Source organism: Thermobia domestica, chromosome 8 (assembly GCF_964235325.1).
Source record: "Thermobia domestica chromosome 8, izTheDome1.hap1.1, whole genome shotgun sequence".
Taxonomy (NCBI): Eukaryota; Metazoa; Arthropoda; class Insecta; order Zygentoma; family Lepismatidae; genus Thermobia; species Thermobia domestica.
Window position 1 is genome coordinate 279,042,927 of NC_137461.1, and position 72,089 is coordinate 279,115,015.

Below are 72,089 nucleotides of genomic sequence, written 5' to 3' on the forward strand. Positions count from 1 at the left end.
TATTTACCTAAAAACGAAATTTAAATGTTTGTTAAACTACATTTTAAAGACCATATTGTAACAAAACTTATTGATAATTTCAGGGAACAATCACTCTGATAATACATCCACTACACCCTAACCTTTATAATCTAAAGTCACAAGTTTGTTAGTTGGAGGAATATATCTAGTTGTGATTTTGTAGACTATTAGGAGTACACAAATGAAAAATTTGTTATATATATTGTTCCCGAGCTTGCATTTTAAGAAATTTGTGTCGCTCTATTTGTGTTGTCGAGTACTATAAGAATGAATCAATGCATCATGGACTCTCGTAGGGATTACTTTCCCCCTCTCCACAGTCAACACCAATTTCTGCTTTGTTACCGAGGTTGGGTTACGAAATAATTTAGTTATCGATGTATTTCTTGCGTCGAGTACTAGAAGATCGAATCAACACACGACAGGTCCATCGATGCACTATCAAGACTTTTATACTTCTTTGACTAAGTATCTCCACCGGAAATAACTCCTACGGCGGGTCGCACCGCAGGCGAATGCTAACCAATACTCAACATTTAGACCCTCTTTTAGTTATTTTAGTTTTATTTTAGTTTACCCTCTGTCACATAAAGAGGGATGCACGATTGTTATACTTCACGATTGCTCTAGCCAAAGTTTTAAAGTGCATATTATATATTGCAGATCAATGAAATGTTTCGAATATCCTCTTGCCCTATAACATTTAACATTTGTAAATCATCTCTATAATGATACAAGTGTTTACTTTCATCTTATTATTAACTGCTCCTCTAGTATGAGAAATCACTCTTCGATTGTTGACAATTGCTTTATGAAACCTCTTTTACTTACAACGGATTTGAATATATATTTCTTAGCTGTATTACTGACAAGTCCATTACGTTATTCCTACACTATCTTGTCTCTTAAAATGCTAAGCCAAACGTTGCTAAGGTCAGCCCTCATGTTAGGAACGAACTGGAATGTTTCTCTTATAATGATACTTACAGCAAAGTACATGCTAAAATTAATTTATTCGACAACCAGCAGACAATTTCCTGCCCACTAATATACTAAATAACATGCAATGCAAGAAATGGCATGACAAGGTACTGTCGCGATGACGTGCTAGAATTGTGAGTAATACAGCTTATCAACATATTTCCAAATATATTCACATTCATATTTCACATATATTCATATATCCTTTTCCTGTCGAAGATTTTTCACAGGGTAATTTTCAAGAATAAAAAAGTGACATCTCATACGAAACGAGCAATTCTTAAGAAGATATAAGCAAAAACCTGTATCATGATGGAGATGATTAACGAATATTGATTGGTAAAGAGCAAAGGAATTACCAGGAAATTAGAAACACTTCATTTATTTCGCAGTATGCACTTTTCGTGTTATCGTTCTCAGAAAGAAACACTACACCGTTTGTTAAAACAACATTGTTTACAGAAAACAGCGGTATTGTGCGATATTGGTATTGTGCGATACTTCCAAGTGGAAATTCTCGGTTCGATTCTTCGTCGGGAAGCATAATTCTTTGTTATGAAACAATGGTTGCAAACAGAGATCGATTTACTGTTCGAGAACTCAAAAGGCAATACTGCCGACAATACGAGAAAAGAGTGTGTGCGTTCTTCATCATGGCTTGTAAAAGTAACTAGACTTTTTATTTACATTCGTCTTTATCTCTGACTTTCCTGACGTATCTCTATCATACCATAGCTTTTCACTTCTATTTTCTCTCTCTCTTTCTTTCTTTCTTTCTTTGTTTCTCTCTCTCTCTTCCTCACACACACACTTTCCGTGCATATGCGTGTTCCAGAGTTAGAAACGAGCAAGAGCCCGACCAACCCGTTGTGAAAATTATTACTGAACTTGGAATTTCGGTGTTTTGTTCTTCTTGCTTTGGGGATCACATCTCCAGTTCCCATCAACTCTGGAAGAAATACTGTTACAACACAAGAAAGTAAGTAATTTTTTCATCCGGGTTACCAAGTCTCAATGAAGTCGGCGTTTTGCTACGGGTTCGAATCCTCGACATAGTGGTGGTCGATATGATTAGCCATATCACGCAGCTCAGGCGATAAAACGTTTCAGCTCTAATGTCGTGAGAGTTCTGCGTGAGAGTTCTGCGTTTATTCCAGACGGAGCTCATGTGTCACGAATTCCACATAAAACAGTAGGTCCCCGTCTCATATAACATCGCTACTTAGTGGAACGTAAGACTGAAAATCAAATTAACTCTAACATGTTCATTCTATCTCTGCGAATAAGACGGTGATAAGAATCACAATGTTTTGTTATTCGGGATATGAGTGGTATGTGGTTCGGATCTTTGAACCTGATTTGAACAGATAGTTCAGTATAATGCTTGCAATAATGACTTTGCTATTTTATAACAGTTTGTATTAGTCATTCTTATTATGTAAGCATTTGTTTCATATCTCATCCATCTGAAGGGACGCATTGTACTCTCAGGGCCGGGAGCATGTCTCTCTTTTTCTATATATATATATATATATATATATATATATATATATATATATATATATATATATATATATATATATATATTGATACCGATGGAACGACCATACATTGGCGATTAGCATTCCATCAGGCGACACTATATGGTCATCCAATGGGAAACCATGTTAGATGGTCTCCTCTCACCACCACTAATGCGTAGAAATCAACTTCGAAAATTGACGTTGCTGATCCCAACGGTGCTGAGATTACTTTTTTTTGTATAACTGCAGTTCAGGGTTTCATCGGCAGGTGCGTGACAGAGTGTATAGCTTGTAAAGCGTATAGCTGTATATACTTCCAGGCGCGTTGGACCACCGGAAGTTGTCATTTCGCACTTGCCAGCTGTGCTCACCATTGACTCGTGCATGCACTTTGTTCTGTTTCCAGATAGAAAAATTTCTCACGGCTTCGGAAGCTAGAAGAAAGAACATGAATGAAGAAATCAAACAATGATTAAAAAATAACTGAAAATATTGCCAGAATATTTTATATAGTAATATACAAGACGATAAGAAAAAGTAACAATGTTTTTTGGCTTGTACATAGAATACATGTGACTACAAATAATTAATATAAAACGTTCCTTCAACTATTATCATACATGTTAATCATGTGGGATGTCAAATACTTTTACTGGCAGTGTTGGGCGTCTTTGGACCACTTTCACATAATAAAACCCGAAAGTTATTGGAAGAAATTTAAAAAGGTTTTATATTCATTTATAAGAAAATTGTCAGTCGTTTTATACTAGTTTCCTTAAATCTCGGATCTGTTTCCCGGAGAGCCGTAGCTAGAAGAAGACGCGCGGGGTGGTCGTCCCGGGCGCTGATGGCTAGAAAGTGCCGAACGAGCAAAAAGAAAGAAAAAGTGCTAGAAATCATTAAAAGGTATTGACGCCCTATTGAATCAATGTTGTTGACGGTTCCCAAAGCAATAGAGTTGTTAAAAATGTTCTTGCTCGCTCGGCTCTCAACACATGCATTTCACTCACAGTTGCAACAAGTTTTTAATTTTAAGTAACAGTTTCTAACTGTAACACTCCGTTTTTTCATAAAATTTGGCAGTTAGATACTACACATAAAATACACGATTACGTGTTTTTTTTTTTTAAATTTTCTGTGGAGAAACAATTATTGAGGACAAAAGCCCCTACCCAATATTTCAAAAGTTGACGCCCGAACGCAGTATGAAGTGGACCGAAGTGAATGAAATTGTGCACAGATATTGTATCTAGTAGATGTAAAATTACGGAATACTTGTTTCGTATTTTTCTGAAACAAATAAATAAATGGGTGGGACAAAGACCCTTCCAAATGTTTGATTACCATATGTGAAAAGTGCTACTGAGTATACGCCGAAGTGCTCTAAATTACATAGAGAATCGCAACGAAAGTATGTTAAGAAACAATACACAAAAATAAGCTAACCCGTGTTTTGTAGTCTGTGCAGAAAAACTGAGTGGATGTCAATGTTCTCTCCTAAAAATGTGCATAATAAAGCAGAAGCGCAGGAAGGAGTGGACCAAAGCGAATGAAATTATACATAGATCTTGTATATGTAAAATAAGGCAATACGTGTTTCGCAAGTACCTAGGGAGCGCTAACTTCAATATTTGAACTTGAACATTTGAGGGCAGAAACGGGAAACACTCGAAATTCACTGTATTGATTCCTACTTTTAGGTAATCTGCTATTGGTAAAATTTCACTATTTTCACACTAGGTTTTTCTACATGTAGCGTATATTATAGTATTTCGTTGTGCGCCTTTAACCCTTACAGTGTTTTTCCCATAAATAAAAACACGTGTCGATTTATTTGCTGTTTTGTTGATGTGCAAATTTGAAGCAAATCAGTACGAGACACTTGGGAAACACGAATTGCTTTATTTCACATTTACAATATCTACACACAATTTCATTCGCTTCGGTCCACTCCTTGTGCTTCTGCTGTAATATTTACTTTCTTTGGAGGGGCCTTTTCCCCAACACTATTTTCTGCAGAAACTAAAAGCACGAGCTCGCTTACTTTTTGCCTATTGTTCCTACACAAAGTGTTGTAGTAATTCTCCTTATTCGCAATTTTGATATTTCGTAATCAAAGGTTTGGAATGGTGCGTGCCCCACTCTCCTGTTTTATGTTTTTTCTGTTTTTTAAAGAAAATACGAAATACGTATTCCTTCGCTTTAATTTTACGGTATCTATGCATACTTTCATTTACTTCGATCCATTTCTTCTTGCCTTTCGAGCGCCAACTTTCAAAACCCTAAAACTGTTTTTTCCGTAAAAAGAAAATACGTATTCATTTATTTCATGTGGAATATCTACCTGTCACATTTTATCAAAATCGGAGTGTTACACTTGTTAAGTGTTACATGTTAGTATTAAAGAAACTTATTGTTGTACATGATTTTTAATGACGATGTGATATATATAAGGTGCTAAATAATGGTTTAAAATGTACTCAAGAGCGTTTTCAAAATCAAAAACAGTCATAGCCTTAGTCTATACGTTGATGGTGATGAGTTTGCTTACTTAATCATGCTTTTCTACCCAATGGGATTAATATTTCTGTGAGAATGAAGATACAAAAATGAAAGGAGTGAAGAAACACGAGAGGACATGCAAGTTGCTGTTTGCGCGGGAATATTAAAAGTGTAGGTGAACAAGAGGAATATTAACACTTTCGAACTTCAAGCAGTTGTAAAAAAGGTGTCAGCGAATTTCCTCTTTTTCAAAGACTGATCACTACCAATGTATTCTTTTAATTCCTTTGACAGGCTATATGAAATGCTTCCAATTTGAAGTAATTTGTTTTAATCATTTCTCCATCAACCATTTGTATCGCCATTATATTTTCTTTTGTGCATGCGTATCTAATTTTGTGTTTTTTCATTCAGCATACATACCAAACGTATACACATATATAATACATATGTGTGTATGTGTGTTAGTGCATTTTTAATAGGTTCATTAATAATAAGCTCCTTAAATTCAGAACTTCTGTTTATTAGGAGATTAAGTAATTACTATTATTTCAAAATGTTGCAGCAAACTATATTTTGGATTTGAAATATAGCATTAAACATATTCTTTAGCTCCATAGATCAATATTAAGAAATTCGCAAAGAAGGCTCCTTTTAAATGTCCATTACATTTCACAAAATATTTTTTACCGTAAAAGAATTGAAATTAAAATCCTATTTACCTACAGAATAAAATTACAAAAGTTTACAATTATTACTTGAAATTAATTCTATATATTCATTTCAAACATTTTAAAAGCACATAGATTCTAATATACTGAAGCTTAATTTCTTATCGATAGTATGATATATTGCAAATAGTTGTACTGTAAGTTTCTAATAACTGTTCTGCAAGTGGATTTGTATAGAACCAAAGAGAGTGTTCTCAAGTTTAACAAAAATTCCAAAATAAACCTCTTGAAAGCAGCTCTTATTTGTAAAAGAATGCATAATGATCGCTTTTGGCTGTTGTAACGCTCTTTTAAACAGCTTAATAAAAATTCAGTGTAACATAATAACAAAAGCTGCTTTTTATATGTAAAAAAAAGAAAGCTTGGTAAGCTTTCTACACTGGGTGCCGAATTCTACTTCACTCCGGGCGCCGAAATCTCTAGTTACGGCTCTGGTTGACGGTATTAAAAAAAAACTCAGTTGACATATAAAACGTTCGAATGAAGTGCCTACAAAACGGAATACCAAGCTCATTCATGGTGTATGGCATGATTTAACAATGAGAAAGGCAAATAACTTTAAAACGTCGGCACAATCAAGCCCTTAAATGAGATATGAACTTCCTTTTCTGAACATTTGTAATATCTAGATTGAAATTGGTAAGGGTGATTTTAATTTTTCATTCTTAGGTAAAGACAGGCAGATTGTGCTGATATATTTACTGGCACAGTCAACTGCTTTCGAGCTTCTTTAAAAGTACGAGTAATTTCATGTGATTAGGTACAACTCTCCCTCGTTTTTCAATCACTTATTTTCCTCCTTAATTATTGTTTGTTTTTTGGCTGGGGTTAAAATAATTGAAGTAAATAATGTAAGTTGGTTCTCGAAATAATTTAGTGCAAACATTACTACATAATTATTGGTTAAGTAATTAAGTTCTATTACTGAAGGTTTTATTGAAAGTAATTAATAATCTTTCATACTGTGTGTAAACTGAAGAACCTTTTTCCAATAAGAAAGTAATTTATCAATACTTGCATTTTCACTTCCAGTGTGTCTTTGTGATAATGTTTGTGACATTTTACATGTTACAAGCTTTGGTTTCTTAATACATATTAGTGGACAAACACCGTGTGCGTGGGCTTCCTCGGGGTTCTCCCGTTTCCTCTCTTTCTCTTCCTTCCACCATTTCATTCATTCCTCATAATCACCATCTCCCTTAGCCTAACCGGCATAATCATGGGACGTAAAGCTTAAAAATTTCGTTTCATTTTTAATATACATTAATATCATCACTGAGCAAATGAGAATGTTTTAGTTTAGAAAGTTGAACATTCACATTCAACTTTATAAACTTGTCCTATTTTACCCCCAAGAAGAGAGTTGTTCCGTTCACAGCTCTTATGACTTATTTATACTTTTCTGGAGTAATCTTGATGAGTACGAAATTTTAATTATGTTGTCCTCACAACGCAAATTCAACGAAAATTCTTGTGATTACTGTATCTTGTTTTCTGGTTTGTTGAAGTGATATCTGAATCTCAATCAGCTTTCACACTTTTGAAGACTTGGACTACGATGATTTTTTCTTTCACAGAAAGTCCCCAAAGGATATAATGTCTGCACCAGAGATGGAGTAGATCAGTGGATTGTAGTCAGCAGGACGTGACCCACTGCTACCTATCACCCACCGTGACCCACTCTGACTCACTGACACACTCAGACCGACTGACTCACTATGTTCAGTCCATAGTAGACAGCATCTTCTGAACACTGGTGAATGTGCCTGTGTTTCACTTTCAAAGCCTCCTTTTTTTCATTTTTCATTTTTTTTTTCTGTTTACTTATCTGTATGTGAAAAAAGAATTTCAGGTATTTTGGATATTGATATTTGTAACTGGTGCAACAACAATAGGACTTACTACCTGGCTTTCGAGATACAGACTGTGAGTTTTTAGAGGAGCTAACTACTGAAAAAAGTAAATTTTTGAATCACCTGTAATACATGAATTATTACATAAAATCGAATGTAGCTATGTGTGAGTGATAATCACGGAAAACTGGCAAAGCCAAATGAAATGCATTTTGGTAGATAATTAGACCCTAATCCCAACTGGAATGTTATCATATCACATTTATTATAATACGTTTACTAAAGGGGGAGAGGAGGTCCAAGTTTTTACAAAAAATTGAGTATCTCACAAGCAGTTCAACTTAGGGAGTGAATTTCAGTATATTAACTATTTATTAAAAATAGACAGAACGTGTTCTAGAAGTTTTCAAATTTCTCTCCTATGGGGAATAATTTCTATATATGGGAAATTGGTAGTGAGTTGATTTGTAAAACTAATCAAAAACAATCGATATTAGTTGAGAAAAAATCAATAAACAATTATTAATTGAGAAACAAAAAAACACAGTTTCAATTAATTAGAAAGCATTAATAATTAGAAAGAAGTGATATCATATATCTACTACTTTCTAATATAATAATTTTGAATCTTATGTTCATTATATGGAGCCTTCTCAGCACAAGGCACTGAAGCTATAAGGTTGCGAGAAATATATATACAAATTTTATACGCTAAGTTTAATTACATGGAAGTCTTAAGGTTTCACTGTATACTTAATTATATGGAAAACTTTACATCTTTTTTCAGATGTTCTTTGGTCCACTATACGTTGATTTGAGACTTTCAAATTTCCTCCTATTTTCCACTGAAAAGTATCTGTAATCCAGCAAGGAAATAATTATATATTATTCTTCAAATTCATCGTAATTTTACCCATGACAATCACTTTACCATTTTATATTGTAAAGGTTAGATCCACTTTATTGTAACAGAGAGGTGCTTGAGTGATTGGCCGTAGAAATTCAAACACCGATTAGTGATAATTCTACAGCATTGTTTAATTGCAAATGTAAATTCTTTAGTCAGTGGACAGGAGGACGTGGATCTTGGGTTAAAGTTGATTACGAAGGGTTTTGATGGGTAGTGGGTCACAGTGCATCACGTTAGGTAGTGGGACATATTGGGTCACGATTTGCGAAGTGGGTCATGGTGGATGGTGAATCACAGTGGGTCATGGTCACGACGGGTGGTGGGTCAATGGGTTGTGGGTCAATATTTCATTGATCTACATCATCTGAACAGTGATTAGAAATAAGAAATTGAAGCAAGCATCATTCCTTCTGATCACTGTTCAGACATTTTCTCCTTTGTATATTTTCCTTAGAACAACGGAAACATGGTAGTCTAAACTAATACTTGGAGGCTTTGAAGGTTGCTTGAAATTCCGCCATCACTTTTTCAAGCTTGAACAGTAGCGTAGCCAGGATGTGTGTTTGGGGGGGTGGCAAGTGCTGCTATAGGTACATATAGAAAAATTAAAAACAAAAAAAAATATATAAAGATAAAAATATATAAAAAATTACAGACATCAAAGTACCAAAGTACAGTTTCGGACCTCTTTATTGGGGCCCGGACCCTCCGGATCCCCCTTCCCTTCGCCACTGAGCTTCAAGTATTATAAGAAAAGTTGCAATGCATTGTAGTGCCTTTCTTTGCTAAACATACACATGTTTAATTAGATGCGTAACCGCGGTCTCAATTAATGCGGATAATCAACACTATTGCATTTGCTGTCACTACTGGAAGTAAGATTTCTTTATAGATTAATTGGTATTTTAGGCTTCAAGACTTTTACTTGTCTCCTGATGTGACAATCGTCAATGAGCACGTAAGGTTGTAATGAGAAATGAGACTGAATTAAATTGTTCATTACGAAGCAAGAGCCTGAAAGAGGTTTGATTTAAAGAGGGTGTGTGTCAAGAAAAAAAGTAGATTTTCTTGTAGTGTATGATAGGTAAATTTAAAAGTTCGTAGTAAAGCTGTACGTATAAGGGTAAAATTTTTAAGGGGATGGCAATAGTTTCAAGAAGCAAAGAAATATGAAGTTTGTTTACAGGGTGTCCAAAAAGTCCCGCATCATAAATGAGAGTACGTTTGTTGAATGTGCCGTATATTGAATTCTACCCATGTTTTGAAGCGGAATGGTATAGGATGAAAATACGGAGGTGGGGTGGGGTAGAATTTGACCAAATTGCTTCCCTTATATATCCTTTGTTTTCGTGCAAAGATGAGCCCCGTCACGAATCTATACGCTGCATTACAACAGAGATTAACCGTACTCCCAGAATGCGTAGCTCATCGAAATCAAAGTAAGCCTCGGACTCCTTGACGATCAAAGGGAGTTTGCCTGAAATCTAGTGTTCAAGGAGTTTAGTATGAGCAAGATGTAATGTGCTGGGGCACCAACTTGCATGAACCATGCTTTCTTTATATGTTCCAATAACAAAGGGCAATATCATTATCCATGTTCAAAAAATGACCACACAATACTAGTTTGTATTCACAATCGCACATATAATAGTACAGATAGTGAGTGTTTTTGTATTCACTCAGCCATCCATAAGACAAGTCGCAGCTTAAATGGATGTAGTTTTCCTTTGGGATGGCTGAGCGTCTTGTCTTATCCTCCGGTCCACCCTTCGTTTTCAAATACAGTATTTACGCAATCCTAAAACGCACATTTTTAATTATTTTAAAGCCCCAAAATCGAGGTGTGTCTTACATTCGAGTTTGCAAGCTTAGGCCTACATTTTACACTGTCAGTAGGACCCAATTTACAGCTAATAGCTAATCTCGTTAGTCATGATTCTGTCAAAAATATGTACTAGGAATACCCACATTTTCCGAAAAATGGGAAATTGTTTTATCCGGAAATTAGAAACTGAAAAGTTAAGACGATCATTCTCATTGTTTTTTCACAAGTTTATTTTCTTTTTCATTCTTAAAAGTCAATGACGAATAGTTTTTTTTTCTGTCTCAAATTTGAGGGCGTTTCAGACTCGCGTAAATATGGTATCAAAATGTCCTGCAACCCGCTTTAATTGAAACCTACGCTTGAAACTGCTAAACTTTTATTCTTATAAACTTTTAGTTCTGATGCATATTCAACAATTTTTCCTATCGCCATTGACTTTCACCCCCCCAAAAAAAACTACGTTGGGAACCTCGGAAACACTTAATATATACAGAAGCGAACATAATGTTTAAAATTGTAAAAAATTTGTTATCACACATTTTCACCTCAAATTCAGTTTTACCAATTTCTTGTATATTAGAGCACTTTTGAAGTATTCTGTAGATATATAAATGAAAGTCAACGCCTTACTTTTACATAACAGAAAATTACATTTGAAAAAAAAAACATACAGTTTACCTCAGTTCCATATTCACCTATTTAAAGGAAAGTAAATGTTTTATTTTAAACGAACTGAACAATGTTTGACACTGAAAGAAATTTTTTAAACCTCAGATGTTATTTCACTTAACCCATTTCAGAAATTTTAAAGGAACATGTATAGAGTTTGTATTAGATCACCCGTTCCAGCCTTTTCTCTGCTCGTAGTGCACGTATACACATCAAACAACAAAAGGTGATGCTTTCATATTTGGTTCTTCAATTAAGTCAAACTAGCTTCAGTTATTCTTATTAAAGTAATGCCTTAAGCGATCAGCTAACTGCTTCACATGGCATTTGATACATAGATTTCGTGTCCCAAATACTTCTCTGCAACACAGAATGTCACAGCGAAAGCAAGGGATGAAAAAACTGTTGCACGTAAGTAAGTATTTACAAAAAATACTTTCCCCCGATATGTATGGAAAAGAGCTGAAATGTCATGTAAACAATTAGCTGATCGTTTAATGTCATTATCACGGTAAGAATACCTGAAGCTAGTTTGACTTAGCTGAAGAACTAAATATCAATGACAAGTTCAACAAAGATAAGCAGAGTGCTGTGAAAGGTTTTTATACGAGTTTAAGAAGGGACCTCCCAATTTTTTGTTAGAACACATGTATCTACAAGTATATTTAAATCTTTGAGTTTTATTTCCCACGCTTATGCCAAATAGGCTAATGGAGACGGCATGATTAGAAATGAATGAAATGGTGGAATCAAGAAAGGGGGAGAAAACGGAAGAAACCTGGAGGAAACCCTCACACACGGTGTTTGTCCACCACAGAGATCACTTGGCGGAGCTGTGATTGAACCAAGAACTCTATGCTACAGAGGTGAACGCCCTACCACTGAGTCACCGCGGCCTGTAAGTAGGCCTATATCGTGAACAACAACTTTGAATAAGGAACAAATTGCAAAGTTCTATACAAGTTAGTGCACACTGATGAAGAAATGTTCTTCTCCACCATCACGAATACCGAACGCTCATGAGATTGGTGTATTGTGTGGTCATGTTAATCCCAAAGTGATATGTGGAAAAAGGAAACATGTTCTGGGCAAGTTGGCGTCGAGCTAGGGTTGCCAAACGTCCGGGTTTTCAATGAAAGAATTAACTGTCCCGGGAAACGCTTTCAGGACGCCTGTTTTCGCTCCTGGACCTTCAGATTTAAAAAAAAATCAGCCCGCAAGAACTAGTATGTCTCACCTGAAAACGGAAGGTAGTATATCTGATTCAGATGATGGCACAACAAAGAAAAGAGTATCTGTCAATCATAAATGGGAGAGTGTGTCGTAATTAGCGCAATATTTAGGGCATGTTAAACACAAAACCTCGGCATTCGGAATAAGGGACAACAGGCAGCTCTCTCGTTACCTCTTCACATTCTTTATACATACTTTGTGGGACTTCATTTTTGCTAACTGTATATAAAAAGAATGAACTGTACAATTGTAAGTAGCTACTAATCTGGAAAAGATAGGTATAATCGATTCTTACCAAATGAGTAGGAAGTGTGATAATAATGGCTATATAGCGTGAGATTGGTGTCCCGGTTTTTCGCTTACAAAATCTGGCAATCCTAAATCGGGCAAAAGAGGTCGGAATATAACATTAATATTCTGCTTGAGTGCTACTGGTCAGTTTGTACTATCCCTCTTCATAGTCATATTTCCGCGCCACAGAATGAGTGAGGGACTCTTGGACCACAAAGTACTGATAACGAGTGACTGATAAGTACTGTGGATAACGAGTGACATTTTTTTTAAACTTCTTTGCAACACTTTGTAAAATTCTGTCCTCCTTCCCCTCTCATCCCAGTTCTGCTAATTGTTGATGACCATGGCAGCCATGAAGAACTGAAAGTGATTAAATATGCGAGGGATCACAGGATTCACTGCTCAGTATTCTCCACATATCACTCACAAGACTAAACTTACTGATAGGTGTTTTGTGAAACCATTTCAAGACGCATGCAATGATGCTTGTTCACTGTGGATGCGCATGAATGCTGGAGAAAAGACACCCAAATACGATGTAGTACATCTCGTTTCAGAGGCATACCAAAAGGTGTGTCACATGCACTTAGCTCTCAGCCGATTTGCCTTCTCCATATTATATTCAATGAACCCTCAGATATTCACAGACACTGACTATCTGTCCGCAAACGTCCACGAGTATCTGTTCGGCACTTTGTGTGCAAAGGATTGGGCAAGTTAGCACAACAAACGTCTGCAGATCAGGCGCCATGTCCAAGATAAACGGTCTCCCGACATCCTTGATGCAGTCAATATGGTTCCCCAATTCTCAACAAGACAATTAATTAGGGATACTGCTATGAGCCAAATAATGATTTGGAGGATACTACACAATAACGCGTTAAATCCTTATCATGTTTATCTGCACCAAAAACTCCGAGAACAAGATTTCCATAACCATCTGGATTTTGTCAATGGGTGAGCGCCAGGAACCCATGTTTCACCAGAACATTCTGTGTACGGATGAGGCGACCTTCAAGATTAATGTAGGTCAACGTACACAACGCTCACTACTAGTCCAGCGAGAATGCTCACTGGGTACGTGAAGTTGACAATCAACATATCTGGAGTCTAAATGTCTGGTGTGGTATAGTGGGAGGCCAAATTGGTCCTTATTTCTTCGAAGGTACTGTAACAGAAGTATTATACGCTAATTTTTTGTCAGCTATTCTTTGTGAGCTCTTGTAAGAGGTCTCATTAACAACTCGTGAAATAACGTGATTACAAGACGGTTACTCTGCTCATTTTGCAAGAGTTGCCGGACAAAATGTTGCTCATTTATTTCCAAACAGGTGGATCGGAAGAGGAGGTCGTTTCCTGGTCAGCTCGTTCTCCTGACTGGAGTCTTCTCGAATTTTCTTTTGGGGGCGTGTGAAAGAGCTGGTTTATCAAGAGCGTCCTACTACAAGGGGAGACATAATGAACAAGATCTATAATGTCTGCCATGGACTAAGAGGAAATGAAGTGTTAAGAGCAATCTAGAATGTCCCCGTGCGCATTCAAATGTTAATCACACGTGCTGGACGATCCTTTGATCATATATTGTGAGTTTTATTCTTTTAGGGGGGAGTATGATATTTTGGTGGGAATGTTCAGAACTTGCAGTTCATGTTATTTATTTTATTTATTATCTTCAGTTTGTTTATTTGTACTATTCTTGCACAATTGTTTACGCAAAGAGTTCCAAAAAGTGATTTGTTTAAATATCTACAAGTTAAGTTAAGAAGACTAAGAGTGTGGTACTGATATCGTAAGTTTGGTGTTTTTTTTCGAGGGGGGGGGGGGTTGTGGGACTTTACATCCACATTTGATTCATACGTAGTTTAAAACCAAATATTGTTTTTCTCTGTTTTCTGTTTTAAATTTGTTCAGATTCCGAAATTGTTAAACTAGTACTGTCCTGTAATATTGTTTTTGTTTGTTGATAAGTAGACCAGATATGCCCTAACGTTTGAGACTGAATGCCGTAAAGAGTTTTCAACAACTATTTAATAGAACATGTGCTATCTGATATTCTTTTGGAGTCATTACCAACTAAAACTGTTGTTCTTAGTTGCAATTCAACGGCAAATAATACATAGATGCCAAGCCATAGAGCTTAACGAAAAATGTTCCTGTAAAAATTGTTTCCTTTTCAATAATACTTAAAAATCAATCGAAATTGGTACCACTCTCGATTTAAAATTTTGGAGTTGATTCCCTGCGGAAGTATTCTCGCTACGCCACTGAATATGAAAAAATCAGTTTGATTCTTCACATACAATTTGGTCATTTGTTTGAATTGTATACGTGCACTAAGAACTGAGAAAAATGCGTGGGACGGGTGGTCTGATAGCAATTCAACAACAGATAACACACATAGATGCCAAACCGTAGAATTTAACGAAAAGTGTTTCCTGCAAAATTGCTTGTTTTTCAATAATACTTCCAAAGAAATCGAAAAAAATGAAACCTTTGAGTTTTACGTGCCACGGTTATGCCGATTAGGCTAAAGGAGACGGTGATGATGAGTAATGAATGAAATGGTGGAATGAAGAAAGTGGGAGGAAACGGGAGAACCCCGAGAAAACCCACGCACACGGTTTTTGTCCACCACAAAGTTCACTTGGTGGAGGTTGGGATCGAACCCGGGACCTCAAGCACCAGAGGTGAACGCTCTACCACTGAGCCACCGCGACCCCCAAAAGAAATCGAAACTTATACCACTTTCCATATATTTTTTTGAAGTTCTACGGAAGTGTTTCATTTTAAATTTTTGAAGTTGAACCGCTTGGAAGTATTCCATTTAAAATTTTTGAAGTTGATCCCCCGTGGAAGTATTATCGCTACGACACTGGATAGTGAAGCACCACTATTTGATTCTTCACATACGATTTGGAAGTTCACTTTTTGTTTGAAGTGTCTATGTGCACTACGAGAAAAGTGCCTGGGACGGGTGGTCTGATACTCCTTGTATATAGTAAAAAGCTGAACGAACAGAATAAAGACCTCGTCTCTCCATCAGATCAATACATACATAACTAGAGGTGCGTAAAATATTTATACACAGCTTCGCTGGAAGTCCGCTTCATTGTAAGGCTAATTGGACGCCCAAGCAAACGTTTGTACTTCTGTTTTAATGGGCGCAGAAATTGCCTGAAACTGTACGCAAAAAAAATTTATACTGGACTCCGAAGAGGTACTTGAGTTAATAGTCTCCAAAAGAACGCCAGTTTGGGAAAAAGCAGAAATACATCAATTTTGAAGAAAAAAAGTTGACTACGGTGTCATCCTCAATATCTAGAGACGATATATCCTCCCAAAAATTTCTATACTCCAGCCGTTCTACTGGTTGCAAAAAGGATGCGTTTTGTGACGGTCTCTATATTGGCAGGTGGATATATATATATATATATATATATATATATATATATATATATATATATATATATATATATATATATATATATATATATGTATATATATATTAGAGGTCTTTTAACTCGAAGTGGCAACATAGTTGCGAAACGGAATGTAGTGAATCACTCACCACAAGAAGCTTCCACTCCTTCGATATAGATTCCGCCAACCCGTTGAGTACTTCTTAAACCCCCACTTTGTGAGAAGATGTTGATAGTGCACCTTAAAACATGAACAATGTTGGTAATGGCTTTCATACGTTTGCCCATGAGAGATTTTTTTCATTTGTTGGGAAAGGATCAATATCGCAGGGGCTCATATCTGAGGAATATGGCGGGTACTTCATTACCTCCCAACCCCATCGTCGTAACGGAGTCTGTACTCGATCGACTGTATGCCATCTGGCATTGTCATGTAGGAGAATTGATCCAGATTCCACGACTTGTGGACGTTTGCTTCGCTATGCCAGCTAACGAATGAAGCATAGTATGCAGCATTGGCGGTAACCCCCGGTGGAAGTTGATCTGACAGGATAATGTCTTCGTGGTTGTATGATGTTTTCCTCGTCACCTTCACGTTTTTTTGGTTCTTGAATAAGCTTTTTTGGTCTCCGAGATTCTGCGTAGTGTCACTCATTCGTCTCACGATTCTATTCAGGCTCGTAGTACTTCCCCATGTTACGTCAATTGCAATAATAGGGTGCAAGAAATCATCACCTTTGTCATTTTAACTTTAAAAGTGCTAGGCACCTACCACCCATGCCAATTTTGAACGTCAGTCAGAGCATGGGATACCTATCTGGCAGGAAGTTACCGCATACCAATATCTTGTGTTAGCAGGCCAAACTCGGACTTAGAGGAAAAGTTCAGCTCCTGCGACAAGTTATGCGCCGATAATAGTCAAGCAGAGTCCGTAGTCTAACAAGTGGAATTTCGTTCGTAGCTGTTCGCATATGCCCTCAGAGGGGAATTTTATCCGTTGATTAATCACGCCTGAAATACTGCAACCCAACTCGTCAGTGTCCGATAAGGTAGAGCAGCTTCTCCACAGGCCTCTACTTTTCCTCTTGTAATCGTCCTAGCATTTCACCCTGGTTACACCTGGAATTTGATAAACACACGCTGTTCTGCATGTGTGAACATTGCGTTAGGGCGGTGTTTAACACAACAATTACTTTAGCAATATCTACTCGCAACACACACCGTAATATGGGACGGCAGCAGCATTGAACTGAATTGTACACATTCACGGAACATACTACGTTTGTCAATTGTGTCCTGCTCACATGACGATCCAATCGTAGCAGTGTTACCAGTTCGATGTATATATGGATATAAAGCGGAAAATGGCGAATCATTCTAACTTAGGGTGGTGGTTTTCGTCTCATAGGGTGATGATCGGCAAAAGTGCATGGACATTTTGCGGCATTTCTAACATGATGTGTCTACAGTAGGCACATTTCTCTGGAAATATGTCTATTTTAGAGACTCATATGTCCGAAATTGGGTTAAATTTCGTTTTGCCGATCATCACTCTTTAATACATAAATCTCATTAGATATACCTGCTTCCTTGTTTTCATTATTTCAGTTCTGTAATTAATGTCACTGGACTTTTAACTCGTTTTCGCTTAACATATTGATCGGGTAATGCGTTCTCTTTTACCATCGCATATTTGCATTATTATTACTTAGTATACCAAGTGGGGTCATCTAGGGAGCCCAGTGGGTGATGTTTGGTGATACTGCAAGAACAATAAGAACCAATTATTCTGAATTTTTATACTCGCCCTGCATCTTTTTGGGATATTTTCTATATAATTATATCAATGATGCACTCGTTAAAACGATTTAAAAAAAGTTTAGAATTAAAATAATACTTGGGTTCCCCAGAAGACACCAACTTAGTAAACAACGTTGACGATTTATGCTTTGTGCGTTAAGGATTAACAAATATAAAATAATACTTCTTGGAGTGGATTCGAAGTGACGTCCTTTGAATTTGTAATCTAGTGTCTTAACCAGTACACCAAGATCGCTGCTTAAAAAGTGTTCAGTTTTTGCATATTTGTTCATATTTGAATTTTATGTTTTCACTTTACCAGCTGTTTCTAAATATCTCTTTCAGTGTCGTCCCTTATTTATATCCTGCAATATTTGTGTTCGCAGTTTTTGCCAATGTGTTATGGCATATTCAGAATAAGCTTTTTCCCTTATTCTTCATTATACAGTTGATTTTTTTAATTATCACATTCTCCAAGGTTAGAGTGCAGGAATAATTATCAAACAAAAGATGTACATTTCTTTTCTCATAAACTCACATGGTTACCTATGTTTTATGTTGTTACTGTAAGAAGTGAAATTATGTTTTAAATTCACATGAAAATACTTCTCTTAGTATTGATTAATTATTAAGAAACCATATATATATATAATATCCATTTACGATTAGTTTTCATATCATGGAATATACGACTTCCCATTGAGAGGTATGGAATTCTTCGTTACGGGTCCCGTATCTTATGTGGAAGAATGTGTAATAACGGCATCTCTCACTTGCGAGGTACCAGATGAAGATGTTCGCAGTATTCCACAGGAATCAAGAAGGTGTAGATTTCCTGATGAAAATGACGGTATTTGGATTTCTGATCATTACAGCTATTCTGCTTGTTTGTGGCAATGTATGATAGAAAGAAGTATGCATCTGTGTAACTGCACTTCAACAATTGTAGGGAATAACAAAGGTAATAACTTAAATTGTTATAATACTAAACTAATTAGAGATAATTATAAATAGATAACCAAATATATAAACTTCATAATGTTCCAAATGTATACTAATGTAAATTTCGTTTATTATTCTAGTATTTTCAAGTGTAATAAATTTATTCAAAATCATCATCCTGTCTTCATCGCATTATTAACAAACAACAGCGAAGTGGATCTTCTGCACTTGTATTATTATTTACTATATCAATAAGGATTGGGATGAGAAACTGTTACTAACTATAAAAATAATTTTCCACACATCATATTTTGAAATATTATATTCTGTTATCTACAATAACATATAAATTATTTCTAACACTTCATTCAAGTATTAGGCATTGAGAAGTAGATTGTATTAAAAGCGCTGCGAGTATTCAAAAAAATATTGAACACAACTGCTTACTTCCCTTTTCATTAACCATAATATGTTGTTATGGAAAGTAATTATCTTAGATCTTGCCAATATTCCATTGGGTGGCTTGCGAATTTTCGGAAACCGTTTTCAATGTTCTTTATGGAGACAATTATTGTTCAAATTTGAAACTGTTCCCACAAGAAAGTGACATTTGAATGACAATGCACACGAACAGGTGTGGGAAAAGCAATTTGTGTGCCTATGACATGGTGTGCCAGACAAGAATTATCTTAGATCTTGCCAATATTCCATTGGGGGGCTTGAGAATTTTCTGAAACCGTTTTCAATGTTCTTTTTGGGGACAATTATTGTTCAAATTTGAAACTGTTCCCACAAGAAAGTGACATTTGAATGACAATGCACACGAACAGGTGTGGGAAAAGCATTTTGTGTGCCTATGACATGGTGTGCCAGACAAGAGGAAATTTGTAGGTTGTAGGACTCAATTGAGGGGCTTAGTGGAAAAGGGACGTATCCCACATTTTAATGTTTTCGAGAAACAGAAGGTTTTGCGTTGCAACTGACAAAAGTTTTACTATGAAAGAAAGGTACATAATTGCAACCACATTTATTAGAGGAAGGTCTGATACGTTTCAGAAAAAATCCTCATGCATTTTTAAGAAGAAATAAACATAAGATATGCACATAATCATGGTTGCCAAACCAATGCGAGCTTTCTATATTAACGGATCAAAATGAAAGTTCCAATACGCGAATATGTATGTAACGTACAGAATAACACAACAGAGTAGACCATCTTCGTCTCTGCAAATAACGTTTACGTACTTTACTCAGTGAGAAAAAAATCCACACATGTTCGTATAGCCACGCAAATAACATGTTTTAGAGAACAAAAATATTTCCTTTGTACGGCAGCACCCTAATATGCTAGAACTGTACACACTATAAACACAACACTGCAGACGAGTATCATACACATTATACTGCACAATAAACCATTACCCAGGGCACAGTACTCACGTTCCTGAAGAGACGCTTCACACTAACACTTGAGATCGCTACTGTCAATATACTCTACGCGTACGTAGTTCCTGTCGCCATTATTGCATTTTAGAGATCTGTAACATTCATGGTGGATTGGTGGAATGTAGTTTAACATGCTCATTGGATTATCATACTTAGGCTTCTGAATAGGTCTTTCTTCAGGAAAACCATATCTTGCAGAGAGCGCGGTTGTCTTCTTCCTCGCTGCAAACGTAGAGTACTCAAAGGCTCATATGTGGAGTATGTATATTTCACCTCGAATAGTTGGCTGCCTTTCATAAATTTCATGCCAGTCGCTGGTCTCATATTGAAGACTTTCCCATCTTCTGTTTTCTTGCTAAAATCAGAACATACCGCAACGCTGATACAACCTTCATGACTCCTGTTGTCATTTCGATGACTTGAAATGGCTTCTTTTTAAGCGCTATCTTTATCAGAGTGACTTGTGCGGGGGTGTACATAGATTGTTTTCCTCTTCGCTCTCTCAATGATACCGAAATCAGCATCGCAGGGGAGAAATATATGATCAAGAACCAAAACTATGTTCTATTGTCTGGAGGTCGGTGACATTTAACAAATACAGTCAGAGACCTATAATGAGCGAATATTCATTTTGTCCAACGCACGAATCACTGTACACTAGTACGTCTGTTGCGAATATCTCTGGTAGGTGCCTCATCACTCGAAGAATACAGCTTGCAATTTCATCACTGTCACGAGAAGCAACAGATTCTGACCAGACACACATAACAGCAGAATCATCATGACAGAAATGGAACCCGAAACAATATGCCACAACTGCCGCAAATAGAAAACTGCCGCAGTTCGCGTGCTTATCATCGGTGTTGGAAGTGCTTGATTCAGATCCATAGCAGCAACTATAGTGCTGTTGCATTCCTATTTTGCAATTTTCAAAAGATTGGTAAGGCTGCTTCGGCTTTATGAATATGTATATGATATTCAGGTGGTCTAGGTTCTATGTGTAGCATCGAATTACAGGTATCGGTGCTTGACATTTTAAATGTGATGTTAAATTCGTTATTGAACACATATCGATATGTATGTAATTTCACTGGACCGGCTTCCCTTTGTTCACATTGTTCTACATATAAATCGTACATTTGTTGTAAAGAATGCATCGAAACTATAGCATGTATATATGAGCGTTCAGGGTTTGCAGCTCTGCTGTAGTGAGAACAGTATCTTGGAAACGACCTAAAGTTATTCCTGACAATATCTAGTTTTTCTTCAGAAATAGCATGGCGGCGGTGTTGATGTTTACCTGGACGGTTCTCTTTGGGAGAAAGCAACGGTTTCGCAGGTATATCTTTCGTATGTGTTCTCTAATCACCACAGGCGGTACGCAATCTACGTTCAGTGATACCATGGGTATTGCAGAATGCTTGCTTGGCATACATTAACTTTCATTCCAGATGAAAGACGAAGAACATAGTAAAACGTATTGGCGCACCCGAAGACATTCACATTTTTCCTGTTTTAATGTACACATGTTCACATTCTGACCTCCTCATTAGCCCAAATAGATAGGCATTTTGCGTGTTGAAATCTTGCATGTTCTAAAACAAAATTAAAATATTATCTTTGGTTTCAGAATCGATATCCTTCAAATAGTCTTACTACACCACTCAGTTTTACAATACCTAACATCACTTCGTATTTTATCCGGTACTTCCTTACCTATGGGGCCAATGTAAATCTTCCCTGCTTGCATTCATTATCCTTCCATTTGTCTTCGATTCGTGCTTTAACAGGCGAATTTCCCAGACTGGAATTACTTTCAACGTCCTGCTTAGCGGCCATTATTACTTTCAACAGCAATGTGTATCAGCGGTCACGCTTGGCCGATTTCTAGACTGATAACCAATGACATATACTGTTATATCACCACAAACTCACAATATTATAGATGGAAGCGGGATACGTCATTTTTCCACTCACGAGTTGCAACTGAAAGGGGATACGTCATTTTTCCACTAACATTTTTGATACAAAATTTTCTTAATTTTCGTCCTACGCTTATGGGATCCATAGTATACGAAGTTGAATCCTAACATTTCTGCTCAATATACCGGATAGTTCCCTGTATCCAAATTTGTAGATATCTCGATTTTCCAAATTTTGTGGGATACGCCCCTTTTCCACTAAGCCCCTCAATTATTCTTCACTCTTCCCCAGTAAGTGCCCGTATTTAGCAAATTGTGTACGTTTCAACCTGATCCCTCGGCAAACACGAAAGATCTCCATACGAAAATTAAACATTAAGAATTGCTACTTCAAACATTTTCTTCAATTTTGAACTTCTGACGTTCATAATTCAAACACATTTCCTATTTAGGGTTTCCCCGGTTGGACAAGTTTTTCGTACGTAAAAAAGACTCTAATCAGCATTATATTAATATGAAGTTACACCCGGAACCTTCCCTAGTAATATGATCACGAAAAGGGCACAAAATTAGTCAAGTTGGCTGTCAATGTCATCATTGATAAACAGGTTTTACGAAATTAATATATTTACGACTCATCAATCTTATTGCCTTTTAGTGAATGCAGTACGCTGTGCTTCTAAATTGTTTTGCCGACAGTTTAAAAACTATAGGTTTTTAATGATAATTGAAAAACACCATACAAAATATAATAAGTTGAATTATCATTATGACTATAATTTTATATATGTAACTTATCATTTAGCAATTTTTCTGTGAGTGGAAACTAACTTTACTCAAAGTGCATTCAATGCAACTTTTTGGGCACGTCTTAAACACATTTTAGCACATTTATTATTCCTCGCGTGCATATTTCCTAATTCAAAAATTCATACTTTCATCACATAATGCAATAGATCAATTCATACGAAACGTTTGTTATTAGTTTTATTGAATGAAACGTTTTCTCTTTTCGTCTGAATTATTCCTTGCTTTTTTAAGACCATAATTTCTTAAATACTACTATATAATAGTCAGTAAGAAACTTCAATTTTTTTATCACAAAAGTCACTCTTTGTAAGAACCAAGTTTAACAATCTTAACTATATTTCATCAAGACACTATTTTATGCAGTTCTGTGTTACAAAGTGAAGGCTATTGTTTACTGTAATTATACCAACACAGTTTAGATCTATGTATATGATATATGAGTGCAAACAGTAAGCTAATTATTAATAATGATTTCCATTTGATACTATTATGTTTTAACATAAAATAAATGATGTAAGTAAGAAAATATACATTAGTTATTAGTAAATAAGAATGTGATTTCATCTTATCACCTTTTAACTAACTTAAAAAAATATAATATTAGGTCTTATAATTTAATTCTTTGCTATGCTTTGTTTTTGGGTTGAAAGATCTAATATATATTTCATTCACTAAAAATTTTACGGCTTAGATCTGGGGCTTACCTATAGTATAGACAAACATAAAATATCACTTAATTCAGTACGATTTTGCTCATGTCGTAGAAAATGCAAAACCTCTGTTTAAAAGTGTTGTGTCCCATGATCCAAAAAAATGAATTATTGGTCAAGATTGCAATTTTCAGATGTATTTTTGAATCATTCCTAAAATTCTTGGCCAGGATCGCAACATTTTAGTCCATTTTTGGATTATTCCTAAAATTCTTGATTAGGACATTCCTCAATTTGTGAACCCCATTGCAGTAAATATACTCCTCTCGTAAGTTGTTAATCTTACATTATTTAAACCAGTACTGTTGTTAATTCAGTTTCTAAATTGAATCCAGATAGACCACACATTTGAGTAACATAAGAGAACAACATGAAGAAAATAAAACAAATAAGCTGATATAACTACTGAAAGTAAACGGACATGATGCAACTTAATTTTTGTTTCCCCGTTGAATTTTTATAAACAAACAGAAGTCCTGTTCCTAGTGAGAGGAGAAGATGTTGCATTCTGCACATAAAAAAGATCAATCTTTGAATAAAACGGAATCAGCAGTGTCACTATTTTTCACAGCCAACCATAAAACTATGAATTCAACACTAAAATCAATCATTTTTTTTATCGTTTCTATATATACTTCTATTCTGCTACTTCTTGTTCCATCGTCAAAGTGGAGTGATGAAGAACATTCCAGGTCAGAATCCTATCTATGTATCAAATGCGAACGAGATCGGATGGTTCAAGAGTTAAGTCAAATTAATAGTCACTTTCAATTTATCGGAGAGAGAGAGAGAGAGAGCAATCATAGGACAATATTACATTTCCTTAAGGCACTTTACTTAGTAAGTGCTTGAATATATCAATTTTGGAAGTAATAAAACACGATACATACTGCAGATTTTTTTAAGTATTAGAAATAATACCTAGGCTTGTAGGTGAAGCGCACGTGTAACAATTAATAATTATGTTATAATGCATTGATGACTAACAAGAACCACGTTCGTCTAGTTCTGAGTTCAATTAAGTTAAAATTATTGGCTAAGTGAATAAAAATTGTGATAGTCTGGCACAAAATTAAGTCGCAATTCATACACGTATGCATAACATATAATATAAATAACTAATTTGGGAACCACAGATGAATTTTCTGATATTTGGCAATAATAACAAATTAAATTAATTACCAACCAAGAGCTTTAAATGATTTATCAGGTAATTAGGCATTTCAAATCTATACGGTAAACTAAATTTTATCATACCACACTTCTTAGAGAGTATTCCACAGTAAGGACGTTGTAATATTTTCTTGTCCATAATTCTGAAAGCCTTTGCCAAATTATTTTTAAGAACTGAGACGGACGGAGCAATACGGGCAATTATATAATGTAATATGATCATAATATCATGAGATTCGAATTTACAGAAACAAAGGTACAATGTCTTTTATATTATTGTCTTTCTTAAAGTGTTGAGTTCTTGTACGTGTTTAGACAGGTAGCATATTGATGTACTTTCATGTTCTTCCAGTTAGCATTAATTTGATATCTAAAACCGTTTCGGAGATAAGGTCAGCGTAAGTCAAGTTTGCAGAACCTATTAAATTTCCGTAATTATAGTGCAACTTGTGATAACACAAATCTGAAACTATTGCTCTAATGTTGCATAATCATAGGAAAACGACAAATACCTTAAACATTTCCACAAATACGTCAATTTTAGCAGTGCTATAATATTTGCGTTTGTCCAGTACACACTACAAACTCAGGGAAATACAATGCATGCCATATTTTCTAATTTTCGGTTATAATTAAAAGCAAACTGCAACATCATAAAACGCAATGACCCATTATAAACAGTTTCCTACTGCCATCTGCAAGTATGCCTCTGTAATTGGACAAAGAAGAGACTGTTTTAAGGAAAATATCATCCCATTCATACTTATTTTAAGGAATTTATCAAAATAAAACCTTTCGAGCGAAGTCAGGGTTTGAAGCTGGCGTTACATTTAATTTTTATTAGTCCCAAAGTCGTCAATATAGGTTTGCGTTATTCGGCAGAAAGATACTTCAGATATTTGCTTTCAAACTTATGTCTGAGATATTACTATCATTAAGTACATCAAACTTTAAACGTTTGTGATCCTGAGGCACACTTTGGTTGCTATAGTAACTATAAAATGTGATAGAAATTAAGTCTTGTTTGACAAGTAATTTCCCGATATGTGATGCTTTTAATATATAGTGATGCCTATCATTTGAAATATAAACATTTGGTGCGATATTGCTATCACAACTATTTTAGTCCTACTGCAGTATATGTGAAAAATCTTCCCCTCTCTATATTATCATCGTACAAAATTTTAGAGTTTCACATATTAATTCACAATTTTGTTTGACATATGTGCAGAGTATAAGATAACTTTATATGCAATGTTATATTATTTAATTAACATTTTAACACCAACGTCAAAATTTTTCACGTAAACCCCAACGTGGAATCCCATGGACTCCATAATATAATACATATATATTTGAGTTGAGTTGATTTTAGTTTAGCGTCCCTTTCAGCAGCGAGGATATATGAGACGTGGACCTACTGATTAACGTGGAATCCGAACCACATGAGCTCCCGCCGGGAATCGAACCCGGGTCTCCCACGCCAAAGGCGCGTGCGCTAACCGCTTAGCCACGAAGGAGCTCACATATATATTTGAAAGTAAAAATTAATGCTTTTAAAATTTTATTACTTTTGTTTATTTTTAGTATTTTGTGTATATTATAATATATTATTGCATAATTGAGTTAAAAAAACAAAGGGTACACACTACATCGAAACCTCAAAGAGGCTAGCAACATGGCGATATTACATTGGTCGCATTTTTCATAACTACGCATTTTACTGTTTCTAGAAAGACTGCTGTTTTTTCTAGTTAAGAAAGGATATCAGAATACACTGAAACCACCATTTCTTTAACAGAGACAATAGTTTACAAACCTGAAGGGTACAAACATCATAATTGTTTTTTTTTTGCACTCTACTTCTTGTCTATTTCGTCTGTAATTAAATTCACAATTTGCGCATTTAACCTTTTCAGATGAACTGCCACTCCCATTTTCTGATTTTTTCGACTTCTTTTCAGGGTCGCTCTCACTGACGACCCTTTCATAATCTATAGCCGAAAAATTACGTAAGACAAATCCCTACAGAAATCGTTCATTGATCCTGTGATTTTCTGTACAAAGTTTGGTTCAGAATCCTTAACTGTGAACGGCAGTGATATTTTCAAAGTGTATTGTAAGGAAACAATTAAAATTTGAAAGATGTCACAATTAAATTCTACCTCATCAACGGGAATTAGTAAATTGGATATGGCACTGAAATGCTACATGAAGTCCCGCGAACTCCGTACAAACGCTCGAGCAGCTCTAAAATAAACTTTCAACACACACCCCGCAGAACAGCGTTAAAGCTCAACTGACTAGAAGTTACAGAGAAGAGCGTGGAGCTATACGAAAAATTAAAGGACATACATAGGTATTACATTATTCGACAAGTACGTAGGACTCCATGTAGGAGGTTAAGTTTTGATATTCAAGTTGTTATAAAAGTAACTAAACTTTTCAAAGAAATGTAACTCGACTGATGGTTCTTTGTTAAAATAACAACAGGTATACGTTCATTATATATTAGTCATGAAAATCATTCATTAGTCTTATTCATAAGTTTGAGACAAAATACCGATCATATCCTGTGAGAATAAAGCAGTAAGTTCTGTCTCAAAGAAAGTTAGGATTTATAGTTTTGAGTTCCAAAGTTAGAGCATTATTGAACTCCTGACCAGAATGCATATAATTAATGAAGTTATTGTCGGTGATTGGATAATCAATGAAAGACAATGTACTTGAGATTGAATTTCTTTAACCAGTCTCTAATAGCTCAAATGGTTTATATTTTTCATTGCCTTGTTAGCTGTCACCGTGTTGCGTAGTATTTCTCGCTACATATTCTAGATACATATCAAGAGAAATAAAAACGCACAACATAAATTAGCCGTATTGACACTCAAAGACATCTGGTATTTTCAGTCACTTCACCATTGCACTTTATTCTTCCGTTCATACATGCCCTTAACATGCACAACCATCTAAACAACATAAACAACAGTCATTAATTACATGTGCATCTACGGTGCTTACACGCAACACACGGTTGTTGTATACAAATTTCTTTTCATTCTTAAAACTAATATATGTTCTTATTGTATATGACATACTTTTGTATTTAAGGAACTAATTTATAGACTGAATGTAATTTCTTTACAGTGAGGCAATCATTATGTGACACTTCTGGTCTGGTATGCTTAGAAACTTTCAAAGGTATTTATAATTACATGTTTAACTATATTTCATATTTGAAACATATTATATGCATTCCTGATTGCTAATAGGAGGAAATTTTCCAATGATTTACAGTCAGTTGATTTGCTAGTTTAGTTCTGAAAGAAAAATTATCAAAACTCAATTAATTTCTTAAAAAAAGGACTACCTATTTATCGTATTTCAAGTCGGGTAGTTCTCAAGAAGGCGCCTGAAGAGCGTTAACTGAGAAATTAAATTTAAAGTGAACTGCCAATATAATCAAAACTTTATTATTGGAACATGTTATTTATTCTCCATTAGGCACTTTGTAGATCTTGAACGAATGCAGCCTTTGTAGAAATTAGAGTATTCCTTAGATCTTCTACGGAAAGTAACGACAGAATCTTTCAAGAACAAATGATGATTACGGTAACTTTCCAAATATATTAAATTAGGTACATATCACATTTACATTCAGGTTTAATCTGGTACCATTTTACAAACTCACTAAAACTCTCAGGTACATTAAAATGAGAATATACTGTATGATAAAATGTAGCTACGTGCCCTACGTCCGCGATCCATAATGTGTCGGTTGTCTAGCCTTTTAGGCCACACGGCTATTATGGCCGAGTAAAAAGGTAATAAACTAATTATGAGGTAATAATAAAATAATTATAATAATATGAAAATGGTAATATTAATGTGTATAAACATAATCATATGGTATGTAGGGGAGGAAGTAAAAGGACATGTCATTTACTCGAAAGACATAAACCAAGAAACATATACAACATAACACGAAACTTTAATTTCGCAAAGTATTTTTCCGAACTCTTCGAAATTCTGGAGAATTAGAAGAGTTTGCAGTTTGCAGAATTCCAGTTTGCAGAATTAGAAAACAAGTGTTTCTTTCCTTGTGCATATAACTTTGTTTTCGCGAGTTGCCTGATTACTCGCTGGGCTACAGAAGTAAAATGCAAAATAATCACATTTTTCTAATGGTTTCCTTCCCTATCATATATCACCACATATTAGACTTCTCTATTGAACATTTTCAGGACAGTATCTCCAACAGTGTGCAACACTGTACCACTACACTTCACTGTTATGTTTAGTGATAGTAGTGCATTTTGGTGTGAGCAGACTTGCATATGGTGTTATTTCAAACAAAATACCTTTATGATGAGTTGTCAACCATGCTGCATTTTTGGCAATACTGTTCTGTGGTTTTCGATAGTGCGCTTTGTTTTCATTATATTGTTCAACTTTTGGTTTGATTGTGTAACGGTTTTCAAGATATTTACTTTAAACGAGCATAATTCTACTATTATGTTTTTTGGATATTCAAAGTCTGAAGGCTCGTAGCTCCTAACCTTCTGGCCCATAGCACCTTAACTGATTTCCCATAATGATCTACCAAATGTGCGATGTAGCAGTCAGACTTGAGCAACAACTTGTGTGACCTCCTCATGTAACCGAAAACAAAATAATACTATTACACTTATTAAAGTGCTTTGATAACTAGGAACGCGAAGATATAAAGAACAACGAAGGACAAACTAATTTTGCTAGGCTCTACAGCTGTAATTACGCACTGACACGGACGGGATAATGCATTGCGTGTATCTAATGTGTACAATGTAATTTAGTATCGAATCGTAGGTCATCATATGACATATTTCTCATAAAAAATGATAAGTTACAAGGTATTGCAAATTTCACTCTACAGGGAATTTTATATCGTGTTTAGGTAACAACCACTTCCAGTTACATAGAAGTTATTTAACAGTATTAAGATTATAGTATCACTTACAACAATTTTATATTCGAAATCATTAATTGCAGTATGGACATTGTTTAGGATATACATCTATGTAATTTTTTGCTACTGCTAACGTGAGGATGTTTTGGAAACTTTGACATTGTTAGTTTGTAATAATAAGTATAAAATTCGATAGCGTACGTCTATGTTTAATATGACAATTTGAAATTTGCAACAACCAGAGCCGTGGCATTTAACATACAGCAAATAACTTATCGGGTTGTTTACCCTTAAACCTGGGTGTATCAAACATTATGTAAACAATGTTTCTAGGCTCATATTTTTATAGTTCATAATATTCTTGTCTATTAATTTAAGAGTTAAAATAGCGCATCCAAATTCACCATCCACCTCACACACACACACACACACACACACACACACACATATATATATATATATATATATATATATACATATATGTATATATATATATATATATATATATGCGTATATACGGACTGTTGAGGAAGTATTCAAATTAACTGTAGCAGATGATTCCTCGCATCAAAATAGGAGAAAAGTTCGCACGGACCTGTGGAGCAAGCGTGCACTTTTAGGGCAAGGACTCAAGGAGTGTCCTAAGTTGTGAAAATGACCAACTTCATCACTTGTTATTTGGAAAACTTGAAGCGACTGTGAATTTCAGAGTTAAGTAAGTCATACCGACACACATCAAAACATGCAGACATGCTCGGAAGAGAATTCTGAGATACGGTGTGATTTCAACATGGTTCTAAAGTACGCAAAATGTAAACGTGTTGAGCTATCATCACGGAATGCTTCGGCAAAAATTTTGAAGGTTTACAAAATCCCCTATAAAATGGCCTAGCGCGTGCTGAGTATTGAGAGAAGCGTTTCCTTTAAACGAATATCTTTAAAGTGTGGAATGTACAAAATTCATTGCTACCGAAGTACATTCATGTACAAAATTCATGTACATTCATGTACAAAATTCATGTACAAAATTCATTGAGGGCCCATATTATTCTGATTACGACGAATAATAGGGCTGGCAGACTCCAAGATTTTCCAATCTGGCTCTCAATCATCTTTCGTCGACTGGCGTCAAGAATTATTTACCATTCTTCTACATTTGAAACACATTAAATCCGAAAATTCTGTTTAAAGGATATCTGGGAATTATTAAGTATGCGAAATACGTTCAACAGCAATTGTATTTTGGTGAGATATACAGGGTAAACCTAAAGTGCAGAAACACTTAAATAAAAGCCATACCTTTCAGAAATGGGGAAAAGTTTATAATAACAAACGAGTGAGAAAATTGTTTGAAAAGTATGGTATCATTGGCCGTCCTCTTGTAATCCGCGATCTTGAAATGCCGAGAACGATTTTAAATGTTAACTCCATTATGTGATACATCGAATATAAATATTTTTTTTTCACAGATCCAGACGTGAAATACTTTGGCTCTGCAACCAAATGTTGAAACATTTTAACTTATATTCTCCTCTTATCTGGAGATATATCTGTGGGCAATGTGTGGCATACTGAATAATGTTACAACAATTGTTCAGCATGCAATCCTTTCTGAGCAATCCTTAATTTTATAAGCTGCTGCCATTCATACGTTACATTGAACTGCTTTTTCAAAAGTATGTTGGCACACGCGTCAATAATTCTGCGTTGAAGTTGGTAAACGTCTCTAACCTCTGTACGATACACAACGGATTTCACGTAGCCTCACACATGAAATCCCACGTAGCAAACTCTAGGGAACTCTTTGCTATTCCACAGGTCCTCGCTGCCCTATCCATTTATGTACGAATTATTCATAATGTACGCGCGAGAACATAATCCGAAATGAGGCTGTGCCCTGAGATTTTCATAGAAAAAAAAGTGGAACAGCCATCTTCTAATGTGACGGGCGGCACTAACTTCTCCTCAATCATATTATGTTAAGTAATTGTATTTGTATTGCCCTCGATGAAGAATGGGCCCACCGCGCTGATACTTTGCACATCGCACCACATAATCACTTTGCCACAACGACCGAAGGATCGTCGTGCCAGTGTGGATTGGTGGCACACCAATGTTGATGATTTTGCGTTTTCTTCCTCGCCACAAAAAAATGGCCTAGTCAATGAATAGCATTTCATGTACGAATTAAGAATTTCGTATTATTTGTTGCGCCGCCCACTCGTACCTTTGATCGGCGGTCTGGATCATCCTCGGTTAGATGTTGAAATATATGTATGGGTGCCGCTTATGCACAGATATGATCCGCAGGATACACTATATTATTGGGCTAGGCTAAGAGTACCCCAGATGAGGTTTTTAGCGAAAGATGCCACCACAACAGTGGATGTAGCCTTGTCCGTCGCTGCGCTTGGCCTGTCTGATTTTGGTTTGTTTTCCATCTTCCCGAGTCCCTTAAATTTCGCTATAACTTTCCACACTACACTATTCTATCACTCTAGGTGAGATAATTGAAATCGTCTCCAATCTTTTTACTGCTGCGCCCTCCAGGGATCAATACGATCTCTATTTCCCCATCCCTTGTTAGTGTAACTCCGTGAACGTCAGCTGAAAATAAAAGAAAATCGGTTAAATATTTGCAATGGTTTGTCGTAGAACCAAAAAAAGTCACCACTGGCTTCCAAAAATTATGTCAATCCTTTTTGATGAATTACACGATAGTGTTTCCATTTGAAAAATGTTCCCGCCATTCAAGAGCGGCCGATGTTGCCATAGGTCTCGAAAACATAATCCCTCGTTTGTAATCATCATCCTGTTTTCCCAATGATGAACGATTTTAATATTATTTTTGGGTTTATATACGTAGGGGCGACATACCTACGACTTCATTTACTTGGCTTTGAATATCACTCAACGATTTTTAATATTCGAAACACAGCCTGTTGCAATATGTGTCTTTTAATGATTATGGACTATTCTGAAACGATGCATTTTTACCCATGACGTCAAATGAACTTTTCATCATCTTTTGATGTGAGAAATCACGTCTTGGAGTTTAATGGTATAGTTTATTAATAACATACTAATCACCCATATATAACCATATATTACCCTCGATCCATCGTGAGTGATATATAGCAACCCAATCTAATGCATATACCATACATTTACCAACAAAGCAATTTACAAATAAGAAAATAAAATTGATAGTCATAAACTTAACTTCCGGCCACAAAGTCTGTAGTTTGTTTCATAATTTACGTTATAACATATCCATTTGCTAATGCACAGTATATAACGATCATCAAATTTGCCTGTCAGATGTATGGACTTTAGCTCCAAGATGGTAATTTTCCAGGAGAAAATTTGAAGTTCGATTTCTCTTGAACAGATTGTGCTTCAGATTATGGTTGATAATTTATTGTATACTGAAATACCTTTAAGAAGAAAAACATGTATAAATCTGAACGAAAACGCTAGTATCTCTTTTTTCTTATTGACTTCCCTTGACATGCGGGAATTTGAAATGCATCTTATGAACTACTTTCGATTTCAATAATATCGAATTACTCAACTTGTTGAACTTTAAATACGAAACTCAAAATATTAAGCAATATAAAGTATACTACCTTAAATTTTCCCCTCCTTGATCGTAGTTTATAATTAAGTCACAACTCTGAAAAGTAATTTCACTGCATCATGGCAAGTCATATGAACAGCCAAAGAACTAGACCTGAGTAAGGGACTATCCTCTTGAGAGTTTCATGTATACATGACGATATCCAACCAACCCTGTGTAAATTTAGCTGTGTAATTTGCGATTCTATTTAATAGAGACTAAAACCTAATCGTTCCATTGGAACAAAAGTAAAGGGAGTAAATATTATACCTCACGAGGGGCTGAAGTCAGACTGTTGATTTTTACGTAATGTTTTATATAAAAGACAATTACAACAATTTAATTCGTATAGTACACAGTTACAAGAAATTGTCAAATGTAGGCATATTGTTTCAGTATTAATTTTTAACAATGATTATTCCCCGATTATTGATTTACCTAAACGATTTATAGAAGTTTAAAGTACAACGTGCACATATGACATTAATAAAAAAAATACGAAAAAATGACATAATGATTTCAAATTTTATTTTATTTATAAAGTGAACAAATCAAGAAATTAGGTGAACCAAAGTACGAAATTAGAGCAGCATATATGTGTTTCAGCATTTATTTTCGAGTATATAATATTTATTATTTTTTTTTCCAGATGAACTGGAACTCTATAGCCCTTCAATGAAAAATGAGAAGGGGCTTAGGTGTAATTGCCTTCGAAGTTGTCTGGAGTGTAGTGTTAACATACTGAAATTGTCAGGGTAAGTCTTAAAATATAAATAACTGTATTAACAACGAATAGACATGAACCTGTCATCCAAACGTCCGAATCAAACTTAGTTCATTTCATAAATATAACAAAGATAGATTCTTGCAAAAAAAAAAAAAATAGACAACGAAGTAAGTCCCTGGGGCCCATTAACCTTATTAATAGAAGAAAATCGTAGAGTCGCATTTCGCATTGAACTATGGAATCAACATTGTTCGTAGGAAAGCCATGCTCTATAATTCTTTCTCTTCTGAATCAAACAAGATATCCAGAAGTGCAATGTATTTGGGACCCATAATGTACTTGCAAAGGAAAATTGGAAGAATATCAGGATAATCTCCTTTACAAATATTTCCCATCTACATTGAATTCCTCTGTAGTGGCCATGGGTAAAAAAAAATCAAATGTATTTTGAAAGATACTAAATGTGTGCACCAGGTTTTGTATTGAAAACGGAATAGGTATGAGGGGAAATCGTCTATACAATTACTCGCCTTCTCCTCACACTTAGTCTGTGTATCGATAGAAAACTTGGTACGCTCATTTCTTCTCACATGTAGCAATTGTCGAGATACATTCGTAATTTGTAGTTTTATATGGAACATGTTCCAACGGTTTTCACAATTGACAACAGGAATTTAGGAAGGGACTTTTCCAGACATCTCCCAATTTCCACTTTTCAAGTCCGTTATGGGTCCAAATAAATAGCTCCTCTGGAGAGCCTGTTTCATGATGAAGAGGATGAACTATAAGCAAAACCATGACTGTATAAGGAACATTGTTGTTGCAATAGCTAGTTCACTGCGACTAGACGATTTTCTTCATACTAACAGGCTTAATGGCCTCTAGGGACTTACTCCGGTGTCCATTGCACAATCATTGGTGTATGAAGCTATATTTATTATATTTATCGAATGGTTTGGTTAATCGCTTGTACGCATGACATGTTCATATCCGTTCCTTCTACGATTGAATAACACAATGCGATATATAAATAAACTAGGAGTTGAAGGAGAAAAAATGAAATGAAATCTTTGAATTTTACGTACCACGGTTATGCCGGTTAGGTTAAAGAAGACGGTGATGATAAGTAATGGATGAAATAGTGGAATGAAGAAAGTGGGAGGAAACAGGAGAACACCGAGAAAACCCACGCACATAGTGTTTGTCCACCACAAAGTTCACTTGGCGGGGGCTGGGATCGAACCCGGGACCCCAAGCACCAGATGTGAACGCTCTACCACTGAGCCACCGTAGAACTTAGCCCAAGAGGAACCGGAATGGAGAATGACGGAAACTTCATAAAGAGGAACTACATAATTTATATGGTTTACCCAACATTGTTAGGGTCGTCAAGTCTAGGAGGCTTAGGTGTGCAGGTCATGTAGCTAGGATGGAAGAAAGAAGAAACGCCTTCAAAGTCTTGACTTTGAGGCCAATCGGTAAAGGACCATTAGGAAGACCCAGGTGCAGATGAGAGGACAATATTAAGATGGATTTCGCAGGGATTGGAATAAGAAGTGGAAACTGGATGCAGTTGGCTAAGGACAGAAGTCAGTGGAGAGCTTTAGTGAACGCGGCATTGGACCTGCGGGTTCCATAGGCCATAGAGTGAGTGTGGGAGTGTGAAGATATGAAACTGTATAATGTATCTAATTCTACACTTTCGATATAGTATTGTCACTCCAAAAATATGCCATAAATATAAAATTATACTTTATCAGCATAGCAGAGACAAGTATCTTCACCATTGGCCTCCTCAGTAAACCTAATACATGAAAGAAGGCAAGAAAAGACAGCGTTTGACACAATTTAAATCAAGATGATTAGCATAGTAAGAAAATGGACAAACCCATTCTATAATTTGAGGAATCTTACAAATGACTGGATATATTTAAATAACACTGGGTTCAACTAGGACACCATTAATGGTCATTTTCAGAGATATAACTGCCGAAAGAAACAAATAATATAACTGATATTCATTTTCGAAAAGGAACCTTCCCAGTTTTCGTTTACGTACTTTTTAGCGTCCGCAGGATTATTTAGTCTCACATCAATTCACATCACATGTGAATTTTAAACATTCGTCTTGTTGTATTAGGTGTCTTTTTTTTCAAAGAGTATCTCTGAAATCTCCAAAATCCTAGTACGTAACACGCGATCAAGAAATGACAACAATTGCTATGCATGTATTTTATCATTTTTTTTCAGAAGGAACAGTTTCAATAAAACACAAGCGTTTCTAATTAAATCTAAAAATATAATTGGTTTATATTCTGATTTAAAAATGTTTTTATATGAGTGCTTCTTTTGGAATTTATTTTCCTATGAAAGCAAATTTGAGCTTCACAAATAATAAATTTATGTTTACTAGAAATGGTTTGGTATAGCTCTGACTTGGAGACTTATTATCTGATTTGGATTATGTATCTTTTTTCTACTTTGTAAGGTATTGATGCTTTTCATTTTTTGTAGTTTGATTGTCTCATGTATATCATTCTCCCTCAGGTACATACATTTATACTACATCTTACATTCATGAAGTGCTATACGTTGAAAATTTACGGAGAATATAGTATGAGTTCATCTGGTTAGAACTGACATATTTCTGCATCTGTAGATTAGTTGCCTGCTCTTTAATCGTACAACAAAAATGAATTTCTTTTGATACTACATACAGATTTTAGAGATCTCACTGTTTTACTTTAACGTTATATGTTATTAATTATTAGATAATACTGATATTGCTTGCAGCAGTCTGCAACAGTGAACAAACGTAGTTTTTCCAACCTAAGACTTGTTTCAATTTACAATGGCTGAAACGCGATAAAACAGGTCAGATTTAAACTGAACATTAACCAAACATGAAAATCCATTGTTCGATTTGTAGGCGATATTCGCAAAATATACAAGTCTGTTTCATGCTTTAACACCAACATTTCAGGTCTTACAATCCGGAGGATCATTTTCTCATTAACATGATTAAATTGTTGGGTAAAGTACTTACAAGTATAAAGTTCAAGACATAGAATGAGCATGTATTACACGGAGTAGAGGTGCTAAATCATGCTACAGCACCGAGAGACAATTCGCCAAGCTAAACGTTTAATAATTCAAATACATATTTCTAAAATAGTTCTGAATCAGCAAATCGTAGTTCCAGATACATGTGAAATCACACTGAAGAGTTTTAAAAACGTTTATAATAATTTAAGTTGTCCAAAAATATATACTGTTAACATTTCATTCTTTGAATGACTAGCATGTATAAATTTAATAAATATGATCTTATTTTATTTAGTTTTCTTTATAATACCATCTTATTTATAATCACAGTACTGGAAATGTAAATGAAGGTGAATATGTCCAAATTAACTCAACAATAGTAACTACGAAGCAAAGACGGCGACTAAAAGTGATTTATGGAGCACAGGAAATTGCAGGTAACTGTGCAATTATGATATAAAATAGGTATATAGTGCTTTTGTAAATTAAGATAAATGTAGGTCCTTGCTTTTTTTGTAATTTAAGAAATGGGTCGTCCATCCTAGTCAGATAAATAAATTTAACGAACAGTGTTACATTATCTCTCAACGTATCAGACTCACTTTATTTCACACTAAGCACAATTGTGTGGATGCCATTGTCCTTTAAGAACAACTAGGTAACAGATTTAAAAATTATATAATGGACGAGTATAGGAGTGTCAACTTTCTTGTGAACATCGTGAGGGCGTGGAGTTGACATGTGAATGCAGGAAGAGGATAAAATAGTGTGTTTTTTTCATTCACAGCACACTTACTAGCACTTTAATTATAATTGTCAATGTAATTGAGTAATTATTTTACTTACTAATACATATTTCCAACATCGATAATTTTTACTGTATGAGGTGTCCCTTTTTATTTTCCCATTTTTATAATTTCTTCCTTGACATTTGATACATGTTAATGTTTTTTTTCTTTTTCAAGTTTGACGTTTCCTTGACAATTCTATTATTTACTTACAACATATGGAACACCGTCAAACTTATTAATTATGCGTTTAATAAATTTTCTGATGCTTCTTGCTTTATAATTTTTACTGCTTATGTATTTATTATAGTATATACGAATTTATTACTACCATAAATTAAGGGTACAATACGTTCTGGAACGGGCTTTATGGTACTACAAGAAGAGTGTCTGTTGGTTGGTAGAAAACGACTCCTGCGATTGCGATTTGCTAAATAATAAATCCCTAAGTACAGTACTATTTGTGTTGCTAATGTACTAGTCCTATATAGACTGTAAAAAAAGAATATGATTTATCGAAAGCAATATATATCATTATTGTTAGTCTCAAAGAAAAAAGTAAACTGACAATGAGGACTATTACGATATAACAGCTAAGGCAGTGTAATTTTAAACTTAATAGTATTCCTTATTTTATAATTCAAATGAACAAGAAGAACGGGCAACTTTGATTATAAATTTATTTACAATGATATAGGTCTTGCACATAATCATTCGGAATTATCTACTTCATTAAGAAATCAAATACTTTTCGCATCTGTCTCCTATGTTTTCTCTTAGGAAATTGTATATATATATATATATATATATATATATATATATATATATATATATATATATATATATATATATCAAATTTTTTATAACTTCAGATCTTTGTTGTGTTTTTTTATAGTAAACAAAAGTAATTACCGAATATTGTTCAATAATTAACTACTTTTATTGTAATGGATAAAAGGTTTCCTTTTAATTCGTTGGAATATGATGAAGTTTTCTCGACTATATTACATAGTAAAATTTTTTAATATACTATAGATTGATTTCTGTATAATTTCCGTTCACTTTTAGATTTACGATTGTGTATGCGATAATTTGCTCTCCTTTTTTTTCAAATAAATTACTTAGAAATGAAATATTAGTAAAGGATATGACTATTATATACTCGTAGTCAAAATTCATTGGTATTGAGCTGAATTGGCTTGGAGTTTAACTCCCCTTTCAGCAGCGAGGCTATGCGCAACAGGACCTATTGATTAACGTGGAATTCGAACCACATGAGCTTCCAGAGGGAATCGAACTTTGTTCTCTCACGCCAAAGGCCTGTACGTTAAGTGATTAGCACGAATGAGCTCGTAGTGTCAGGAATAGCATAATACAAATAAGGGTATAGTATACCTTTTAATTATGAATTAAACATTCGTTTCACGCATACACAAATATTAAGAAACATCTATATTTAATATCGATATCGATAGACACACTGTCGATAGGCACAATACTATAGAAAGCAAGATACTTTGAAATCGTGATGTTAACATATTTTCGATGATTGTAACTTTGAAACAATCAAATGTCTACATTCGTTTATTAACACTTTATTTTCAAGTAGTTTAATGAGTCACATATCGATGTTTTCTGATTCTTTTCCAGACTAATACCTAGAAGGTCAAGAAAAATTTCAGACACACAGCTATCAACTTCTGTTCTAAGTAAATTTTAAGTTGCTATTTCAGATAGGCAAATTTCTATTTCCATGATGAATCAAGAAATATTTCAATTAACATTGAGGGAACATTCATGCACGCGAAAAGAATAGTTCCTATGTGTTTTTAAAAATTATATTTTCAGCATTTCCTACCCATTGTTACACCATGTAAAGATTGTGTATATATAAATTTATCAAGTCTGTTATTGTGGACATTTCTATTCTTTTGACTTGGTAACACTCCTTTGATTTACTAAAGGAAAGTCCATTTAGTCACATTATATATTTTGTGTGTAATCGCGTATCGTGTGCCACGAATATCTTGCTGTTGAAAGGTTTAATTTGCAAATTTACAGTTCCTGCATAATAGTTTAGTTCTCCTCAGGCAGGCATGATGTGTATTCAGTTGATATAAATATATAAATCATTTTGACAACGAACTTAAATTTTAAGGAGCTCTTACAACCCCATTAAATTGATATGTTATTTCAATGTATAACGTTTCTTTTTCCTTCCTTTAAGTTCCCTCATGTTCAAGCGGTTAGCCGAGCGTCTTTAGCGTACGAAACTCTAGTCAATTCTCGTAGAATTCATGTAATTCAGATTCCATTTAAAGTGTAGCCCCACGTCTTATACAGCCTCACCACTGTAAACGATGCATATTAAATAAAATAAAATGAAACAAAATGTTACTATATTTATTTTGTAGGGCGCACATGCAGTATTACCGTGTATACACTAAAAATGCAAATATAAACTGAACTAAATTTTTGCCTCATAAAATTATGTCATCTACACTGTATCAGTTTGTTTGCTGTAATCTTCATATTTTTAGTAGGAAAATTCTTATGGTGCGTTGACTGACGGGATTATTACTTGCTGGCATTCGTCGTACACCTATATATTACTAATAGTTGCTATAATTTTATGAATAAAACCTAGTTTGTAAGCTAATAATTAGGTAGTGTAAAGCAGTTTCCAGCTAATTAGGAACACTAATTCCATTTGTCTCATAAAATGAGAATTATTACTAGAGGGGTAATATAGTGTGTAGGATTGTGTATAAACTGTCTCACTCAAATTCCTAATTTCATAATTACAAAAGTTTCACACTATATATTATTTTGCAGAATCCCTTGGTGGTGTGTTCTCCTTCTTCATCGGTACAAGTTTTATGAGTGTGGCTGAAATCCTTTATTATTTGTTCCTTAGACCAATTTTTATGTGAAATACACAGCATTGATATTCCATTATGAGTTTCACACTCCACTCAAATGATGCAATTGTATAATACAAGTGAATTAGAAAAGGATGTCTGCTTGTTTGATAGTTTTACATTGTATTATATATTTTGAAGTAAGTGCTGATTCTAAAATCACTGCAAAAATATAACAGAAGTGAATACTACTGAGCTGAAGAAATCCACACCAAGTGCTGGCACCTCCCATTATGTCAATCCACTCTCCATGGATCAAATGCTATCTTTAGAGAAGTAAACTGTATTAATTATGCTTACTCTTTGTAAAAAGAAAAGTACATTCAGAATGAAAGCAATTATAGTAGTGACTGCTTCATCAGCAACGAACGTTGGCTTTAGGAACACATATAATTTATAGTAGCAGTCACCGTCTTTATACGTAATTTAGTAAATTTGTCCTACCATTATTTTACGACCTGTATTTCTATAGAATATATGGACCTTGATTTGCACATATTTAAATGGTTGTGCTTAGTCTGCCTAGTGATAAGTTTATATAATATATTGTAAGTTAGATAGATTAAAATAATGCCCATGTATAAGTTTGATGATGTATGTGAAACTGAAATGTTAGCTACAGGAAAGATATTTTCTTCTTATTGTTATGTTTATTCTAAATGACTTTGTGCGAAGGTATACATGTTAACATTCCAATTGAATTAAGTATTTTATAGTGGCTTGTTCCTTATGTTAAATTCACTTGGCGAAGAATTCGCTATATATGAACTCAAATATTAAGAACATCTAAACTTCTGTAAACTACAGTTCTGGAACAAACTTATTATACTGAGTAATTCATACGAACTCATGTATCACGTTTCTACTGCATGGTTAAACTACTGATCTCTAACAACTACCTAAAGAGTAATTATTAATGTAAGTGCTTTAAGTTGAAAAATGAAAGTTAACTTAAGTCTTTGAAGTTGAAGGAAAATCTTTTAATATCCTGAATAATAGATACTTCACGAAAGAACTTGAAAGAAATTTAGTATCGTCAGATGTGTCCTTGATGAAGTGTGCAACCAAATGAGCATTAATATTTAAACTATAAAAATTTAATATTTATTTAATATTTAAAATATTTGTTTAATATTTAAAATATTAAAAAAACTATTTAATATGTTAGGTGTATACGTAAATTGAAGATGATATATCTATTTAAATCTTTAACTTGAGAGAGATAAAAGAATGATCAATCAGATGGATATTGTTTGCTCTATAATAAAAAAATAGACGTTGCAAAAACCTCCCTAAGAACATATAAAACATTATTCAGTATCACTCTGACTGTATTGTCCAGAGATGCATCCCCTTTTAATTGGAGACATTATATGCACGTTCATATAGTATCGGTTCATTTAACTGTTGATTAAATGTCTCAGACTAGAAATGCCCATTCCAATCCAAAATTTCTAGGACCAAACTATATTAAGACAGACTTGATAAATTATTCTAAACTATTAAAAATAATATTGTGTGTTTAGAATTATTGGAGGAAAATTTGCTTAGTAAATTGTCTGCTATGAAATAGCTGACACAAAGGAAAATGTTACGTGGAATTTAATAATGTTGGTGAACATCAAACTCAGGATCTGTCTTCAGTACATATTGCCTTAAAAGTACATTATAGTTTTACAATATAACATATAAAAACGTTACAAACTCATGAATCAAATGGATTAAATTTCAGTGTTACATTGGCATACGTCTTATTACATCTAAATTATGTTAACATGGTATACGACAAATGAACCTTTATTGTATATCAGATATTGGTACAACATAAGACCATAAATACGCTACATAAAGTTTTGCTACATGATTCTTTATTATATTTATTAAGTTTCTAGTAAGTATTAAGAATTGATCTACGGAGTGAGATTCTTTTAATTTGTGTAGCACTTATAGTCTCATTATTATAGATTGATATTTTAAGTAAAACACAATAATACCATACTTCATCCAACCTTTAACAGGTAGAATGCTGTGACGTTCTGAAACTGCCATATGACCCAAGGTAGCGTCAAAATGTATGGTATAGAGCTCATTTTTCAAGTATGTGAGCCCTTAATTTAAGACTTTCTTTCAAGTGTATAGTTACTGTAAAAGACTTCTAAAATGTTGGACATCTAACGTGTGGTGATTTGTTTGCAATAATGTAATTATTTAAATTACCTACCACAATCCTACTATTTGTAATGTAAAAATGCATTCTATACATTTATTTACCAAATCATGTAGTTTGGTAAAAGTAAGATGTGTGAGGAGATATTAAGTCGTGAAGAGTTAAGTCACTGTATGTAACATACTACGCTGGACAGTGCAAATGAATATAGGTGATTATAGAGGGTAAGAGATATCTCTGAGTTATAAACATGAAGCATTCTAATTGAAGAAAAGCAACAAATCATGTCTCAAGAATGTTCAGAATTAAGAGCAAAGTAGGTTGCTTCTGATGTACTGGAAGCAACAGTGCACAAACGTTTATGACAGAGTTAATTTGTAAAAACATTCATAGTTTGCGAATTATAATGACTCAAAAATATACCTTGTGACAAAGACTGAACATCGTTGAAAAGAACTCTCGATAAGTTACGTAGATTGATTGCTCAAACATCAGAAAAAAGCACGTAGAGAATGAAAATCGTGTTAGTTTACTTAATAATTTAAAGTGTATACGCTTACCAAATGAGTGTTCAATTATAATGTGGAAAAGGAAATGTTTCATTCACGAATATTTCATAGTAAAAGGCTTGTAATTGGTGTTGCATAATTAGTTAGATCAGTAAAACAGTGTAGATTATTGTTTAGAATAAAATAGTTTGTAATATTTGGTTTCAAGGAAAAGCTTGTCTTTCTATACTTAAAAAAAGGCGCATGTAATTGTTGTACTGATAACTTATTGATTTCAAAATATAATAATCAAAAATAATCTCTTACAGTACTACTCAACGCAATTTGTCCAAAATAGTCTAAAATTCCACTTACGTTAGAGTTACTTTAGATAAAATTTGTTTATAAAACATATTTTACTGGATATTTGTTACTTAGTTGTTTTATAGTGAAAGAAACATAAACATACTAAAATCATTTTTGAAGTACTGTAACCAAAATATAATCTCATTATTAGTAACGTATAATTGAATCAATTGCGGTTTTACTCGTATTATTTACACAACGAAGTTTCGGCAACACTGTCCGTTGATTTCGTCTTTTAAAGATTCAGGCTGAAATATGAGATTAAATTTTGAAATTCCAGTTCATTAATCAAGCACTTAATTTGCAAAAGGATTGAAATTTGCCACGAATATAATGTTTTTCCTGTATACCTATCTACCGAATACGAACACAAAAACCAGAAATAGTAGTTTCCAATTGCCTGTATTTCTCTTGTGTCCCTAATTGTTGAATATTTTTGTGAAATCTGAGAGATTATATGTGCCTCCTATACTCCGCAACCTGGCAGCTAAGGGATTGTCCATTTCAGAATTGGTCCATCTGAATTTGGACTCAAGACAACACAGTAGTGTTGACAATATTCCAACGAATAAAACGAGGATGTGGTCGAGAGTGCTAAGTACGACAATGAGATTGGAAAGCATCATATATATTTTGCTCTCCTTTATCAGTAAATGATTTCAAATACACATTTTCTGCATATTATATATTATGGTCTTTATTTTGAAGTATGAATTGTTTAAACTGAAAGAAATTTCTATAAGTATCTTAGAATTATTCTCTTCCAGCCATCGGTACGATGGTCCAGGGATCGATTCCCGGTGGTGGCTCTCAGTCAAGCGAAAAATGTCAAGCGCTTTCTCACAAAGTCAAGATGAATCAGGTTGCCTGATTCACGCCAGACGAATTAGGTTTTTGTACTTAACTCATAGCTACGAAGTCGGATCTTTCCTTCCTCAATACTTTTATTTTTCCCTTTTCTTGGATAGTATAACCACCGAGAAACTTCGTCTTTCAAACCTGGCGGTATAACATGGAAATAGTTGCTGACAGCAAAGATATCTAAATCATAAATCCTAGATCCCTCTTCTTTAAATAACCAAATAACTAACTGTATGCAACAGGAGGTTCAATGCCGCGTTCAATAAAGCTCGTCACTGACTTTTATCCTTAACCAACTCTATCCAGTTTCTATATCGTATTGCTACTTCTGTGATATCCATCTTAATATTCTACTCCCATCCGCGATTATGTCACCCTAATGGTCATTTTCCGGTTTATCTTGCAGTTAAAACTTTGAAAGTGTTTCTTCCAACCTGGCTACATGGCTTTCCCACCTGATCCTCTAGATAGAAACCAGACTTGATGACCCTGACAATATTTTGTAAACGGTTAAAACAATATGACGTTTAACGTTATAAAGTTCTCACCATTACACATTCCGTGTATCTTGGGTCAGAATATTCATCTCAGGAAATTTCCTCAAATATTTTCAGTCTATGTTCTAACTTCCGAGAAAGGGACAATGTTTCGCAACCGTACAGAACACCAGGAATTATCATCATTTTATGTATTTTAAGCTTCAAATTCATCGACAAAATTTGCGACGTCAAGAGTTCCCTGCTTTTAGTCAAAAATTTCTTCGTAGATACGGTTTTCGTCTAGTAATATTGATCCTACATATTTGAAAGTGTTCACTTTATTAAAAGTATTAATTAATATTTTCACGCATCCATAATTTGCCGTATCATGATCAAGACAAAATTTTGAGGTGTTTAGTTCCCTCTGCTTATATTTCTAAACGCATGTCCCAGGAAGCGTTTAGTAAGACCTCTGCATTTCGTTCTATTGTTCTCCTATAATACCCTATTAAATTTACATAATCAGAATATGCCATAACCTGGTCAGCCCCCTTAAGCTCCACACCCTGGTTGCTATATTTGATTATCCTTCTATCGTATTCCAGAGTCAAAAGTGAATAATAATGGCAACAACGCATCTCCCTGTTTCAGGAGGTTCCTGGATAATACCGTATTTAACTTTCAAAATACCCTATCTTTGTTCTGAGTTTGGAACTTTCCCACCTGATGTCTACGAAATTGTGTGTTTTTATTTCATTTCGGAGTTTGTCGCCAACGAAATTTTGCCTGTTTTATCTTCTCCGCTAGTTGAACGCATTCCCTGTCAGACCATGGTTTGTTCTTACGTATTTCCGCGTATCTTCTTTTTCCTTTTACTGATATGTTAATGCTACCTATAATTTCAATCAAAGTATTATCAACACTAGTTGACTCCGAATTCCTAAAACCGAGAATCTATTCGAAACTAGAATTTGGTATTTCTTAATTACCTGACTCTCTTTTAATTTCTTTAAATAAAATCTCTCTGAATTCAGGCATTGACTTTTCCTTAATTGAACGATAATTTCGCTGTTATTATCACTACTACCAGGTACTGATCAATGTCACAATCAACTCCTCTAAATGACGTCGGTTTGTCTTCTTTTATTTACTAAAACGCGATTGATTTGATTACGTGTTTTTATCCGTCTGGTTTGGTCCAAGTATATTTATGAATGTCACGATGTGGAAAGTTTGTACTCTTCAAGATAAAGTTTCTGAATTTTGCGAAGTTCACGACTCTAACACAGAAGTCATTACTTGTCTTATGAAGAATTTCATTCCCTATAATCAGGTTGAAAATATCGTCCTACCTTCGCATTAAGATACCCTAATAGAATTTTCATATGGTATCGCGGGTATTGGTGAAATATCTGCTCCACTTCTTCTTTAATACCGTTTTTATGTTGTTATGTTCAACTTCGATTGGGCCATGTACAATAAAACACTATCACAAAATCGACGCTTAGAAATAATAAAATGAAGTCTATCGTTACAAATTCAACCCGATTAATTGCTGATATTATTCCTGAACGAAAATTCCCGTTTCTCATTGGTGAGTTCAGTTCCTGCCCATAAAACAACGTAACATTTCCTAAATTCACAGTCCCATTTCCTTCCCACCTAATTTCCGGAACCCTTATTAGGCCCATCCTCTATTTCTCTAACTCATTCGTTACTGATTTTATCGCTTCCACCCCGTAAAGTCTTCTAATATTCCACATTCAAAATATCATGTAGATTTTCTAATACTGAGGCCGTGCCAAGTTATCAGTCCTGGCCCGAGGTTTATGTGAATGTTTCTGTATAAGTGCCTTTTTTTAGGATGTGGTTGTTAGCCTCACTCAAACTTCCATGTTCTCTGTCCGCTTATTCAGTATATTCGCAGCTAATCTCTTTATCTAGAGGCCTTCTCCTAAATCCGCAACTTGAAAAGCCGCCATACCTCTTCCATTTTTAATATAATTTTAATAATTAGTTTTTGATTATTCTGCTGGTATATGCTGGAAGTAGTTTACCCCCTTTTATCTAAAAATAATTGGAAAGAGGCCTGTGACACTTTCTGCTTACAGACGTAATGATAAATTTAGTCATTATGCTTTATGTTTCTAAATATAATATGAATGGAATTGGAAGATATTACCCTAAATACTGATTAGCAACGGTAGAACATCGCGTTCTCATAATATATCACTTTCAAAAACTAATAACATGTTCATTTATATTAAATTATTATAACCGCAGCTACAATTCTTTAATTTACTTTAAGGAAAAAATATTCAATATTTTTTTTCAATTGAATCGGATACGTGTTCAGTTCAAAATTTATTAATAAAAGAAATATTTAATTTACTGTGTGCAAGACATAGCCGGATCAACCGGAAAGCATGGCGGTTGCCGCCAAATTTTGGCGCGTTAACGCGGTGAGACTTGGCGGTACCGTTATGTGATTTAGAGAATTCCACATTTCTGATTATACTTATATTTAATATATATGCATATACAATGTACTGTATTTTACGATGCGCAAAGTGATAATATACAAATATGTAAATATATATATTGAAAAGTCTTCCGTGAATTAGGAAAGATTACAAGTAAAATGAAGAACACGACAGTCGCACATTCTCCTACATAGTTAGCTATCTTTATTATGAAACAAACTATATATTAAGTATACAATTGCTTATTTTATTATTAACAGGTTTGAAGAAACGTGAGGATATAAAAATAAACTTTCCTTTGAATCATTGGTTTTGCTAGATTCGTTTGTGACACTAACAATTTTTACGGGCGACAGTGTTTATTTCCACAAACGTTAGTTACCTACAGAAGGCAAGGAAACTTTCTGTAAGGCCGGGACCGCTGTATTTATACGCCCTTATCAAGCCCCTACTAAAGGCGTTCTATGATTTTCCTTGCTGTTCGGAAATGTATTAGTTGAGTGTAATGGCGTCATCACCAACAAAGTTTGTGTTTCGCTCATCATGCAACTTACAGTGAAAAGACAAGCTAATTACCAGAAGTTTTCTTCATAAACAATGTCAGGAAGAGGACTCTGTGAAATATTTGTGCGTAGTCAAGGTGACTCTTCTGTATCCTTCTCTTCGACAGGCTATTTTCGGGTTTCCAGGGCTTTCTCTGGTTGACATCAAACTTCTAGTGTTTATTTTAGGCTTTGGGTATTACTATGAAAAATAACATAGGGTATACTGTGGAATCCTTTTCCTTTCCTTAGGCAATAATTATTAGTAATTTGTAGAATGTATTGATAATTATGTAAACTACTAACTTTGCTTGTTTGGAATCAAAAGTAAAGTTAAGAGAAATGATGGATTATCTACATGAGTAATGCTTTGAGCTACAGTGATAAATAATAACTTTAATACCTAGCAAAACAACATCAAATGGTGTTGTTTGTTCAATATATTAAACCTACACTGGAGAGAAGAATCAAGAAAAAAACTTTCAGATAGGGTCGTTTAACACATATGCTACTTTAAATATCTGTCGGGTTCCAATATGATACTCCACTAGTTCGCAAAGGTTAAACACTTTTCCGAGCAACAATAATGCTTTTTTAGAAACGACAAAAATGTAGAATTTGTGATCAAGGTACCTTAAATCCCTAAGGTACATGTCCTCGTCATGCACTTTTGCTTCATAAGTTATTCCATTGTGTTTCTTGTCTAAGAGGTACTACATTTTTAACATGAAATGTAAAATCAATTCTGCCAATCAATTTGCAAGTATCTCCAATGTCATCAGTTCCGTAGCATATTAACACGTTTAATAAAGTGGTGCTAATCATTCATTTCAATTCCGTCTAGTCGATTTCTGGCATATAGATCTCATACCTCCATCTTATGAGAGGAGAACACCATATACATCTACCAAGTACTGAAAGATTTAGAGGGAGAATCTTACCTTTATTATATGTCTTCATAATCATCTTTTTTCTGTGGTCGTATGAATCGGAACTTATCAACGTATGAAAGATCTTCAGCAATGCTTAAACCTTTTATGAATTTAATCTCTATGAAAACAAATCATGTTGCATAGTAGCGTGTCCTTCTTTCCAGTTGTATTTTGCAACCTGCTATATTCAGGCATATTTGAGTACTAAATTCTGTCAGTGCTACTTCAAGTCATTATAAATTTCCTTTACGGCGTTAGTTGCCACTTTGATACATCTGCTTTTCCTTAGGATGATCCGGTAATAAGGTTAATGAACTTAATTTATTTATTTATATAAGTAATTCAATTTTGTATCTGTCCAAAACATGATATATAGTATTTTAGGTTCTATAGGACGTTATGGACCAATGAGAGAAGTAGAATTCGTTAACATGTATATTGTTTTGTCCCCGTTTACGTTTAACATACCAAACGCGGTAAAAGTGCAACGAACTCTCATCGGTCCGCTCTCTTCTTTCGGCTGATAGACGCCGAAGTGAAGGGAAAATGACGGTTCGAAGCGAGAATCCACCGAAGCGGAAGCGACGTGGCTGCCGTCGTAAAGTTAGTTGGTAGTTAAAGTTTTCCCGCTAGGCGGTGTTTTAGAAACTTTTCGAGAAATGATCGCTCAATGATTGTAAGAACTCGGTAACTTCCCCAGAGCGAGGATATAAGACCAACAGGTTTCAGAACTGAACTCATGTAACTATTGTCAGGCGTAAAAAGCATTTTCATGAGCTATTACTACAGAAAACGGAACGTTATTTGTTGCTTCGCAAACCTGCCAAATATCCTGAGTAAATGTTTTATTTTAATATCCCAATCGAAGATGAGAATGACGATATAAAAGACTGTTTTAAAGAAGAAGTGGAACGGATATTTGACAAATTCCCGCCATACCATATGAAAATTCTATTAGGGTATTTCAATGCGAAGGTAGGATGAATTGATATTTTTAAACTGATTCTATGGAATGAAATTCTGCGTAAGACAAGTAATGACAGCGGTATTAGACTCAGGAACATAGAAGCCTTATCTTAACGACCGCAAAATTTCCACATCGTGACGTTCATAAATATAATGGGACCTCCCGGACGGAGAAAAACGTAATCCAATCAATCACGTTTTAAAAAATAAACAAGAAAATGTAGCATAACTGTTTCTCGGTCATTTACATGGGCTGATTGTGTCACTGATCACTATTGGAAGCAGCAATAATAAGAGAGCCATTATGGTTAAATAAAGGAAATAACAAATGTATGAAAACAGAAAGGTTTAATCTAAAGAAATTAGAAGAAATACCAAATTCAAGTTTCCAATAGATTCTCTGTTTTAGAAGATTCAGAGTCCACTAGTTATTTATAATACTTTGATTGAAATTAGAGATAGTATTCACATTTCATCATACGTAAAACGAGGATACGCGGAGATACGTAAGAACAAACCATGGTTTAACCAGAAATGCATTCAACTAACGGAGAAGATAAAACAGGCAAAAATTACGTTGCCGACAAAATCCGAATGACATAACCGCACAAAATTTCCTAGACATGAGACGAGAAACTTCCAAACTTTTAGAACAAAGATACAGGATTTTTTGAAAGCTAAAATTAAGGAACTTGAAGATAGTGGTTAAAATAAAAACATTCAGGACATGTATTAGGGGATCAACAAATATTACAAAGGGTATTAACCTTGTGAATCTATATTAAAGAAAGCTGGCTGAACAGTACTCACTGACAAGGACAGCATCTTAAATATATGGAATGATTTCTTTGACTAATTGTTTAACACGCTGCTGAAAGCTTATGTGCGTGGAGAAGGAGAAATATATACCACCAGGCACGTAGCCAAGGGGGGGGTCCGGGGGGTCCGGACCCCCCCCTTCGAGACCAGAAATGAAAAAGTTAAGGAAGGATAAAACAAAATGAAATGGCAAAAAGAAGGACCAGCGTTAAAAATTAAAAAGAAAACTACAGGAAGCTTTTGCTTGCTCTTTCTTATGAGGAGATTTGTATTACTTGCAATATGGTGGCGAAGTAAGCGAGGTATTCTGGAAGAGTCAGATAATTTGAAATTTCTAGAAAAGTTACGGAATTATCAGAATTTCTGCTACTAGTGAGGGAGATTTCAAGCTTCCGAAAGCATAGTGCCGTTGTGTAACAACGTGGACATTTTTTTTATCATAATTTTTCATCATTGCATCCTTGCAGTATCAAACATGTTATTTCAAGGACAATTTTCTGTTGCTCCTTTAACCTGTCATTTGGAACCGACAGTAGTTGACGGAATAATAAAAACAAAAAAATATGTTGAAAGAAAGTTCTGTTAGCATTTGTTTCAACAGAGAAAGAAACGCATATATTGTAAACTAGTTGAATATACACATGCTTCGCACAGAGGCTGTATTTGGAAGTCAACGCCTGTGGGAGTATCACCATTAATCTCAGCGACTGCGAAAACTATGGATTTGATACTAATATCGGTTATTTTGGGCTATTTTTTACATGTCTTGGTATCCACCCCCCGCTGACTCCCAGCCCGCATCTTTGCAAGTCATCGCTAATGGAAGTGTCACCATTGATTTCAGCGACCGCGAAAACTATGGATTTGACACTAATATCGGTCATTTTAGATTACTTTTATATGACTTGGTTTCTCACCCCCCCCCCCTCCGGTGACCCCTGGCCCGGAGCCAAATAGCGTGAATTTGGAAGTTAATGCGACTGGAGTTTCACCATTGATTTCAGCGACCGTGAAAATCTTAATTCGACACTAATAGCTCAAGTGGTAGAGCGTTGGCTTCGCATTCGGGAGTTCGTAGCTTCGAACCCCGCTGCCTACTATCCTGACTGAGGTTTTGCAGGGATTCCCTCAGTCCTACCAGGAAAATACCGGGGTGGTACCTACTAAACAGGCCCTGGCCGATACCTTCCAAATACTTTCCATTGTTAATGTTGTTGGATATCCAATGTAAAATGGCCTCTGAGTTGTATCTGGTGATAGTTAAATAAATAAATAAATATCGGTCATTTTCTACTACTTTTACATATCTCGGTAAACGCCCCGCTGAGACCCCCCTGGTTCGAATTTCGACAAAAATGTTTAACTCTGGTCTGGAGCCTGGACCAACGTATTCGTGACTAAATTTTGGTAACTCTCGGTCAATTTGTCTGGTTCCCAAGCCGGTTCCGGTAAACGCCCCCCTGAGACCCCACTGTTTCAAAATTTAAAAAAAAACGCTTAGTCTTGATCTGGGGCCTGGGCCAAGGTACCCCTGACCAAAATTTGGTAACACTCGGTGTACTCGTCTGGTAACTAGGCCGCACACAGACAGACAGACAGACAAACACACAAACAAACTCTTTATTTTATTTATATTAGAGGATAGTTTACAAGACAGTATTCATTATGTACTTTTTATAATAATTGAGATCATAACGAAAGGAAAATTGTTATATTTGAATAAACAGGAGAAGGACGTAAATATTGCAAAATCTTTTTCAATATTTTTTTTATTATTATTTTGCTCGAAATTTCTTCATAGTTTGTTATTAAAATACTTACCAACATATCCTCATTTTATTGTCCTTACAAACTAATATATGTTGATAGTAAAGTAGTTTAGATTGATCGAGCTCCTGGGGCTTCAGAATTTCATGTCATTCCATCCCCCCCTGTTACGAAATCCTGGCTCTACGAACCAATATATGTTCCAGTAAAATAGTTTAGAGTGATCGAGCCCTTTTGTGATGACGACAGTATTTCATGTCACGGACCCCCCCCTTCACGAAATCCTGGCTACGTGCCTGATACCACAGAACCTTATGTCCCAAAACATAGCCTAATGGATGTAGGAATCGCTGAAAAGAAACTAAAGAAACACAACTCTCAGGATGCAGATGAATTTCCGGCTGAGTTAATTTTATTTTCAGGCGAAAAATTGTAGGAAAAGATACGCAAACTCATTCTACCTATATAGAACAAGGAGGAATTGCTACAAGAGTAGAAAGAATCAATCATTGTTGCCATTCGGATAAAATTCGAGAAAACTGACTGTAATAGTTATCTAGGAATGTCTCTTCTGTCAATGTCCTATAAAAGCCTCCGAAACATTCTATTAGTAAGATTGACCCCATACGCAGACGGGGCAAATATATTAGATAAATGTTAACAGATTAAAACCATATTCACGAAGAATTTCACTTTCGACTAAAAGCAGGGTACTCTTATTATTATCCAGTTGAAAAACCTCTTGTCGTCTCAAGTTCTGTCGTCGAATTTGAAGCTTCAAATACATGGAATGATTATAATTAACCTTGTTTTGTATGGTTTCAAAACATGGCCGCTTTCTCGGAATCGGATCCAAGAGACACGAGAATGAATGGCGAGAATTTCATACCGTTGAACGTCATAATTGTTTATCGTTTACCATGCATTTTTAGGGTCATCAAGTCTTTCTTCTACCTAGAGGCTCAGGTGGGCAGGTCATGTAACCAGGCTGAAAGAAAGTAGGAACTCTCTCAAAGTCTTAACTTGAACATCAGCCGGAAAAAGATCAGTAGGAAGACCTAACTGGATATGAGAGGACAATATTAAGATGGATTTCACATAAATAGGAATACGATATAGAAACTGGATAGAAACTGAAGTTGGCTAAGGATAGAAATCAGTGGGGAGCTTCTGTGAACGGGGATTTCATAGAGTTAGTTACTTTGTTAAAGAACATGGATCTAGGAATTATGATTTAGATGTCTGGACTGTGAACAATATTCATATATGAATAATATTATAGTCGTGGCGAAAGTACAATTCACTTTGAAATTAATTGTTTGATTCATGACCTGGAATTTAGGAATTTAACCTCAAATTTTAGCCTGAATCTCTAAAAGACGAAATCTATGGGCAATGTTTCCTAAACTACACGTAAAACTAATCCTAGAATTAATTGTGGTAGTCTTTCCCTTGTGCTTCAATGGCTGATTAGCTGCAATATGAAGTAAAATTTGATTAGATGCTTTCACTTGTGATGTTTCAGCTTTCTCAGCCAACCATTGATATTTTCATTATTCAGTTCTGAGAAAGAAGTATAAAAAAAGTGGCATGAGTAAAGATAGTAAGCTCAAAAGTTTGGTATTCAGGTGAGTGTTTGTTTAACTTTTACGGTAGGGGTGCTGAGTATGATATCTTTCGTAGAATGTAAATTCAAATACGGGTTTTGAACTGAGATTTGCGATAGAAGAGATTCCCAGTTTAAGCCGCTCAATAATCCAGCTCATTAATTTGAAGTGTTGATTGCATTTCTTTAGTGTTGTGAAAGTTATTTCCTGTCTACATGTGACTAAATGAGAAGTCTTACTTAAACAAAGATAACAAATTTCGATCTTTTTGAACGTCTATTTAAAATTCAGTTTCTATATTACTTTGAATTGCACGCTAGGTTTCTGGTGGGAAACCTTCTTTTGAAGTTGCTCGAAATTGACAAATCTATATTCTTCTTAGTTCCGGGTTCTTAGAATTGTTTTAATGTTCGATGAAAGAAAAATGTAAATTTAGTCATTTTCTGAACTGAGAATGTTAGGTCCCATTTGAGAGGACAAATTAATTTTGAATATTTGCACTTCAGCTTTAATTTAAATTAGTATACGGTGTCGGATATTTTTATCCTTTTGAATATTTCAGAATGTAAGATTACCTAAATATTGTTGTTAATTAATTGTCCTCGGATTAGTCATGTGACTCACAGAACTATTAAATAATTTGGGATTAAAGAAGGAAACTTTGTTATTAATTTATGAGAAGTGAAATTGGATTTTCTTCACGAACTTAGTTGCTAATAGAAAACGTTAAGTAAATATAGATAATAGTAAAGTTGTTAATAGATAAAGCTAAGTAAAGATAGATAATAGTAAAGTTCTATTCAGTTAGTTTCTCAAATTCTGTGTCGAGAATTCAGGAGAATTATTGACTTTTTGGGTTTTGCTTACATACATTTGTAAAATATAAAGATTTGTTATTGAAATGCAGTGTGTTCTTAATTTTATAAATAATTTTATATATATATATATAGCGGGAATGTATGGAATTTGAAATTAGTTTGATTTTGTGTACAAAAGAGCGGGATTATTTTGTTTCTTCATATAGTCACTCTGAAGATTAGTATACGTCTACCTTCTATATGTTTCCTCTGATTTCTTTCGGGAAGGCTCCAGCGCTATTTTACTACTTCTACATCTCTTCCGGATTGAAGTGGAAGGGTACTGATACAAGTTGGTATTAACAGTCAGACTAGTAATTAGTGACTTCCTTGTCTTCCACAGGTTTTTACAGGGTTGCAAGTTGCACGATTTCTAAAAGAAGCCCGTTTGGACCCACTAACAACGTCTAGACATCTAAAGGAAGATTGCGATCTGCCTAGGAGTATGCAGGGAAAATTCGAAAGGTTTCTTCATACTAGTTTATGTTACCATGTCTGAACCATAAAAAAAATACTCAGATTAACAGAAACATTACAATCTCGCGTTTGTACATGCGAATGTGTATTGCAACTTGGAAAAGGTATTTTTCGCAGACGAATCCGTATTCATAACAAGAAATGATGCACGGCTTTCCTGTATTGTTCGAGTGGATGCTTGGAATCGCAGTGCTCACTTAGGTATTTCAGGCTGGGGTTAGTTTTCCAGTCACGGTGGATGGCAACATAATTGAAATACATCAGGACAGTGCTTGTTACTAAGACATTATGAGTAACATCATGCTGTCATCAGTACTAGTAATTCAGGCTCATGGCGTATTTCACTTTCATCAAATCAGTTACGGATAACTACTGCCCGTGTTATTCAGGATTGTTTCCCAGGCCTTCCTGAGATAGATTTAAATGACTTGGAATTCTTAATCCCATTGAAAATATGTTGTAATATGTAGTGTGTGCTCTCACTCTGCCCGAAGCAGATTCATCGAAAACTCGGAATAACTTTGAGACCTGGTTTCCCCTCGCATGGTTGTATGTAGGGGTAAGGAGATACATTTGTCAGCTTCTAATATATTTCATGTGTACAAGAATGGAACTATAATACATTCGAATTTATCTTGCATATGTTACGATCTCTATCATGACTACCCAAATTGCCCTTTCGAGAGCAACTTAAAGTTTTCTGAAAATATTTCTAGGGGTAACTATTCATTTTATCTCATTTTTGTGCACTTTCACTAACAATGAAAATCTTCAAGAAAAATACTCAAAGCTGATGAATGTTCTCAACACCTGTTGTGTGTTACAGTAATCATGCATTAGACCAGTGACTTAGTAAGCTGGAATCCTTACTGGAGAGGTGCGAAGAGCGAACAAAGAAGGCGCAAGTTATTACGGAAATAAAATAAGATATTAAGAGAGCAAATACAACTTGTAATAAGGATTTGCATTTCAGCTTTGGTATATCTCTTTAAAACTACTTATATCTTGGAAAGGACTGCAGTTACAATGTTGAATGAAACTATGAATATACTTTGCTTAAAGGGCCTTAGAGTAAACACGAAAAAATACATCTAGCCCTTCAAATTTCAAGCGAAAAGAGGGACGAAAATATTCGTATTTAAAACTTTTTTTTATGTTGAGGGGCAACCTTAGTAACAGCATCAAGAAACTATATTTTAGTTTGACCATGATTTGATATATTTGGGGGCAGATTGGAACCAAAACCCAAGTCAGCAAAATAGGAAACCAACGACGCATGCTATACGTTTCCGCCGAAAACAAAATAAAAGCAAAATACTGTAGGAAATAAAGGTTTGTCGCTTTGTATTTTTTTATTTGACATAAATCGTTCTACATGACAGTATACTGTTTTTCGCATAATTACACATCTCTCAAAAGCGCGTGAAATCATCAGTGCCATTGATTTTCAGTCTCCCTTAGTACATACAAACATTTTAAATCGTGATTTACAGAAAACCTAGTTTCTGATTGTCCTTATATATAATATATACCCATATAACATGTACTTTATTTTATAGTGCACAAAATGATGATAATACAAAAATATGCAAAATATGTTGATTACAATATCTTCCGTGAATTAGGGAAGATTACAAGGAAATGAAAAATATTGTATTCGACATATTCGCCTGCACTGTTAAATACAGTTGTTTTGAAACAAACTATGTATTTAGCGTTGCTTAGATTCATATAATTGTTTAATACGTTGTAAACAGGTTTGCAAATCATTATGATATGCATATATTCTTTAATTGCAAACTTTTATTATAATATTTACGTTCGTGAAATTAATAATTCTCATGGACGACACTGTTTATTACTACAAACCTGAGTCCTAACAGGAGGATAATCTTCTGTAAGGCCGGCACCTTTGCATTTATAGTTCCTTGGTCTTCCGTTAACCCAACCTGAGCTGTAGGTTCTCAAAGGCCTATATAAATTCATTCTATTCCTAAGAAAATAACTCTAGGCGGAACCACCCATGAAACACCATAGTCTGTCACGTGGCTCCTTTTGTGCAAAATAGGTGGTTAAAGCAATGTTGTTCACTGCCATTGGAAGTACCCTCTAGATACGTTTTTCCCCGGTACTCAATTTCAAAAGCGCGTGACGTTGATTGCTGGGGGGAGAAATTACATACTAGACCTAAGCCTAAGTTCCAGAGTCAATCTGCTTCTGAAAATTAGTGAAAGGATATACCTTGTCGAGAACGTACTTAATATGGTAGGCAAGTGTTTGTCCTTTAAGGGCTGTTGCGCTTGAGATCTTTATAAAATCATGGATTATTTATTGTAAAAATAATACGTTAAAAATTAAGACAACACTATTCGTTCAATATTGTAATATTTTGAAAGTGTTCAGTTTTCAGCAACTAGTCTACTAATAAACGAGAACAGCTATGATGATGGCGATGAAAATGTAAATCTATTCGTAAATGTTATACTAGAAAAAATATTCTTTATTGCTTTTATATAGTCGCATTCGTTCATCTTATTTAAGAAAAGGAATATAAGGATTGATAAAAAAATAGCGAAGGATATAATCCTGTCATATGATTCTTTTGACCTTTTGTCTACCTGCCCAATAGAAAATGATGAGCTACTTGAGTGAGAATCACATTCTTTACGTGTTAAATAATTAACGTATGATATCATATATATATGTAACACTTATTGATTAGTTTAAGAAAATATGTTAATGTTCTCTATTTTCTACAGAAACACTTATGTGTTTTAGCCCTACAGTCCGAATAAAAATCACTGAATCTAATTACTTTTTCTATCATTTCTTAAATTGAATAATGTCATTGCAAAACATTTATTTGCGAAATATGAACATTATAATAAATGGCCTCTAGTGATACTTCGGCAAATTAAAAAAAAAAAGGCTTCTCGCAATGAAACTAAACCTTTAATATTGTATATGGGATTTTTTGTCATTTTGTTCGATAGCCATATTTGTTTTCTTCAATTTTGAATATTAAAAAATAACTAAACATTTCTGACAAAAATGTCTAAAAGAACTCAATAACCAAGTACTATTTTAGCTGTATGAGTTTTTAATTTACCTATTTCACATGTTCAAATTGTTAGTAATCTATTTATTTATAGAATAAGAACAAGATTGTTTGTGAGAACACTTGAAATAATGTATTAGAAAATCTCATCTTGAAGAGTAAACTACTTCATATGGTACTTTATGGAAGATGTTTAATGGCGTACGCTACTATTTGAACTCAAATATTTATTTAAATGTGTTAACAAAAATAGTATGACTCGCTTTTTCAGAAAATTGTTCTCATCCAAAGAGTAGGGTTTTCTGTTTTATGTATTTTGTAAGAAACGACTCGTATTTGGTGGGGGTGTTAATGAAATACAGATTTATGAATAAAATGTCTGTTAATTTCATAACTTCCAGTGGGATTACGAGCTTGTAAGAATTATCTACGATTTCGCACAAATTCAAAAAATGTAGATAAGAGTAAAATCTTATTAACTGCAATGAAGTGTTTTAATTTAATTTTTTTCTGCATTAAGTTTTTTTAATCGTCCGATTTTAGTGGATTTTTAAGCTATTTTTGATGACTTTCATTGGCTTTCGAAACTTTGTTCTTTCTGTTTTAAAATGATTTAATTTTCTTGATTTCACTTCATATTACAGCTTCTTATATTTATACGTTTTTAGGCCAACAATGTGAGTATCCATGACAATAGAACGTTATGATGTTAGGCCTAAATTGTGTTTAATTAATATAAGGAATATTACAGGCACTGCTATAGCACTATTTGCCGCTACAAATCGCAGCACATGAACGTTTTCAACTACGTCTAGAATAAAATCGAATGACCCATCGGCTCTCAGAATCCTCCAGGTACCAAAAACACCGAAATATTTACATCAATGGTGGGTCATACATTTGTGTTTGAGAAGTTCAGGAAATTGAAGTATCTTATTGGCAATGAGAAAATGAGATTTCATGAATATAAACCTTGAATCTAATATTGTAAAAATTCCTTCTTTCTTCCCTTTGGAACCGGAGTTCTCGAAAACTCTGGAACAGTTGCTCACTAGTTGTTACTGTAAGGTAATATACCATATTTCACACATCGGACGTAAGCGAATCATGACTATAGTCGTTATCTGAATAATTTGACTACTAAAGATACCTTGTTCTGTGCAATACAATTTCGCTTATTTCAATTAGTAGTTTAGATACTGCACTTTATACCTGAAACATAAATACTGATATTAGATTATTTACTGTCTAAAGTGTTGGAAAATTTACTATAGATTATTCCCAACAGAAACAGAAATATTCGAAAACCAGAACACTGAAACACATTTTTAATAGTAGCTTAAAGTTTGAGTAAATATTTCTGAGTTGCAGAAACTTTGGAATTGGATAGCTTCACAATGCGTAATATGGATCCCTTTTATCACATTTGGATGTTGAATTTTCAAATAATTCTGAAATGTGTATTGTTACACTTCGAACGAGAGATATATCACTCTTGAAGCAATATAATCGGTATGGCTAGTTTTTGATACTTCTGAAGTATTATTATTGATTATACGAAGGGTGAAGGTGAAATAACAGCAAGAACAGGAAATGCGAAATAAGCCATTAAGTAGAAAAAAAGCTTTTTTTTTGAGTTCTTGAGTAAAGAGTTGAGAAACATTCTCCAAAAAACGTTTTGTATGGAGTAAAATATTGCATACGGTTGAAATATCACCACTACTGAAAACTGATGAAAGTTTTGGAATGTATTTCTAGAGAAGAATTGATATAATTAGCTGGATGGAGCTGAAACGATTGAGATTATGGTGGAAATGGTAGAAAAGAAAGAAAAACGTTATATTAACCCAAGAAAGGTCGTGATCTCTTCTGCTATGTGAAGGACAAAGGGAAGGGGTCAAATTTGGCAGTGCTGGTTTTAAGTAGCATTGGGAATATTATACTTGAATTTTAGTCAACATGTTGAACTACATTTCCGAAAAGGAGCTTTTCAAAAAATTGTACTCTTTATTTGTAAAAAAAAAATGTCTAGATACAGTGGGTAAAATTATTCATTGTATACCAAATTTCTGATAGTACAATGAAAAATACCTATATATACCCTCACGACATTGCCAAAGATCTATATTTCTATTTTACATTTATTACTGCAACCGGGTGTTTCTGACTCCCGTATACGGTAGCCCGATCATCACCCTTGTTCTTCGCGCGCACAGTCACTCGAAGAACTGAAAACGTACTCTGTACACAAACAGTTTATGGTTGTGAACTCGGAAAGCCTGGTACTTCTGGTTGTTAAGGTCAAAAACTGGGAGAAAAAAGGATGTGTAGAATGTAAAGAGGGTGCAACAGTGACGGGTGCTTGTAAGAAACATATTCATTTGTAGTTCGTGCACATTCCGCCTGTAGCGCTACTGTGGCACAACGTATATTGTAACTGTATAACTTTTGTTCACCGCTTGTAGGACTATTGGCGTATGTGACGACCGAAACTATGTTGTCAGCTCTGACTGCAATAAGGCACAGCAGTGCTGCTCTTGCTTTTCTTTTTTCTCCTTTGTCGTTTGTGAGACGCCAAACATGTTGTTTTTGCTTGTTGCACGCGCTGAGCGGGTTCCTGCGAGAGGAAGTATTTAAGAAGTTGACTACATATTCTTGTTTGCGATAGTTTTAAATTGGTTAACTGTTGAAAAATACACGAAAATAAAGCTGTACTTGTAAAGGCATATTAGTCGAGAACGTAGCTACTGACAGTGTTGATTACAGATTTTCTCGAGGAAGAATTTAATTACAGTAGAGGTGAAAAAGAGACGTCCATTTAGACAGCCCCCCACCTTATCAGACTCAATCGGAAATGGTCTAAATCGTTTGTGCACACATGTGCAGGCGACATTTTCGTTTGTACACAATTAGGGGCGCCGTCAGAACGAAAACAAAGTGGGGCCTGTCTAAATGGTAGCCCCCCACCAACATGTCCTATTCAAGCACAAATTGTCGAAATCATTTGTACATCGTTTATACAGAAATGTGCAGGCGAAATTTTCGATTGCACACAATTAGGGGCGACAGCAGAACGAAAACAACGTGGGGGGCTGTATACGTGGTAGCCCCACACCATGTCCAATTCAATCACAAATTGTGGCAATCGTTTGTACTTCGTTTGTACAGAAATGTGAAGGCGAAATTTTCGTTTGTACACAATTAGAGACGCCGCCAGAACGAAAAAACTCGGCGAGGGGGGGGGGGGCTGTCTAAATGGTAGATTCCCCACAATGTCCAATTCAGTCACAAATTATCGCAATCGTTTCCACATCGTTTCTACAGAAATGTGAAGGCTAAATTTTTATTTGAAAACAATTAGGGGCGCCGCCAGAACGAAAACAAATTGGGGTGTGTCTAAATGGTAGCCCCCCACCATGTCCAATTCAATCACAAATTGTCGCAATCGTTTCTACATCGTTTGAACTGAAATGTGCAGGCCAAATTTTCCTTTGTAGACAATTAGGGGCGCCGCCAGAACGAAAACAAGTGAGGAGTGTCTACGTGGTAGTCCCCCACTATGTCCAATTGAATCAGAAATTGTCGAAATCGTTTGTATATCTTCTGTACAGAAATCTGCAAGCAAATTTTTTTTAGACAATTAGGGGCGTTGCCAGAACGAAATAAATGGGGGACTCTCTAAATGGTAGCCCTCCCCACCATGTCCAATTGAATCACAAATTATCGCAATCGTTTCTACACCTTTTGTACATGAATGTGTAGGCCAAATTTTCCTTTGTACACAATTAGGGGCGCCGCCAGAACGAAAACAAGTGAGGGGTGTCTACGTGGTAGTTCCCCACTATGTCCAATTGAATCAGAAATTGTCGAAATCGTTTGTACATCGTCTGTACAGAAATCTGGAAGCAAAATTTTTTTAGACAATTAGGGGCGTTGCCAGAACGAAAAAAATGGGGAACTCTCTAAATGGTAGGCCCCCACCATGTCCAATTGAATCACAAATTATTGCAATCGTTTCTACACCTTTTGTACAGGAATGTGCAGGCGAAATTTTTGTTTGTACACAATTAGGGGCGCCGCCAGAACGAAAACAAAGTGGGTGCCTTCTAAATGGTAGACCCCCCACCATGTGCAATTCAAGCAAAAATTGTCGCAATCGTTTCTACACCGTTTGTACAAAAATGAGCATGCGACACTTTCGTTTGTAAATAATTAAGAGCGCCGCCAAAACTAAAATAAAGTGGGGGTGTCTAAGTGATAGCCCCCATGTCCAATTCAATCACAAATTGTCGCAATCGTTTCCACATCGTTTGTACAGAAATGCGAAGGCTAAATTTTCGTTTATACATAATTAAGTGCGCCGCAAGATCGAAAACAAAGTGGGGGCTGTGAAAGAGATAGCCCCCCACCATGTCTAATTCAAACACTAATCGTCGCAATCGTTTGTACATCATTTGTACAAGAATGTGCAGGCAAAATTTTCGTTTGTACACAATTAGGTGCGCTGTCAGAACGAACACAAAGTGGGGGCTGTCTATGTGATAGCCCCCCCCCCTACAATGTCCAATTCAATCAAGAAATAACGCAATCGTTTCTATGTTGTTTGTACAAAAATGTGCAGGCAAATTTTTTGATTGTACATAATTAGGAGCGCCGCCAAAACTAAAACAAAGTGGGTGCTGTCTAAGTGATAGCCCCCCCACCGTGACCAATTAAATCACAAATTGTCGCAATCGTTTCCTCATCGTTTGTACAGAAATGTGAAGGCTAAATTTTCGTTTGTACATAATGAAGGGCGACGCCACAACGAAAACATTGTAGGTGCTGTCTAAATGGTAGCCCCCCTCCTTGTGCAATTGAATCACAAATTGTCGCAATCATTCGTAAATAGTTATACAGAAATGTGCAGGCGAGATTTTAGTTTGTACATTATTTAGTGCGCCGGGAAAACTAAAACAAAGTCGATGCTGTCTAAGTGATAGTTTCCCATGTCCAATTCAATCACAAATTGTCGCAATCGTTTCCACATCGTTTCTACAGAAATGTGAAGGCTGAATTTTCGTTTGTACATAATTAAGGCCGCCGCCAGAACGAAAACAAAGCGGGGGCTTTCTAAGTGATAGCCCCCCACCATATCCAATTCAATCATAAATTGTCGCAATCGTTTGTACATCGTTTATACAGAAATATGCAGGCGAAATTTTCGTTTGTACACAATTAGGGACGCAGTCAGAATGAAAACAATATGAGGGCTGTGTAAATGGTAGCCCTGTACTTCAAATTCAATCACAAATTGTCACAATCGTTTCTACATAGTTTGTACAGAAATGTGCAGGCTAAATTTTCCTTTGTACACAATTAGGGGCGCCGCCAGAACGAAAACAAAGTGGGGGCTGTCTGAGTGATAGCTCCTCACCATGTGCAGGTCAAGCGGAAATTGTCGCAGTCGTTTCCACATCGTTTGTACAGAAATGTGAAGGCTGAATTTTCGTTTGTACATAATGAAGGGCAACGCCAGAACGAAAACAAAGTGGGGGCTGTCTAAATGGTAGCTCTCTCGCCATATTCAATTCAACCGCAAACTGTCGCACTTGTTTATAGGCCTTTGTACATAAATGTGCAGCTGGAAGTTTCGTTTGCACATAAATGTGGCCCCGCCAAAACGATAACAAACTATGGGCTCTCTGATAGCCCTCCCACCATGTCGAATTCAACCACAAACTGTCACACTTGTTTGTACGGTTTTGTACAGAAATTTCCAGTTGAAATTTTCGTTTGTACACAATTGCGGGCGCGCCAAAACGATAACAAAGTATAGGCTGTCTAATTGGTAGTACCTTCCTACGTCCGATTCAAAAGAAAATTATCTCAATTGTTTGTACATGATTTGAGCAGTAATGCGCCGGCGAAAGTTTTGTTTCTACGCTATCAGGTGCGTGGACAGAACGAAAAAAATGGGAGTTGTCTAAGTGCTAGCCCCACCATGTTCGATTGAACCACAAATTGTCGCGATCGTTTATACATCATTTGTGCAGACATGTGCAGGTAAAATTTTCGTTTGTATTAAATAATATACGGATGTGAGTATTTTTAATATCTGCGATCAACGTTAACCGGTTTGAATAACGGTTGCTGAGTTTGGAAATGGTACCTATTACACTAGTCGAAAAAAATCTTTTTTCACTGGCACACGGAAGAAAATACCTGATTCTAATAGAACCTTTCACGTAGAATTCGAATCTGCAATCTGTTTTTCTCCACCACCCTCAGTTTTTCCGTGACAGAGTTGTTTTCGGAAAATTTCCCCTCAAATTTCTTTTCGTTTTGTTTTTCTTTTTTTTAAACCATTTTCATGCTTGTAGCTCGGGTACCTTAGGTATATAAACGCACAAATTATATTGTATGTTAGCTTGATTTATACTTAGTAAGCCCGCTAAGTTTCGTAAGAATAGCATTATTCTATCTAGAGAAATAAACATATTTATATAAAAATATGCTATGTGTGCTGTTCATTTTACAATATTCATTAGTGCATATAAAATCACATATAACTTCCACGAAAATTGCAATATAAGCACGGTTTATATCTTATTGGATTTGAAATAAAACATATTTTCAATGATGTATACACGGTGTCACCTTTTTATGTATACTTAATAAATAATACAAAAGAAGTGAGTGGTATCTTCTTAATAAATGGACACTTACTTACCTCAACTAGTATGTTTTAGTTGTCCACTTTCTTCTGTGTTTGGCTTCTGGAACATCCCTTTTAAGTGTCCAACAGTAATCAGCTAGCATTTTTGAACACCACTGTCACTGGTATCCCTTCTCCATGGAGGAAATGTCCTGATGAAAATGTTCCTCATACTCATCAATAACGGCACGAACGTTTTCAGGAAAGAAATCCAGGTCGGAGTCTGGAAAGTGAACTTTAAAGGACATGTTGCAGCCCATTTCATTGAATGATTGCCAGAAATCACTCACAATTTCACGGTAATTTGGGGCTTTATTGTTTCCTAAAAATTTCTCTGTTAAACATTGAAATGAACGCCAAGCTGCTTTCTCAGCAAGAGTTAAGAGATCCTCAAATTTTTGGTTACGAATAAACATCTTATTTGGGGTCTACAAAAATCCCTAGCATCACTAACCCGAGGAACTTTTTCCTTGAGGTAGCAAAAACCAAATATATTGATCACAGCACAGACATTATTACAACACACTAAATAATTTTCTTGAGAAAAATAGTTTTGAAACTCTGTATGAAGGTTTCGAAAAATACACACTTTAGTGTCTTGATGGAGCAGATTCCAGCCTTAAGTTTAAAATCAAGAAGTTCTGTCTGTGTCTTGGACAGTTTTAAATCCCGTACGAGGTCATTTAGTTCACACGGGGTTATCAGATGGGGGTCCAATGTAGATGTGCTTCCTACATAAGTAGGATCATCTTCTTCATTTGGAACTTCAATAGTTGCCTCAAGTACGTTATCCTCATTTACCGTAAGATAAGGAGGAGGTACTGGTACAGGTAATTCTGCACTGTGTGGAACTGGCCTAATTGCTGATGGCAAATTAGGGTACTGTACTGTGTGGTTAGATTTACTAGTTATTTCGTTTATCTGTGTCATACAAAAGTAGCAGTCTGAAGATTGATCTGTTGGTTCCCTCCAGATCATCGGTACTGCGAAGTTCATGTTTCGTTCACCATTTGCCCACTCAGTCAGACGTTTCACGCAAGTACAACAAATGTAGTGAGGAAGCCAATTCTTATCCTGGTCTCCTACACAGCAATCAAAATATAACTGATAACACTTCCTCACACGTGGAGTAAAACATCGGCGTTGTGATTTAAATGTCAGCTCCTCACATACATAACAAAAAATAATCCGGTTTATTTACACACTTCCTCGACATCTTGTATCCTGTAAGGTATCACACACACACACACACACACACACACAGGAATCTACACTCCATCAAATTCCCACAAAATCCCTCTACAAATTCCCTCATACAAAAATGGCGACATGGTGTACACATCATTCAAAATGTTTTATTGGAAGTCCAATGAAGTATAAACCGTGGTTTATTGTGATTTTTGTGAAAAGTATATGTGTTGAAGACCGACCCGACCCCACCCGTGACACGAATTTACTGACCCGACCCGACAACCTGACCCGAGCTGACCCGATTGGCCCGACCCAAAGTGACCCGAGGTGACCTAACCCGACAACCGACCCGAGTGTCCTGACCTTACAATCTAACCAGTTTAAAGAGCTAGAACCTTACAAAACTGTCACCAGAAAAAAAATGCTGACCAATTCTTATTCATAAACCATTGTCTCGGCTTTTTTATTTGTAGTAATATTATCCTCCTCCTCCTCCTCAGTGTTCTGTCATTAATGATAGGCCAGTTTCCGTGAACTAGCTAAGAAGCTTTCATTTTTGCGATTTCCCGCTAATATCTGCCTCGCAACCCAACATAATGTACCACCATCCTTATTACAATCTATCAATTGCAACCTTCTTACACACTCTTGCACTCCTGATATCACCCCCTTTACTACATCTCTCAGAATGCAACCCCTTAGCAAGATCGAAACTTGTGATCCGTCCATTTTTTCGCTTCCTTATATCGTCCAATATTGCTCTCGTCTCTTGAATATTTTCAGCATTTCCTAATTCGTTTTCCTCTCTACCCTTCCAACCTTCTTTATTTTACTCCACATCCAAATTTCCAAGGTTAAAATTTAGGCAATCAACTTCGAAAATCAAAATAAAATTTGAAGTTCTGAAGACAACATGATTTTCTGGTAAGGAATGTATATAGAACTTCTTTTATTTTATTTATTTATTATTATTATTATTATTATTATTATTATTATTATTATTATTTTGCTATGCAACAAACAAAAATTTCATCACGTTAACATTCCGATCTTTCTATTTAAAAACAGCGTTGCTGTCTGATAGAATCATAAAGAACTAATTGCACTGAAATATCATTCTGTAGGGAATTACCTTTTATTTTTTCTTGATTAATTTATCTAGAAGATATTTGCAACGTTATATAAAATTAGCAAGTATTTTGTTGCGGAGAAAGTCAAATCACTACCGCAGCAATAATAATAATAATAATAATAATAATAATAATAATAATAATAATAATAATAATAATAATAATAATATGAAGCTGACCAAGAAAGTTCTGTCTCTTTGTGGAGGTCTGTGTTCAATTTTCCCTTACACCGTAAGTTGAATGCGAATGGATATAAGGCGAAGGTCAGTAGTTGGACGAGACAAGAGGAGACAGAACGTCCGTGAACTAGGTAAGAGGAGTACGAGATGAGACAGTGCTCTTTCAATAGAAACATATGCACTTTTCGAGGCGACACGACCTTCACGACACATTTTCGAAACGAGTGCAACAAACCTGGTCTCGTGAGCAACACTAGTAAGTATATCTAACATACTACTTGATTGTGGCTGTTCAGATACACCGTGAACGTGCGTAAGGACTGAGTGAACATGGGGCCTTCACAGAGCTTCATAAGGGTTTGTTTGCTGTACGAGTTCAAATTGCTGCTCCGCGGGGCGGAAGATAAGACAGGCCTTTGGTGAGGGTGTCGTGACTACGCGGAGAGTGCAGTGGTATGACGGTTTAAGGACGGTGACGAAACACTCGAAGACGCACCACGTGCCGGAGGACAAACAGATGTTCAAAATAAAGATCTTCAGGCAGCAATTGAGGCGAAGACAGACATGTGAGGAACTGGCACTACAATTCAGTGTGAGTGGAGAAACCATTCGGCACCACCAGCAAACATGGGAAGCACTGCAAGTTGGGTTGATGGGTCCTACATGATTTGACTTGGAGCCAGAACGCAACGCGAGCAGACACCTGGGTTTATTTGGTGTTTCGTCTGAGGAAGGAGCAATTTCTGGACAGGGTGTTGACATGTGATGGGAAGTGGGTCCTGTACGAAGCTCCACGGCGCCGTCATCGTTGGTTAGCGTCCCATGAACCGGTTCAAAAACAGCCCAAGCCGGCACTACACCAGAATAAGGTTCTCCTGTGCATTTTGTGGACTGCTCGAGGCATCGTCCATCGGGAACTGCTACCAGCTGGACAGATCATCAATGCAACTGTGTACTGTCACTGTGTACTGTCTGGATCCACCCGTTCTGAATCGAAAAGGGGTCCTCCTGTTACAAGGCAACGCTAAGCCCCACGTGGCTAAAATGACCCAGTACACCATTCTATGGATTGGATGCAAAACACTATTGGATCCGCCATACTCCACGGACATTGTACCGTCCGATTATCACCTGCTCCATTCCTTGCACAATCACCTTAGAGAACGCCAATTCAAATCGCTAGTAGAGGTTCAATATGCACTTGATACTTTCTTCACTTAACGTGCCACCAAGTTCGACTGCGATGGAATCCATAGCCTTCCAGAACGTCGGCAGAAGGTCGTCGAGGCTGATGGAGACGATTTTTGATATTCCAGGTACGTCTTAGATTACATATCAATGTTCGAAGGTGTTGGTGAAAAGGCGGCGGAACTTTCTTGGGCACTCTTAAAGTTATAATAATAATAATAATAATAATAATAATAATAATAATAATGTGTCCTGCCCAAAGGCAGATGTTTGACCCGAAGGTCCATGGGTATTGATTCCAGCTCGTACCAAGTAAGTTTTCTGGTGGACAAACACCGTGTGCATGGGATTTCTCGGTGTTCTCTCATTTCCTCCCAATTTCTTCATTCAACCACTTCATTTATTTCTCATCATCACTGTCTCTCTTACTGTTGGTGCATAACGTGGGACGTTAACTAGATATTTCCTTTCAATTTCACTTAATTGACATTTAACTTCACATAAAAACGCAGAAAGGGAAATAGTCAGTAGTAATATTAATTACAATTACAATGCCAATTAGTTAATATAGGGTTAAATTAAAATTTTATTACTATTTCACCTTCAATTAGTCACAATTATCATTCATTCAGAAACTTCGAATTGAATTCCACAACAAAACTCCTTATAGTATTCCGTATACGAGCTAACCCGACTGACCCGACCCGACGCGACAACCCGACCCGACCCGACCCGTAACCCGACCCGTTTGAGAGTACTATCAGAGGGGTATAATTTACAGTACATTTTATTTTGTATGATTTAGCATACTTTCAGGCTACCATAATTTTTGAAAACAGGAAAAAACGGGACATCTTACAAATTAGTAGTAAATTTTGCATATTGTGTTAATTTTATCTTTCGAATTTTACTACAGTATCGCACTAATTATACAACTTAAAATAATGTATTAATATAGTCCATACTTCATCAACAGTGCTAAAAATGATTATAGAAGCTGTTATACAATATAAACGCCATCAGTGAACATACACTATTTAGGCAAAAATTCTATTTTCAATATTATTACACATACCACCTTTACAAGCTCAACATGTGTATAAAGAAAAAAATCCAGATTTATGAAGTTGTTTCGAAATTTCAATAGACTGATTTATTTTTGTTAACCTAAAATGCGAACTAAAAGAAAGCAATTTGAATATTTTTTTTCTGAAGCAGAAAAAAATGTGTTTTCGGATATGGTCTGCAACGTCACAAGAATTTGTTGCCACCTCGGGGTATACATACTTACTTTTAGTGATAAGAGATCTACTTAGGAGTATTTAAACATTGCACGTTATATCCGGGGAAGCAGCGATTGGAATAATAATAAAGATTAGAATGAAATTGTTCCTATAGTATTGTCGGAATTGAAAGCAAAAGGAATAAGTCGATTTTATTATCTTTTCAGAAAATTTGATATGTAATTAATAATAATAAAAAGAAGAGGACAAGAAGAAAAATTTCTGCACACCGGGACAAATTTTAAGAAACCGGGGCGTATGGTAGCCTTACATACTTATTTGCATGCGGAGTGTCAGTACGGAGCCACTACGTAGCAGAGTTGAAACAAAACCTCGTAAATAGGTTGCCAACTCAGGAAAACAAAATTACCGGTACACCCTCAAAATTCTCTGTACAAATGAGACACTGAAGACTGTATTGATCGTTTTTGTATTTACCAGCAATTGCCACTTGTTCAAAATTATCGAAACAGATGAATAATACTGGATAGTAACCTTTATGTAACAATAGTTGATTCATAAAATGAAATTTACTCTATAAACTTACACTTCAAACAAAGGAAATTGCTTTAAAAAGTCATTTTCTACTCTCAATAAATGTATAAATATCTTTTACAATAAAATATAAGTGTTATCAAATTTCTTATGTTAAATAAATAAAAAAACTGCCATACATTAAAAAAATATCGATAATGTATAATACAACGGAAATTTGTGTTTGTAAAGGCACTGTTGAAAAATATCGATGTCCAATGTTATATTCTGGATTGCAGATTCCAAAATACCGGTCAGAAGAGGGCTAATAAGAAGTTTGTACCGGTCACCGGCCTTAATCAAAATCACAGCAAATACCGGCAAGTCAGCAACTCTGCACATAAATCAGAATGCTGAATGCACAAAAATACTTCAACATGCATTCTATAGTTTCTGCAAAATGAGTTTAATGAAGATGTTCAAATAAAACAAAATACTGTGTTGTAATTTTTCCTTTAACAGTCTACTTTGTGAATTTGTTATATCTAACACTTATCAATTTCCTGTACGAGATAAGAATAACGGTTTCTGCGCAAGATAGAAAGGAAAAAAATTCTCATAACGGTTCAGCTCACGTAAGAAATAATGAATAAGTTTAATAATAAGAGCCGAGGAGTGATAAACTAACTCAGCAATAATGATTGTAAGTATATATATATATATATATATATATATATATATATATATATATATATATATATATATATATATATATATATATATATATATATATATATATATATATATAATTCCATCATAGTTAGAATAAGATCAATATAGTGAATCACACGATAGTGTGAACATACCAATCGACACAATAGTGTGAACAAAGTCCTGTTAGAAAAGTACTCCATAAATGCGACACATTTTTTTTAATGTTTCTACCATTTAGACAATCCCCCACATTGTTTTCGTACGTGCGGCGCCCCTAATAGTGTACAAACGAAAATTTCGCCTGCGCATTTCTGTGCAAATAATGTACAAGCGATTGATATAATTTGTGATTGAATTGGATATGGTGGGGGCTACCATTTAAACTGTACCCACTTTGTTTTCGTTCTGGCTGCGCCATTAATTGTGTACAAACGAAAATTACGCCTGCACATTTCTGTACAAGCGATGTACAACGATTATGACAATTTGTGATTGAATTGGACATGATGGAGAGGCTACCATTTAGACAGGCCCCACATTGTCTTCTTTCTG